General features: G+C 46.7%; 2 protein-coding genes across 2 annotated transcripts; one reads left to right on the top strand and one right to left on the bottom strand.

The window, feature by feature from the left end:
* Nucleotides 1–42,376: 42,376 nt before the first annotated feature.
* Nucleotides 42,377–58,188, bottom strand: LOC133900864 (disease resistance protein RGA5-like). The gene is made up of 6 exons (XM_062342125.1): nt 58,000–58,188; nt 57,094–57,925; nt 53,154–54,111; nt 51,796–52,582; nt 48,494–49,259; nt 42,377–44,759 (listed from the first exon to the last, which is right to left on the bottom strand). The coding sequence occupies exons 2-6, from the start codon at nt 57,915–57,917 to the stop codon at nt 42,695–42,697; spliced, it is 5,400 nt and encodes a 1,799-aa protein (XP_062198109.1). The 5' UTR covers nt 57,918–57,925; nt 58,000–58,188; the 3' UTR covers nt 42,377–42,694.
* A 328-nt stretch (nt 58,189–58,516) lies between these two features.
* LOC133900861 (disease resistance protein RGA4-like) lies at nt 58,517–63,542 on the top strand. Its single transcript, XM_062342122.1, has 3 exons — nt 58,517–59,608; nt 61,047–63,068; nt 63,190–63,542. Exons 1-3 carry the CDS (start codon nt 58,653–58,655, stop codon nt 63,284–63,286), a joined length of 3,075 nt encoding a protein of 1,024 aa, XP_062198106.1. The 5' UTR covers nt 58,517–58,652; the 3' UTR covers nt 63,287–63,542.
* The last annotated feature ends 8,547 nt before the right edge of the window (nt 63,543–72,089 follow it).

Genomic DNA, 72,089 nt, shown 5'->3' with positions numbered 1-72,089 from the left:
TCGAGCATCTTCGACGCTTCTACCCGTAGATGGTCGTGCTCGCGGTTCAGGTTAGTAAGGCCGGGGGCTTCTCCCCGCCCGAGCAGTCTGAAGGCTTCGCCCCGTGGGGTAAGTCGATGTCACCCAACCTTGTAAATATTGCACATTAAGTTTTTCAATAAGCAATCGCTATATCAAAATACTTTTTCTGGATTCCGTATGTTTAATATGTCTGGTGAGGAGCTCGGTTGTGCGAGAAAAAGTTCGCTCTCTCTTTTTTCCCGCTGACAAAAGAATCCCGATCGGTATGCATGCGAGCAGTCGCCGCTGACCTACGTCCGGCATGGTAGGCTGTGGTGTTCGGTGTCGTGGCAGGCTCCCGGGCACTACCAAGTTTCGGGGTGCTCTGGGTAATCCAATCGCTCGAGCTGCTCGAGTAGTCCGGAGCTCGGGCCCTCGGAGCGGGCTGTCGGTGCTCGGTCTGGTCTGTCATACCCGGACGCCACCGAACCATAGGACCTCTAGGTTATGCCTCTGTCCGCTCTTGTTCGCCGGTTTGGGTATTCGAGAGGTCTCGGGTCAAAAACGAGAACAGTCTATAGAAAGTACCGCACTAACAGAGCGCACCAGACAAAGAAATTCTATATTCTCTCTCAAGTCACAGGCTGGCAATCACAAGCAGTTCGGCCGCGAGGGCTTCAATGCCCCGGTCTCTGGTCGGCCCCAAGGGTCTTCGGGTGGTCCTACCACTTAGGCTTGGGTGGTCGAGGCCACCCGACCCTAGGAGCCTCGTATGCCTCTGGGCCCTCGGGCGCTCCGTTGAAAGAATCAAGTCCCCGGGCCCCCGAGCTCGGAAGCACACCCCTCCTGGATCGGTTGGCCGGAAGGCCGACAGCTGTCCGGTGAGTGGTTATATTCAGACAAGTCTGCTTTCAGTAAATTTATGTTCCCGAGTCATTCTCGGGGGCTCTCGCGCTTTAATCTGTTCGGCGAGGTGGTCTCCTTGCACGCAAAAACCCTGCCGCGTGTCTACTTTTTCCCAGAACGACATAGCGGTTTGTAGAAAGGAGTACCGTGCTTGCGATAATGTCTGACCGAAGCCCTTCGTGGTCGTCGTGGTGTTCGGTCTGCTTTTATGGACCCCGAGCACTACCGAGTCCTCGGGTACCCTGGGTAATCCTATCGCTCGAGCTACTCGGGTAGTCCGGAGCTCAGGTCTCGGGGGCAGGCTGTCAGTGCTCGGTCCGGCCCGTTTCAAGCCCGGGCACCACCGGACCGCGAGGACTCTTGGTCGCATTCTCGCCCGCACACGTCTCCCTTCTACTAACTGAGTGGTCGCAAAGTGAAAAAGTGTTCATTAGGCACGGCGTGTTCCGAGCAGGATCGATCTATCTCCCGGGCAAGGGAGTCTGTGTCTTCGTTTCTCAACCTAGGCAGTGCGGACTCGCGAGAGCTTGAGGGCTGGCTGCGCCAACGCCAGCGACCGGAACAACTTCATTTCTCGGGGATGGGAAGGTCGGGAACGGCCCGACTGAGTACTCCCCGGGACTTCCAAGCAGAGCACCAGAAGAAACATCAAACACACAGAGAAATTGGAGTTGCGAGCCCAAGGAAAAGCTGCCATTATATTCACAAGACATATACAAGGTGTTTTCTAAGGGTTCACTCCTAATATTCACTCCTACATCTACAACAAAAGAAAAGAGGGCACAGAAGGCCTAGTCGGCGGCAGAGGCGTCGGCTGAATCCTCCGAGTCGTCCCCGGGGGCTGGCGGCGGCGGCACCTCTCGCCTGAAGCCGGCCGCCACCACGGAGGCGGTACTCCTAACCGCTGCCCGGGCGGCCTCCTCCTCAGCCTCGACTACTCCCTCCCGCGCCGGCTCCAACGGGAAGTTCGGGTCCCTGCTTCGGTAGCAGGCCAGGACGTGCTCGGCCACGGCACGTGCCAAGCCACGTCCCTCCCGGGCAGCAAGTTCCTGAACAGCCCAGGGCAGGGTCTCGAGGCGCTCGCAGACCTGCTGCAGCCCCAACACTTGTCGTGCGGGGCCGTCGCCCTTCTTGTCGTCGACAAGCCGTCCGAGACCACCCTTCTCCACGGCCCGTCGCATCCACCGGAGGATGTCCTCCAGCATATGCTCAAGGTTGACCCGCGAGACAAAGGCGGTCTCGAGCTTCTCCTTGGCGGCCCGCAGCTGTGCCTCGAGTCCCTGGTCCCTGGCCGGACCAGAAGAACCGCCAGCTGCGGCGGGGACGGCAGCCTGCTTCGCCTTGGCCACCATCTCGGACAAGGCGCGCTCACGGGCGGCCAGTTCCGCCTCGTGCTTCGCATTCTCTTCCGCCCTGGTAGCCGCGGCGGCCACCGCAGCAGCAGCTTCGCCCTCTCGGCGACTCAGTTCGCCTTCTCGGCGACTCAGCTCATTCTCCCACCGGGCCAGCACATCCTCCTGCTGGACCACCGAATCCTCCCGGGCACCGAGTTCAGACGCCGATAGCTCGTTGTCTACTTCCCGGATGGAGACTTCCTCTTCCCAGCGCTTGATTTCTTCTCTGATCTTCCGGAGTTCGTCTTCCCAGCGCTGGAGGTCGGCGCGCGTCTTCTCGGCCGCGCCCTCCCGGCGGGTCAGCTCGGCTTGCCGCTCCTCCGCAGCCTGCTCCCGGGCTGCGACTGCCACCTCCCTCTCCTGCGCCTGCCCCATCCTGGCAAGGGCCTCGGCAGCTTGCTGCCTCGACGCCTCGGCCAAGCGGGCGGCGTCTTCTCGTTCCCGCGCGGCTTCTGCCCGCGCGGTCTTCAGAGTTTCTCGTTCCCGCGCGGCTTCCGCGCGGATGTCTTCTAGGAGCTTCTGCTCCCGCGCGGCTGCCGCACGGGCCTCCTCCTGGGCGCCCGCCAGCTGCGCCTTCTCCAGTGCCAGGCGGGCGCGCTCGGCCTCGAGCTCAGCCTCCTTGGCGTTCACCACTGCGCCCAGCCGCCCAACCGCTACTTGAACGCCTTCAATGGCGGCCAGGAAAAGATCGGCGGGCTGACCGGGCACCGGTGGGGCCCAGGCTTCTCCGCAGAGTGCCTCCAGGGGGGCCGAGCTCTCCGCAGGGCCTTGCACCGCCATCCGCCCCGGGCTCTGCCTGCCCGGGGTAGGCTCCGCCGGAGCCAAGGTCTCGGACGGCGGCCGCGTTCCCGCATCGGCCGCCCTGTCCACCGGCCCCGGCAGAACATCCGCCTCCACCGTTATCCGCCCCGGGCTCTCCGCGCCCAGGGTAGGTTCCGCCGGCACCCTTCTTTCGGCTGCCACCTCCGCCTCTCTCCCAGGGGCCGCCACGTCGATTGGCACCTCCGCCGATCCTATGCCAGCCTCCGCCGTCGCAGCGGGCAGGCTCGGCTCTGGCTCCGGCGCCTGCTCTCTCTCCGTCACAGCAGCGCCTGCAGCTGGCCTGCGGGAGACAAGTGAAAGTTGTCAAAACTTAGTTCGGGCCGAAAATGCCCATGGAAAAGCAAGAAAGAAGACTCACCGATACCGCCATTTGGCCGCTGGGAGTCTGATGTCCGGGTCCGGTGCCGTCGGTCCGGACTCCTCCCGCCGCCTCTTCCGCTGGGGGCTCGGCTGAGCCACTACGCGGGCCACGGGCGCCGTCGTGCGAACCTCGGGTGCCGCCGGACGGGTCTCGGTCTCCGCCGTACAGGTCGCAGGCGTCGATGCAGGCCCCATCCGCACCAGGCGCGGCTCCAGCACCGGAAATGCCGCCGCTGCCGTCGGCGACGGCGGAGAATCCGGCACTAGGATCAAGGCCCGGGGTCGCTTTCCCCGGTCTCCCGGTGCCAACTCTTCAACAACTTCAGTGGCGCCCTCCTCTCCGGCACGGCGGCTGCTGCTTGCGGCGGCCCCGTCGCCAGCCCGCGCCGAACTACCAGCGACCTCCTCGCCAAGAAGTTCCTCCAGGCCGAGGAGGTCGGAGGCCTCGGGACTCTGGCTTCGTGGCCGGTCCACGGGCCCCTGGGCATCGAACTCCGGCAGCCCCGCCATGATGGCCACCCGGTTGAGATTGGCGCAGAGCGCCATCTCCGACCACGGGAGCTCCGCCCGGCTCATGTCCTCCGTCCCGGTGATCACTCGGGTCATCCCTCGCAGCTCCGCCTGCCCCAGATCACAGCTCGCGCCAATCTGGGTCCTGGTGATGTCCTCCGGCCCGGTGTAGAACCAGCTTGGTCGGGCCCGCTCTCGCAAGGGTGCCAACCGACGACGCAGAAAGTCCACAACCACCATGACTGAGGTCAGCCTGGACTCGCGCAGCTCCAAGATGCGCTCCAGCACCGGCTTCAGCCTCACGTCTTCTGGCGGCGGCACCTCCCACGTCGATCGCCGAGGTTCCGCCGCCCTCTCTGGCAATTCGAGGCGCTCGTGGGGGTCGATGTCGACGAAGAACCAGTCCCGCCGCCACTCCTCCCACTTGCTGCGCAGCACCTGGGGAATGTAATGATCCCCCAGGCCTTCCCGGAGCCGAAGGTTGCAGCACCCCGCGACGTCCGCCGTGGAGTGCCCCCTCTTCTTCCCCACCGGCCGGAGAACGAAGAAATGGCGAAGCAGCGTCGCCGACGGCATCACCCCCACGAACATTTCGCAGAGATGCGCGAAGACCGCCAACGCCACGACGGAATTGGGGCTTAGGTGCGCCATTTGTATGCCGTACGTCTCCAAAACTTGCAGAAAGAAGGCGGAGAACGGCGGCACTAGCCCCGCCGCCACGAAAGAGGTGAAGAGAACGGTCCGCCCAGGGACGGTCGTCGCCGGCGTCAGAGTCGCCGGCCTCACCACCACGGCACCTTCCTGACCCTCCGGTACCAACAGCTTCCTAATCTTATCCGCCGCCTCCTCGTTCCTCAGACGAGACTCTGGCAAGATGCTGTCCGAAGTCCTATCCCGGCGTCCTCCTCCAACCCTCGTCATCTCAACAGGGTGGAAGGTGTTTTTTGGTGGAGAAGAGGGAGAAGGGAGAATGCTCCGGTCGCCTGGGATTTTCCTGAGGGCTTCGGAGCACCAAGAAGGCAGGAGCGCAAGTGCAAGAGAGCGTAAAAAGGGGAAACGGACCGATCCGTTCCCCCTTTTATATCTCAAAATTCGAAAACTGCCGCCCCAGACGGTTCGCTCGGCGAAGCGTCGCCTCGATCGACGCAACTGTCAGACGAATCTCCCGCCGATCGCGCGATGTCAGCGGTTGCCAGGCGTATTTTCCTCGATCTGCGCGGCGACCGCGCGTGCCGCCCGTATGGTTATCATACCCTTCGGAAGTTGTGTGGACACGCGTCCACTCATTTTCCCGTTGGAACGTACTTGAGGTCTAGGTCCGCAAGGGTCACCTCTCGAAAGCTTGCCACATGGCGTCCGCGCTAGCCTTGGCCTCGGTCGCGACGAAGGGCCCATTCGCAGTCTCCGTCCCATCGGCTACCAACGGGCCCGGGGGCTACTGTCGGTGTATTCAGAACCAGGGGTCTCTAAGTCCCGAGGCCAGGCCGGCTATCCACCACATGTCACCACCCTGCGAGGTAAGAAAAAGCTAAGTTCCGGGAGAAGGTGCTCGGGGCCGCCGCCTCTGGTTCCCGAGCACCCTAGTTCCCCGATGATCTGCAGGGTCCAAATACTAAGACCGAAGTGCTCGGGAGAGAGTGCTCGGGGCTGCACGTGGCAGCCCCCGAGGACTCGGTGCCCCGAAGGCCCCACCAAAGTGCTCGGGAGAGAGTGCTCGGGGCTGCACGTGGCAGCCTCCGAGGACTCGGTGCCCCGAAGGCCCCACCAAAGTGCTCGGGAGAGAGTGCTCGGGGCTGCACGTGGCAGCCCCCGAGGACTCGGTGCCCCGAAGGTCCCACCGAAGTGCTCGGGAGAGAGTGCTCGGGGCTGCACGTGGCAGCCCCCGAGGACTCGGTGCCCCGAAGGTCCCACCGAAGTGCTCGGGAGAGAGTGCTCGGGGCTGCACGTGGCAGCCCCCGAGGACTTGGTGCCCCGAAGGTCCCACCGAAGTGCTCGGGAGAGAGTGCTCGGGGCTGCACGTGGCAGCCCCCGAGGACTCGGTGCCCCGAAGGTCCCACCGCAGTACTCGGGAGAGAGTGTTCGGGGCTGCACGTGGCAGCCCCCGAGGACTCGGTGCCCCGAAGGTTCGCGCAAGATCATTCAACGACCCGAAGGGTCCCGTCGTCAGGGTGTCATCCAGTCAAAGGCCCAATGCCGCATTTAATAGGCACGCGCGGTCTGACATCCTGACATCCTGACATTCTCAGCTGCCCACGCCCCAGTGTCAGACCCTGCCATGCACTAGCAGGGGGCCGTGGGTCCATTAAATGCACGGTTCCCGTCCCGTTTCATCCAGGTGCCTCGGGATAACGTTGCCAGAATCGAAGCACTCCGCCTGCCACCCTGCCCTGGCAGAAGAACAAGACAGGGTGGGCGTACTGGGCACCTCTGAGGCTGACCGGTGGGCCCCTTTTAGGGCGCCCCGAGGCTTCCGCAGCGGCTGGTGGTCGAATGCGCGCCGCATTTCTCCACCGCCCCTGTCACTTCGCCAAAATGAAATGATTACGCCTTTCTCCGTGGCACCTTGGCATTCGCGTCCCCTCTTTCCCATTCAGGATATGTTGAGGTCGGCGCGCCTATAAAAGGAAAGGATGGAGAACACTAAAAGAAAGGAAAAAAGGCCTTCGACCACCAGACGACCAACAATCTCCGACGAACCAGGCCAAAGATAGATCGACAGACACTCGAACCAGCTCAAGTTAAGCTAGAACATAAGAGCCTCAAGCTCTTTGTAAACAGCTCTCCCCTTAGAACCAGATACCTCCTTGAAGAATTCCCTTCAAGGATAAATATAGTGTTCATACAGGAGTAGGGTGTTACGCCTCCGTGCGGCCCGAACCTGTCTAAAACCCGGCGTACCCACTTTTTCTTGCATTAGGGTGATCGTCTCCCGCCAGCCATCGCATTTATTTCCGTTCCCGCTTATTTCCCAAACAAGTTTTTCCAGGATCATCCCCCCGGCCGAATCTCTAAAAAGGGGTCTCTCGGGATCCCTGCGACAGGAGTTCACTCTCTGACACTATTCAACTTTGAACTCGCAGACATGAGACACCTTTTCTTTCTGAGTGGTGCCTGATGCTAGACAAAGCAGCCAAAGGAATGGACAAGTTCCTCGATCAGCCTTCCCTCATCGAGTGGGAGCATCGCATGGAACTGGTAGGGAGCTAGGAGTGTCATAACCGGATCTGCTCGCACCTCGGTTTGGCTGCCTCAGCGTGGCACGATCCGGTGGAGCCCCAGGAGCTAAAAAGTGTGGGCGTTCTATTGTCGGCATCACAGCTCCGCGGTCGCGATGACCTCGCTCCCGACCCGGACTCCCATTGTCCCGGTGTGATCATGTACTAGTTCGATGGTTAGGTCATCTGGGACGGGGTCGGAGGGGTCAAAGCACTGGAGGCTAGGCTAGGACTCAAGGGCTAGAGGTGTTGTGTTTGAAGACAAGGCCTGGTCTGGAGGCAGGGGCCTCGGGGCGGCTTAGGCCTGTCCGAACACGACCATCCTCAGCCAGGGCAGAGGAGGGTTTGAGGTTTCCCTTGATGACCTTAGATCCTGGGGGATCTGTCCCCCCATCGATGATGAGGATGTGACGGGTCCGGTGGCAGCCACCACCGTTGTCGTGGGTGAGCCTTTAATTCTCTCTCTTTCTTCTCTCTGTTTCTTTGTGGGCAGCACTCACGACAGTGGTCTTGACTTTGCCTTCTTGTTTGTAGGGGCCGTTGGTATGGTCCCTTTCAGGCCCCTGCTCTGGCCGAAGTCCCTGTGATTTCCCTAGGGGGACTGGAGGTGACACGTTAGAGGCTAGGGCTTCACCGCCTTGAGTCATGGCCATGGACTGGGTCTTGGATGCCGCGGTTGGGGCTGAGGCTTTGGAGCCTCCAGGGTGCGTGCCTCCACTCCTTTGGAGCAGGGCTTCACCCTTGAGGCCCTGACACCGGCCAACTTTGCTCTTCATCCGGAGGCATTGAGCATCTTTGCCTCCACTTTATCTCTCTTCACAAGTGGGGAGGTAAGGCGCTCACAAGCTCAGAGGCCTCGAGAAGAGGTGATGGTAGGTCTTCGAGCGACGGCTTGGTAGGTATTTTCATTTGTAAGGGACCCTTTGTAGTTGTAATTTATTAGCTGCCGCCCTTACGCTCCTTCACGGTAACTAGTAGCAATTGGTCCTGGTGGAGGCGTTGGAGCGTTCATAGTGCCGGGCCCTCACAGCGGCTCATGACTCGACTTGTGCTGACGTAGACAAACTCCGTCACGCACTGGCAAAATCTGAGAAGCGAGCGATGACCGCAGAGGGCCACCTGTAGGAGGAGGTGACACATTAGGAGCATGCATAGGAGGTGGCTTGAGCGGCTGTTGATACCCACCGTACTGCGTAGGAAGCTAATGGTATGGCCAACACGACCCGTGTTTCCATGGAAAGCAAGGCCCAGGATCTTCAGATTGTTGTGGTCGAGGCTCAGCATGAGGGGAGGGCTGCTCAGGCCATGGAGGACACACCGGAGCTTGCGGAAGGCCATTAGGAGGGATATGCCACCTTTTTTGAGCTATGTGTAGCATGTCTTAGCATAAGCTAGGTCCTCCGAAATATAGTAAACCGCCCTCTGAATAGAGCGACCTTCCTTCTCCTCCCGTATGAGTACGCCACTCATGGCGGAGGCAGAACCGGATACGTACAAGATGAGCCTATCGCCCGCATGGGGTATGGCGAGCGTCTGGAGGCTAGAGGGGTGAGCTTTGAGGGCCTCGAAGGTATCCTGGCACTCTATCGTTCATGCAAATGGCCTAAAGCCCCTCAACGTTTTAAAGAACGGAAGGTTGTGCTTGACAAACTTGGCAAGGAAACGGCTGAGGGCCGCCAGGTGACTGGCTAAGCGCTGGACGTCCTTCAGATTGGTGGGGGTGCCATTTTAGTAATTGCATAGATTTTGCTACAGTTAGCCTCGATACCGCACCTGGATACGAGGTACCCTAGCAATCTTCCAGCTTTGGCGCCGAAGACTAATTTCTTTGAGTTGAGCCGTACACCGGCGAATCGGAGGCTATTGAAGGTTTCTTGAAGGTCTACAATGTGGTCTACTTCAAGCTTGCACTTCACGATAATTTCTTCGATGTAGGCCTCCACTTTGCGGCCCAACTGTTGCTATAGGATTTTTCGGGCTAGGTGGGAGAAGGTGGCTTCGGCATTCCAGAGACCAAAAGGCATCTGAACGTAGCAATGCACCTCAAAGGGGGTGGTGAAGCTGGTCTTGTCCTCATCTTCAGCGACCATCCACACCTGGTGGTACCTGGAGTACGCATCCAGGAAGTTCAGTAACTTGCAGCCAGCGGTGGAGTCCACCAACTGGTCTATGCGAGGGGGCGAGTATGGGTCTTGAGGGCAGGCTTTGTTGAGTGCCGTGAAGTCGATGCACATGTGCTATTTTCCATTAGGCTTCTTGACCAGGACGGGATTTGACAGCCACTCTAAGTGGATGACTTCCAGGATGATGCTGGTCTTTAGTAGCTTCTGAACCTCCTCCTTCATGGCCTCCGCTCATTCAGTTGACAGCTTGTGGAGCCCTTGTCATACATGCTTGGCATGTGGGTTGACCCGGAGGGTATGCTCAATGATGCGGCGATCAACTCCGGGGAGGTCCTGTGAATACATCAGAGTTGTCCCCTAGAAGGGCTACTAGCTAGGCTTCTTGTTCTAGAGCAAGGTCTGCCCCGATTTGGAACTTTTGGTTAGGGTTCTGAATACCTAACGGAACGTGTTTGACGTCCTCCTCCGGTCTGGGCTTCAGAGGGACCTGATGCTCGGGGCACACCAGAGGGGGTATTTGAGGGGGCTTTCAGTCACGTTGTGCATGTGGCTGCTATTGAGTGAGGCTAGGTGCCCTTTATCGATGCACCTAGCCAGATGTTGATCACCATAGACGGAGATCAACCCCTACGGCCCTAGCATCTTCATGTAGAGGTAGTTGTGATGGGGGGCTGCTCCGAACTCGTTAAGGGTACCTCGACCTAGGATGACATTGTAGGCGTAAGATGTGTCTACGACGTCGAAGGTGACCATCTCGGTCCATATAGAAAGGCCTTCACCGAAGGTGACCGGTAGTTCTATTCGACCTAGGGCATCAACAGGAGCACCACTGAATCCTTGAAGAGGCCTTCGGGCTGAGGAGAGTCGGCTCCGCGAAATGCGGAGCTGGTCAAAAGCATGTATGAAGAGGATATTCGTGGAGCTTCCCCCATCGACCAGCACCTTCTAGACTTCGACCTCGGTGATGTTGGTGGTGATGACCAGCGTGTCGGTATAGGGGAAGTTTACCCCTATAGCATCATCATGGGTGAAGGTCACTGGGGCTTCGGTCCATTTGGGGATTTGGCGGTGGATGCCGGTGGCCTCGACATGGTTGACCCCCCGCGCATTATCTCGCCATTGCCGCTTTGAGGAGCCACCGGAAGGTCCTCCTCCTATTATGGCAAGGACTACTTGCCTAGCATGATCCCCTTCGCCGACGTGTCGCACTGTGGGCACCTTCGCCGACGTGTCGCACTGTGGGCAGTAGCGATAGCGGAGGTGGAGCCAGCGGGGGATAGTTTGGCAAGGCTAGGTTGTCAATATGGCGGCCTACTGCCAGCCTACGACCCCCCGCGCTACTCATCGTCGGTCCTGTCCCCCGCCACGCGTGCTGCCTACCTCTTGAGGTATTCTTCTCGGAAGGTGATAAGGGTTCGGCAATCTTTGATGTTATGGGAATGTCCTACCCCATGTAGATTGCACCAGTATTACTCATCTGGCTCTCAGCCTAGGGCATGCTGCCACTTTGGGAAGGCTCCAGAGCATCCTCGGCCGCGCCCCTGGAACGGGATGGGTTCGGAGCCCCTTGGGCTTGAGAAATTTTGTGAACGCCACGCCATTGCCATTGCTGGGGCCTTTGTACCCTGGAGCCTTCGGCCTCCTTTGAGCCCCTTTTTGCCAATGGAGGCGACAGGGCATGCGAGGAGCCTGCTTGTGAGGTCGGCTTCTCATGCTCAACGCTGCGGGCCGTGGTGAGAAGCATCACCTCCCGATGGAGCCCCTCTTTTTCCGCCCGTACGTATTTCTCGAATTTGCACATGACGGTGCTCACTGAGCGCACTAGGCATCGATGTAGCCGATAGAAGAGAGGTTCGGAGGCTAGGCCTTGGGTTGCAGCATCGCTGACTGATGATTCCGAAATGCCCTTTACTTGGGCCTTGGTTTGGCCGAACCTTCGAAAGTACTGCCGGAGTGTCTCACCGGGCTGTTGCTTAATTGCATACAGACTCTCCAAGGTTACTAGCTCGATGAAGGTATCCTGGAAATTATTGCAGTAAGAGTCTCTGAGTTGGGCCCATGCATAGATGGATCCAGGCTCAAGCGCTTAGAACCACCGGAGGGCTACCCCCTCCAAAGTGAGAGGAAAACACTTTGGCCATGGTAGGTTGCCCACCTTCGTTGGCCTTGATGGCGAGGGCGTGTGCGCGAGTGAACTCCTTCGGGTCCGAATCACCTTTGGATTTAGGCAGCTTGGGGGTTCAGAACCCGTCTGGGAAAGGTACAGCCTATAAGTCCGCCTGAAGGGGAGAGTTGGAGTAGACGAGCAGGGCCTCACGTTGACGGGTCTGGGGCTCTGCTGCCTGTTGGTCGACCACGGACGGCGCATGATACCGATGTGTCGTGATGATGAGGCTCTCGTTGGCCCCCAGAGCTCAGGCCGACGCAACATTGGCTGCTATGGGTGCTACAACGGCCGTGTGGATAAGTGGTTGTGCCGCCCGTAGGGCTGCCTACAGCTCCTACAGCTGAGCCAAGAGAGCTGCTACATGTGCCTGCTGACTGAACGTGATGTCTTGTGCGGCCGTGGCCTCAGCCATAGCCCCCTGGGGCACCCTAAGTTCCGCACCTTGTTGCCATCGTAGGGCCTCCAGACGAGTGGGGTCCCTGGTGTCAACCATGACCAGGGTTGTGTCCGAACCACCGTTGGCCCCAGGGTCCTCGTTTTGCCCCGTGGAGGGGCTGGCATCGGCAAAGCGTGAGTTTGGGTGTGACGGTAGCATGGACCTTCGCACAGGCGTGGCTAGGTAATCAGCCGCTTGGGCCATCACCTCGTTAGTCTTCTTCTTTGGTGGCATCCTACCTCTCCTAGTGTTTCTACACTTATTCTCTCCCCACTTATGGTGCCACTGTTGGTGAAAGAAACTATCTTTCACGAATAAAGTACGGTGAGAGCCAAGTCATAAGAGTGGCTTGAGCTTAAAGGAGAGGCGGAGAAGGAAGGAGCACTAAAGTTGTCTAAGCAACCTCCTTTTGCCTTTGGCTTAATGGCTAAGGGTCTGTATTTATACTAATATTCAGAATGTAAATATACAAATATGCCTATAGAAAGCAGACAGAGATATATATCTTATACTGTTCAACCAGAGAGTGGGCTAGCCCAATAAATTATTCCTACGACTGGTAAGACGGTTGTTTTAGGGACAGGTCGTCCATTCCAGCGTCGCACTACCCGCACCAACGTGTTAGGTGACCACCACTTGCACTATCGTGTCAGACGACCACCACTTATGCCATCGTGTCAGGCGGCCACCACTTTCGCCATCGTGTCAGGCGACCACCACCTGCACCAACATTAAATACCGATCACCACGCTGCACGTGGGGGTGGCCTACAGATCCCCTCCTAGTTAATCTTTCTTAAAAATTGAAGACTCCGGAGGTCTGGAGACATGGCCTTGGGACCGTCTTGGAGCCCCGAACCCCAGAGTGGGTCGGAGCCTAGTGGTCTTTGGGTCTGGATAGCCAGGACCAAGAGATATCGAAAGTCCTAAATGGCGTTTCCCCCAACAACTCCATTTGAGGAGATTGTGGTGCTGCTTAGAAAGACAGGGTACGCTTGATTCTCCCTGTGGAGTAGACAGAGTAGGAAACGGGATGGAAAAGCATGTCCCAGCTTTAGAGTTCTAGAATCATGCTGTCCGAAAGCAGAACAGAGCTTAGCGATTCAGTTTTTCTTTTGATGTGGCATGGACTCTTTGTCTGTGTGTATGTAGTGAGCACCAACGTTCTAGAAACTCTATTTGTTTGACTTGCTTTCTGGGCATGACTTTGGATTTTGGAAATGCTTCTTCAGAAATCGGAAATATGCTTATGTTTCAAAATTGAAAAGTTCTGCTGCTTCATATTCATTTTCAGATTATATCATATTTTTTTTTTTAAAGACAAAAGAAAGGGAATTGTCACACTAAGTCAAAATTCTTAGTTTGTGTGCGCTAATAAGCGCACTTTTTCTTGCTGTGTTTATACAAACTCATCCGATGCCACGTTCAAATCAGTTTTCTCCATGCGAACGGGCATAGTGCCCAGTGGTAAAAACGCTCGGTGGAGCTAAGCCCGCCGGGGCTCGAATCTCAGGTGTCGCACCCCGTCAAAAAGCCTCCGTGAATGCTCCGGGATGGGGCCTGGTTCTAAAAATAAATAAATAAATAAATAAAAAAGCAACATCTCGCATTCTTGTGTGTAATATTATGACGACTAAATGGAGTAGGAGTGAAACAATAATCAGCGAAAGCAACTTGGTATCCACCACACAACCATGTTCTACTTAGCGAGTTAAATCATTCGGCTTTTCTTAGTATAGGACCTCATTATTGGGCACACATTACTTAATCAGAAACCCCTTGACAATTATTGGTTAGCTAAGCCTATCGTGTATCAACTATCAAGTGGTCATTGCTTCTTGACAAGACACTGATGGCACTGATGCTATTTGTGAGCTGCATTCAGGCCATGATCACACTGTCAATGCCACTCTGAACATCAGGATCAGAACTGAACTAAAGAAATCTACACCTAAAGTTCAGCAAGTATTCATCATGCAAACCATGCTTCTGATTAAGATAACCCCTCATATATTTAAGAGAACCTAAAGCTTCATTGTATGGATAAGGCCAACTAGTCTTGATTCCTGAACACCAATACAAGGGCTGCTACTCTACTCCAGCTGCTCACCTACCAAACTGCACTGCCAAGAAACCTTTCTGCACCCAAAGTGGGGAACTAGTGGGAGAAAAGGGAGCAGGCAGGTAAAATGCCATGCAACTATTCAACAAAGTAGGTCATGATTCACCACTGCTTATGACTAAAGCTTGTGCTTAAGAGAAAAAAAAAATACTTTTTATAGACTAAAGGTTGGCTCAAAGCTGGAAATAATCAGTAATTGAGTGAGATTCCTTCACCTTTGCTTCCTTAAGCCAAACACTGGCATGCCTTTTCAACCATTAATTGCAATGTGAAACCAGATGCCAGACTCTGGAACTTATTTATTCCTTCCAGAGTGAGAAAGCAGGAAAACAAAAGCCATTGCTTCAGGTCAAAGGACCAATCAAATGGTTATCTTATTTTTTCCAGCTGTATCGTTTTAGATGTCCAAGATTCTTATTTTTTCTGGGGTCTGATTCGTGGTTGACTCGTTTGAGTAGCGCCTCTCCCTTGTGCACTAAGATGACTTGCGTCTTGAGTTGGTGGCATGTATTAATTGTTAGCTTTAGTCACTGACCATTGAATATGTTAGAAATAGTAGTGATCTGATCTGCAGACAACAGATATGACAGTAGTGGCGAGGTAAACCTGAAATGATAGTCGTCTCTGTGAAGGAATTCTTTGGACATCATCCAGGCTAAAAAGAGTAAAATCTAAGGCCGTGTATAATCTAGTTTGGTGCATAGTTAATTTAGAGAAGTTACAGGCAACAGCCTTCTCTATCCTGACATGACATATGTCCTTGCGTGTTGCAAGCTACCGCCCTGGATAAAAAGCACCAGCTCAAGGAAAGCGACGACCACAACATCACAAACCCTCAAAGGGTCTTAACACATTTTAGGATGGACATGATCACACAGCCAATGATCAGTGACACTGATCAATGATCAGTATGATCATACATCCAACTTTCCATCGAGTGCTTGATATCCATTATGATCTTATCTGCTATGTGCCAATCTCTTGCCAAAAGGACAAACAATGGTATCTTTTGCACTGAGCTCATGAGCTGCAGTTGCAATTGAGCAAAGTGCTGTGTGGTGCTACAATGATAGGTGGCCCCTTTGTTCAGGTTGTTTTTGTGTCTCCAGTGTGATGTGATCTTTCCACTGATCGGTGATGAGATATGCGACGTGTCGATCTCCCATGTCATGTTCTTTTCACCTCATCTCTTTTGCCCCACAGGATTTGAGAGGAGATAACAATACCTTGTACCTGTTTATCGATCATCAGTGCCTGTAACTACTGAAGGTCATATTCTTATGCCTGAGTATGTGCATGGTGTCAAGTGACAGTCGTAGAGGCCAAGGAAGTTAACTGAAACTTTTGCAAAGAGTATGAAGAAACTGTGGCATGCAAAAACTAAAGAGGAGCACTTGAAGGAAAGGAAGGAGAAGGAAAATGAGGCTAGAAGTTGTGTCGAAAATTTCTCATAGAAGTTCGTCATGTTCATACAGGTAGGGGGACTGGTCATCTGGTGGTAAGAGAAACGAGGAAATTTGTTTGCAGACTTCGCAGTTCAGAGTGTAGCTAGATAGTCAGCACGTCGAGAAGCTATTTTTGTGCACTCGTACTATGTAGGACTAACCTGTAATCTTCAGATGCTACTACTAATGTTTTAAGTCGTGTCTTTTTGTAGTATTTGTTTTGGTGTACAGCTAGCTAGCTGCTGCTGAACACTGTTGTTTTGCTGCATGCCTCTCAAGGACGACGACGAACCCGTGACTGACACTGCAGAGCCCACGATTGATGGTTGCTTGAGAGACTCGGGCCAGTTAGGACGCGACCGCGGCATGCAGGAAGGACAACTCGGGCCCTCTTGAGCCCAACTAAGGAGCTAGCATTATTGGCATTTGCATGACAGCGCAAACGGGCAAATACATTATCCCTTTCAGGCCGACGGTACCGTTGCATTATCCGGCACAGCAACTGCAAGTCCCTCATTTCGGACGGAGAATTGGTTGATGATCGAATCAACAGGACACTTTGATTTGGGGCCAATTTTTTTTATATGCTTACTACATAAAAAACGGACAAAAGAGGCAGACATAAGTGATAAGGTCATTACACGGCCCGTCACTTATATCGCCTCAGATTGGAACCAGATATTACTTTGATTTGAGGCTAATTTTTTTATATGCTCACTATATGAAAAACAGACAAGACATAAGTGATGGGGTCATTACACGGCCTGTCACTTATATCGTCTCAGGTCGGAACTAGATATTTACCCGTCACAGATAACAGATAATAGGTGACAGGTCGTAATATTGCCCCTCACCTATAATATGAGTGACGGGTAATAACTAAATCCATCACTTATGACTTGAGGAGCAATATTACGACCTGTCACTTATGCCAAGTCATAAGTGACGTATCATGTTACGACCCGTCATTTATGACTTAGCAAAGGTGACGGGTCTTCCTAAATCAGTTATAAGTGACGGGTAGTAATATTAACCATCACTTATAACAAATAATAAGTGACAGATCGTAATATTACCTGTCATTTATAACAAATAATAAGTGACGGGTAATATTATCACCCGTCACTTATTATTTAGATCTGTTTTAACACCTGACCAGCGACTATGCGGACGAACAGTTACTCAACAGTTCCGCCCTCATAGTGCTGACGATTCTCACCAGCTCCGGTAGAGATTTTCTAATATCCTGTTGATTTGAAGTTTGAATTGGTGCTAGGTCTTTCAAGGTTTGCATCTCCTCTTTTCCTCCTCCTCTAATCCCTATTTGGTTGATTTGTAGTGCTTTGAGTTGTAATCAGCCATTTTGCATCTTTATTCAAAGTCTTAGTACAAGTGAGTTGTATTTATGTTAGATTTGATACTAGGTTTGTCCGATCTACCGCGAGATGCCACAGATCTATTGTATTTGTTTGGAATTTTTAATTGCATGCTTAACCACAAAATTAAGGTAATTGTTAATGAAGAATGAATGTTTTTACATTAATAGTAGATGACGGACAGAAGTTGGATGCACCTTGAGACCCGAACTTGTTTGGAGTACCTGAGCGGGGTGAAGCATTTCATGAATGCTACCTTGGCGGATATGAAAGATCGTTGTAAAACGGCAATATATTGTCCATGTCGCAACTGCAGGAATGATAAGAAGTTCCCGAAACTAGACAATATCCATGGACACTTGGTCATGCGTGGATTTAAAGAGAATTATACATGTTGGAACAAACATAGAGAGGAAGACCTTAACGAGGGAGGGTTGGATCGGGCCCTCCATGCTGACAATGTGGATCAAGGATTTACACTCGGTGAAATGGATCATGATCTTAGGGATGAGGACATATTAGGTTTCAATGATAATGATCACGAGGATTTTGTGGAGAACGTGGACCAGATGGTACGGGATGTCGAGCGGCACGACGAATATAACAATGGTGAGTTTGCTAGATTCCAGAACTTTGTGTGGGATTCCAAAACGCTCCTTTATCCCAACTGTAAAAAGAAGTACACGCGGATATTTGGGAATCTAAAGCTTCTACAGCTAAAGGCAACCCATGGTTGGACTGACAAGAGTTTTGAAGCATTGCTGGATCTGCTAAGGGACATGTTACCGGAGGGAAATTTGGTGCCCGAAGGCGTCTATGACGCGAAGAAGATAATTTGTCCTTTAGGACTGGAAATAGAAAAAAATACATGCATGTAAGCAGGATTGTATCTTGTTTCGTGGAGAGTATGCAGAGCTGGATCAATGCCCCGTTTGTGGAACCCATCGATATAAGCGTAGAAATGACGGTGGTGACGGGGATGGAGGCGAGAAAAGTAAAGGTGGTGTGGTATTTTTCTGTAATTCTCCATCTGAAGCGTCTGTTTGCCAACAAAAATAAGGCACAATTAGTGCGTTAGTATAAGGAGAGTCGTAAGAATGACGCAATGATATGACACCTAGCGGATTCCGCTCAGTGGCGAATCATTGATTCCACATTTGGTTGGTTCGCTGAAGAATTGAGAAATATTAGGTTTGCTATGAGCACAAATGACATGAATCCATTCGGTAACATGAGTACCTTACATAGCACCTGACCTGTTGTATTATCGATCTACAACCTTCCACCCTGGCTTTGTAACAAGAGGAAATACATTATATTATCGATTTTGATATCAGGAACGAAACAACCTGGCAACGATATCGATGTGTACCTCAGACCTTTAGTCGATGATCTTAAGAAACTCTGATCGGAAAGCATCGAGGTTTGAGATCAGTACAAGCAAGAGTACTTTACTTTGCACGCTATGTTGTCCGTCACCATCAATGATCTGCCAGCGCTTCATAACTTGTCAGGTCAGAGCAAAAGAAAATGTGAAGCTTACCCACATTGCTTAGATGACACATGCAGTTTGAGGTTGAATAACTCAAAGAAAATAGTGTACATGGGGCATCGACGTTTCCTTCCTAGGAAGCACTCGTACCGAAACATGGACAAACAGTTCGATGGCACAAGGGAGAAAGTGTTACCTCCGAGGTATTTCAGCAGAAAAGATGTCCACAATCAAGTTAAGAATATCAATGTTGTCCTTGGCAAGTGAAAATAATCCTCCAAGGATGATGAACAATTAGGAATGTGGAACAAGAAATCAATACTATTTGAGCTAGAGTATTGGGAAAAATTAGATGTTCGCCACTCTATCGACAACATGCATGTAAAAAAGAATATATGCGAGAGTTTGATCGGTACATTACTCCAAATGAAGGGAAAAGGAAAGGATCGTGAGAACGCACAAGCTGACCTTAAAGAAATGTGCTTAAGGCCGGAGCTCCATGCACATGATACGGACAAAGGAAAACACCTACCCCCAGCAGCTATCACTCTCTCCAAGAAGGAGAAAAAAGAATTCTGTGAGTTCTTACACAGTGTGAAAGTTCCCTCCGGTTACTCGTCCAACATCGCAAGACTTGTTTCAGTGAAAGAGCTAAAAATGAATTTTGCCTTGATGAAGTCCCATTATTGCCATATGATGATGATGTCACTACTTGCGGTAGCTATTAGGAACATCCTCCCAATTAAGGTTCACGAGGCTATCCTGAGCCTGTGCTTTTTCTTCAATGCAATTGAACAAAAGGTACTCGATCCAGACTCGCTGGAGGAGCTAGAAAAAATACACTTTGAGACTCTATGTATTCTTGAGGTGTATTTTCCACCATCCTTTTTCGATATCATGGTACATCTCATTGCTCACCTTGTGAAGAAGACACACTACCTTAGCCTCGTGTTCTTGCATCACATGTTTCCATATGAGAGATATATAGGTGTTTTTAAATCGTACGTAAGGAATCAAGCCTTTCATGAGGAATCCATCTTTTCTAACATTCAAACAATCTCTAATCGATCCATCTTTATGCAAGGCTTTTGACAAGTACATTCGAGCTCAACCTGACTACAACGAGAAAGACGACTGCAAACTGACACACAAGACCGGCTTCACGGTAAGTGCTACCAAACAGATTACTAAATACTCTCTGTTGTTGTTGTTTTTTTTCTTTTGATCTAGCATTAAATTTTCTTTTCAGCAGTACCACCAACAATCACTGGGCAACTAATGCGGATTCTATGTTGCGTGGAACATGATCCTCACAGTCCGAGCAAAGGATATCAAATCCCCCGATATAAGTTCAATATAAGATTATTCATAACTAATTTCAGTAATTAGTTTAATTCCATAATAACATGACATTGCTTGTGCGTCAAATTATATAGGAATTTAACGCTCTTTTTTCGACGATGGTGCACTCCTGGAGATTCGACGACGGATCGCTGAGTTCTTGGTGTATGAAGTCATCAACCCACACGGCGAGTTCCACTATAGAACCCCTAGTTTGTGAGGTCTTATGTAATATGAGTTGATCGGAACTCTGTAATATTTGTGATTCTGTAATGAATTGATTGAAACTTTGTAACATTTGTGATTCTGTGATGAAGCGAGTTCTTATATAACTGTGTTTGTCGATATGGATTTGGATACGTTGTTGTTGTTTGCAGGGAGAAGACAGCTGCCAAATCCTGGCTACGCTCCAGGATGCAGCCTGGAAGCAGTACATTTCTGCCGGGCAATATATACATCAGTGAAGGGTAACCTAGTTACCCGTCACTTATGTATTCCTCCCAGCACATGGGTGACAGATATAAGTGACAGGTAACCACTTATGTATTCCTCCCAGTATATAGGTGACAGACATAAGTGACGGGTAACTATATTAGGACATAAGTGACGGGTGAATAGCTTACCCGTCACTTATGTCTGCTCAAAGGTGACGGGTCGAGGTTATGATCCGTCACCGATGATATCATTGGTGACGGATCCTTACCTATCATTAATAACTAGTTATCAGTGACGTGTTCGAGATGACGGGTACGGGACCCATCACCCATGACGGGTATGACCCGTCACCCATGGCTATTTTTCACGTAGTGGCTATTGCAAAATTCTCTTATTCCTAATATGTCATTGCAAAATGACTTGTCCCTTATATGCCATTTAGTTGCAAAACTTTAGGATTGTATGCCATTACCATCGACTCTGTTAGTGTTTTCCATTAAACTTTGTTCATATAACCCAAATTACCTTCATCTTCAAGCTCCAGCCACTCTTCCTCGGTCCCCTTTCTTTCTCCATATTTTTCATCCCAAATCCAGGCAAACAAAAGAGTAGAGACTGTTTAGATGCTACCCAAGCCAATCCGTTGGCTCGCCAAAAATTTGGCGGACCATCTGGTAGCTGCCGTTCCGCCCATGCGTGAGCACAAAAATGAACTACGCGACCCAACCCTAAAGTGGTCGAGCTAATAATTGACGCCGATCCAAACAGTCACCCATGTACCCGGTCAACGCCCATGTTTTGGCAGGACAACTATGAGTTTTTTTTATTTTTTTATTTTTTTGAGTTAAAATTTAAATAAATAGATTCCCGGCGAAGATATTTGCAAAACTAGACGCCTCTGAGAGAGCGGTAGGCCTAACCGCCCCCTCAGAGGGCGGCTGGGGCCTTCCCGCCCAGCCTAGAGGCTTACCGCCCCCTGAGGGGGCGGGTAGAGCTCCTTACCATCCTCTCAGGGGGCGGTAAGGGCTCCTCCCCGCCCGCCCGGCGCCCTCTGCTATAAAAAGGCCAAAAATTGGCCAAAAAATCATAAAAATCCGAAAAAAGGAAAAGTTGAGAAGAGAGAGGAGAAGAGAGGAGAGGAGAGGGGAGGAAGAGAGGTCGGTGAAGCCCTGCTGCATTTGGGTCGTGGATTTGAAGGAAAATTTCGGGTAAATCTTTTTTTCCTTTTTATTGTTGTTATTTAGTGCAGTAGTAGTATATGACATAGATTTTAGACATTTATGACCTAGGATTTAGAAAATTATCAAATTTAGTTAGAAAATGGTACGATAGCAGTTCAATATAGAATATTATTTTTAGTATATTATTTTCAGTATGTTATCTATAGTATATTATTTTTAGTATATTATTTGTAGTATATTATTTGTACCTGCGGACGTAGGAGGCAACAGTAGATGATAATTTGCGAACCTAGGGTAGCATTTAAAAATTATTTTATCCGATAATCAGAAATATAGTTTGTTGTCTTAATATGGGTTATGTTTGCGGGTGTTTCCAGGGATGGCAGATAAATTAATTTTTCAGATATATTATGGTGAGGGTAAAATTAGGTACGGTCCCAACGGTGTAGATCTGTCTGGATTTCGTCATGTCATGAAGGGGCTTAGTAAAGCTAATGAGAGGACTATTGTGGGTGTGTGCAAATGGCTCATGCGGTTTTTCCAACTGGATCCGCAGCAATATGAGCTGAAGTTGAAAGCTGTCCTGAGCCGTGCTAGTCATGGATACTTTGGTGAGCTTGTTCCCATCAAACCCACATCAACTTGGAGGCAGTATGTAGATATATGCTGTGAACGTGGCCTGCCGCTTGTTTTGTTAGCTGAGGCGTACCTGAAAGATCAAAATGAGGTGAACTCTGTAGAAGCAGTAGCAGGACCAAGTGAGGCAGTGGAAGATGAGTCAGAGGCGGCTAATTTAGGGTCCAGGGAGGAGGTTGGTGATATTCCAGAGCTGCAACCGATGGGTGTAGCTGATGAAGGGGAGCACATCCCTAGCATCATTGAAGATATAGATTTGGAGGATGAAGAGTTGGAGGAAGGCCTTGCCGATGGGGATTCTTCTGATGAGGAGGGTAATGCTCCAGTTCCTGTAGAGTGGCGGGATCAAGAATATTCGAAGTTGGTGGTTAGCGAGGCTGACCAGACACCGTGGCAGTACCATGAGAATGAGGTGTCACAGGGTGCTATGTACCCTACAAAAGAGGCAATTATTGATGCAGTGAAATTCTGGTCGTTGTCTCTTCGTAGGCAATTCAAGGTTGTTAAATCAAGTAAAAGAGAGTATGATGTGAAGTACTTGGTGCCTCAGTGCCCTTGGCGGGTGCACGCATTCAGAGGGAAATGGGCAGACTACTAGCAATGCTCAATAGTTAAGGAACATAATTGTCACATTGAGGAAATAGAGTTCGCCTACCGGAACCTGTCTTCTGCTTTCATTGCAAATGTTATGTATGGAGAGATTGTGGAAAACCTAAGGTACGAGCCACGATCAATAATCCGTGCTATTGAGCAAAGATTCTAGTACACAATAAACTATGCGAAGGCATGGAGGGCGAAACAAAAGGCTATTGAGATGAGGTTCAGTACAGATGAAGATTCGTATCACAATCTACCTCGTCAATTAGCCATAATTTGTGCAAGAAATCCAGGCAGCTACTATGATATCAAGCATTACCCCTCTACTGATGTGGAGTACAGCGGAAAAAGAGTGTTGCAGCGTGCTTTCTTTGCATTCGCTGCAACTATCAAAGCATTTAGATATTGCTGACCCATCATATGCCTAGATGGAACATTCCTGACTGGGAAGTACAAAGGGCAGATTTTGTCTACAATAGGGGTCGACGGTAACAACCAAGTCCTGCCACTAGGGTTTGCGTTCGTGGAGAGTGAGAGCGGGGACAGCTGGTATTGGTTCCTAGAGCGGGTTAAGCATGCAATTGTTCTTGACTGACCAGATGTGTGTCTCATTCATGATAGACATGCAGGATTGTTGCAGGCTTTGCTGGATATGCAATATGGTAGCGTGCGATGGGGTGTACCAGTACAGTGGCCCGATCTCAAAAGTAGGCGGTGCATGCGCCATATGGGTGCGAACTTCTACAGACAGTTTAAAAACAAAGAGTTAATGAAGCTCTTCAAGAAGTTGTGCAGTCAGAACCAGCAACGTAAGTTCAATGCATTATGGGCAAGACTTGATGAACTGACTCTAAAACAAACTGCGGAGGCTGCACCTAACGGTGATGCACCAATAGCTCTCGGTCCTCTCCCAACCGATACTCCACAGATTGTAAGGAGATCGGGCTCATCTATTAGGAGCTTCTCACAGTGGATACGCAATGAGCCGAATGAAAAATGGGCTCTGTTGTACGACAGTGGTGGTGAAAGGTATGGAGTAATGACTACAAACCTTGCAGAGGTTTATAACTGGGTCATGCGAGGAATGAGGTCCCTACCACTAGTTGGAATTGTAGAAGGCATTTTGCATGGGACCTGCAAGTACTTTATTGATCGGTATGCAGCTGCTAAGGTTGTAATGGAGGACAATCGTATGCTTTACGGGCGGATGCTATATGAGTATATGGAGAAGGCAAATAAGAAGGCCCACATGCATCGCGCAAATCAAGAGGGCACTGCCGAGCACATGTTCAGTGTCCTGTGTCGGGATAAGGGTCGGAGGGAGGGTAGACGTGAGCGGCATGTTCAAGAGTGTGTGCTAAGGAGTGGGACATGCATATGTAGTTGTCAGAAGCCACAATTACTCCACAAACCTTGTATACACATCATAGCTACGTGCGCAGAGCACCATATGCTTCCCAGGCAATATGTGTCACAGTATTTTATGAAAGATCAAATACTCAACACCTGGAACCAGGAGCTGTATGGTTACGGCATTGTTGACACTTTTACAAGTGACCCAGGGCCTGCAAGAATATATGTGCCTGATTTGGGAAAGATGAAGAACGCACCGGGCCGAAGACAAACTCGTCGGATTCGCAACGATATGGATGAATCCGAGGCTGGCCCTAGGATTAAGCAATGCAGTCAGTGCAATGAAGTAGGTCACACTTATAAATATTGTCCCAAAAATGCAGGTGGAGATGCACCTATTGTCTAGGTGAGCTTTATGTGTGTTGTGCTAGTTTTGTACCATTTTAATATTCGTTAATTTCGCATATAGTTAATTTGTATTCAAAGTATATTGTTGTTGTATTTATTTATCAATGTATTAATGTACATGTCTTTCAAATGCAGAGATGGCTCACCCTTCGACCCCCGAGCTTTTGGACCTTGCCATGGACAAGAAGCATCGCAGCTTCTTATCCGCCGAGCACCAGACGGAGCTAGGAGTGTTTCACCCACGAGGCCCTGGAGAGCTGCTGACGATAGACGCGCGATGGAGTCACAGGTACTTAGAAAATTTGATACGAAATTGTAATATCACTGCTGTTGTTCCATATTATTGATATACTGCAACATTTATAGGTTGGCAGCGGTCAGACTCCTACCGCTTTGCCGGTTGATCGAGGCCCGATCGACGGAGAACCCCGAGGTTGTGACCCGTCGTTTCTACTTCGATCGGTCGCTGATAGCAGCATTGGTCGACCGTTGGAGGCCGGAGACACATACGTTCCACCTCCCGTGCGGAGAGATGACCCCGACCCTGCAAGACGTCTCCTACCTCTTAGGCCTTCCTTGCGCGGGAGCTACGGTTGGGGTCATCGATATGAAGGCTGACTGGATGAACGACATGCATCAGCGATTTGGCCCGGTGGAGCGAAAGGCGGACGCACCCCCCTACGTGCCTGAGTTCTTATCCGATGCACAAGGGCCAACGAAGAAGTGGATCCTACAGTTCCAGGTACGGTAACATACAACCTATGGAATACTAACAAAGTATGTCGTTATGATCCTTTCTGACACCAGTGATATGTGCAGCCGGCGTACATACACCCACACGCCAACGCATACGCGGTCTCGAGATATTTCAAGGCCTTCCTGCTTTGGTTGTTTGGGTGGGTGATGTTCACTAGTGGCCAAGGCCACCTGGTTACCAGGACGCTTGTGCCGTACGCTCGGTCGATAGCTGACGCTGATGCGGAGGACGTACCGTAGTTCAGCTGGGCATCCGCTGTTCTTGCTGCGACGTATCGGGCGCTCTGCGACGCATGCACGAAGAAGGAGGCACTAGCCACTTTCGTCGGGTGTCCACTTCTTCTTCAGCTATGGTCGTACGAGCATTTTGCCATAGGCAGACCGGTGGTGGACCGCTCCCCGTACCCAGAGGAATGGTACGGCGAGACGGACGAGGACGCGCCTACAATGGCCTCGATGTGGTGTCGTCGTCGGGTACGTATTGTACATTAATAGTTTCCTTCGTATTGTGTTTCTCTCTAAATATTTGTATTGATGTTTGTCACTCAGCCACACTGGGCGCATGAGCAGCCTCGCAGCGCATACGAGCATTTTCGTACCCAGTTTGACAGGCTACGTCCTGACGATGTGGTATGGGAGCCATACAACGTTCCGTCCGTGCATGCGCGTGCAGGGTTGGGTTTGTCACCCTTGTGCACCCGCGATGAGGAGTACTGGCTCACGAAGGCGCCCCTTGTCTTTGACATCTACGTCGAAGAGTACTCACCGCACTGCGTCATGCGGCAGTTTGGCCGTCACCAGGCATTCCCGCTCGTCCACATCCGTAGCGTCCCCGTGCAAGTCCACAGGTACATTTGCAAAATTATAGTTTTAGCAACCTTCGTTTCACTGTGACTTACATTTACTGTGGTTTCAATGCAGGTAAACGCGGAAAGGCCAGCCAGCTGGCAACCTCTGGGCGGAGCGCTTGGCCCCTTACGTGGCAACATGGGCCCAAGCGCTACAGGTCGTCGTGGAGGAGGCTCGTCCACACAGCGAGCGGAACTTCAGGGAGTACCTACGGTGGTATGTACCACGTACGTGGACCCGTGTCACCTACACCCCTGAGAATATCCGGCACCACATCGCGTCGACAGCGGAGACATACCCGGTGCATTGGGACGAGGACGCCGCTTTAGCAGTAAGTAACTTTTTGAAGTCCGTACTCCATATTGAATGAACATAAACGTATACTGTAATTGTTCACTTCTATTCATATCCGCAGACAGATATCCTTTATGACGTAAATAGGGTGCAGCTGCTGCCATGGAGCGCGTCCGGCAAGGGCACCACCTAAGTGCGTCGGATGTTGCGAGCTTCATTAAATGGGTTTTCGACAAGACGACGTGCGCCTTGAAGCTCACCTCCTGCCGATCTACCACAGATGTAGCAGGGCCGCCTCCCAGATCGAGTGGTGTACACGCCGAGTCGTCTCGGCAGTCAGACGTGCACCGACGTTCTTCAGTGTCGGCACCCACACGACCCCTTCTACCACGTCATGGAGGGTCGGACCAACATGGTACGAATTATACTTTTGAATAATGTTGAACAATATCCTTTACTTATTATTATTAAACATTCATTAGGTCCGCCTGCACAAGTCTCGACGCAGCCTCGTAGATCGAGCCCTGTGCGTCCACCCTTAGGTACTCCGGGTACCCTTCATCCTAGTTTCTAATATATTCAGCAAAATAAGTAAATATTGTGGTCAGGTTACTTCGGTGATGAGGCCGGTCCGTCTTCGGCAGCCCCACGCCCTACCCCGCCCGCAACGTACTACGGCACGTCAGCGTGGCCTTCTTCTGCTGCACCGTCGTACCACGCAGGTACAATTATATATTTTTTACTACTACTTTCAATACATACTGTTCGTATCTAACGTGATTATTTGTTCATAGGCCCCTCCAGTCAGTACACATGGACGCCTGCCGAGCCTTCACAGTCCTCCTACCCTAGTCAGGAGGATGAGGCTGGCCCCGACACCACATACGACATCGTCCGTGACTTCTTCGGGGGCACACCTGACTATGACGTCATTCAGCGGTCCCAGGTTTCCAGTGCTCCCCTTCGGACATAGCCCACGCAGGACGAGCCCTCGACACCGGTGGTCTCTACTAGGCCTACCAGACACGTCGGTCCACCCGACCCCCTCACCTACTCCAGGGGTCACGTGAGGGTTAACCAGCGGCATCGGGACTACGATGAGGCGCACGGGCGACGGCAACGAGGGAGGCATGAGTAGCATTTTACATTTTATGTACCTAACATATGCATATTCGTTTCGTGATGTACTCCTATGTATTAAGACACGTTTACTTTGTATGGTCGACTTAGCATTTCGTAAATGCATTTCATATTCAGACACGTTCAAAGAAGAAGTGACCACAGCACTATACTTTAACCATGACTTGACAACACATGCCTCCTGCCGCAGGCTTTAAACAAGATGTGACAACACTACCCAGCTTTTTGCAATCAGTAAATGCCAACACGGGTACCAATAAACGTGAAATCTCTAACCATGGGCAATGACACAACTTTCCCATTCTTCAAGATGGAATCCGATGCTCCTCCCACCAGCTACGCCCATGCCCTCACTCCTTTCTTCATGAGCGAATCCAATGCTCCTGCCTCCCCCAACTATAAATAGATGAACCTCCTTACGGTGAAGCATCGCTCATTTCTCATACCTCTCAAGTGCAATGTCTTCCTCAGCTCCATCGAGCCCACCAAAGAAACATTGGGGGACTACCATACCTGAAGGTCTCGAACCACCAATGTGCTTCTGTGGTGACCTTTGTAAGCTCCGCGAGTCGCAGGACATCTCATACATCTATGGACTGCGCTTCTTCATGTGTGCCAACTACGAGTATGACAAGCCTCGCCATGCAACAACTGGTTATCGACCAGTACGGTAACAGATATCTGTCTCATCTCTTCCGATTTCGCACCCTCTTTTACTAACCGCTCATCTTGTTCCATTTGTTCAGCCCCCTCCACCGCTCTGTGATTTTATTCAGTGGCTCGACAATGAGCAAAATGACTCACAGAAGAAGTGGGTCGACATGAACATGAGGTGGAGAAGGGAAGCGTACGCACGTCGGGAGTACAAGCAACAGCAAGAGGAACTTTGCCTCAAGCGGGAGGAAGAAGAGCGCATGAGGAAGGCGGCGCACAACCTTACCGTGGCTCAAACTCGAGAGGCTGAGAGGGAAAGGAAGCGGGAGAGAGCCCGCCGTGCTAAGACGGCAGGTCCCGATGCCCTCCGAAAGAGAAAGTATCCTAGATGCACGCAGTAAAGAGTACCTAATGTAACCCGACATACTTTCCCTCCCTAAGACATGTTATGATTAGGATCGGCGCACTAATAAGTAGGTATTAGTGCGAACCGTACATGCCACCTTTGTTTCCTCATCATGTCGTCGCGGTTACAGTGTATTGTAATATTTTCACCCTATGTTTAATATTATGTTTGTCCTTGTTCGCACCCTATACCCATGTAAAATGCTGCGACTACTAATTACTAATTTTTTTCTCCCGCTATTACATAACCTACTCCAAATTTAAATTCTTAATTTCCTTACACCCCTTCCTTTTTATTTCTTTAATAACAAAAAAAAAATACATTTTTAGAGGACAAAATGGGAAAAAAAATATTTTTAGAGGAAAAAATGCCCCTAACCGCCCCCTGAGAGAGCGGCTAGGGGCTAATCGCCCTATCAGAGCCTAACCGCCCCCTGAGAGGACGGTTAGCCCCTCTTGCCGCCTTCTGAGGGGGCGGTTAGGCCTAACGCCCTTTCAGGGGGCGGTTAGGACCTGTAACCGCCCTCTCAGAGGGCTGCAGCCCCCTGAGAGAGCTGCAGGCGTCTAGTTTTGTAAATATCTTCGCCGAAAATCTATTTATTTAAATTTTAACTAAAAATATTTTAAAAAAAACTCGAACAACTACAGTGTCAATCCAAACGAGCCCTAGGCTGGGAGGGGGGGGTTGGGGGCTGCAAGCCAATGTGCTTGGCCTCGCCTCGGGCGTTCTGGTCCATGGCCGGCTAGCCTAAAGCACCTTAGTGGCCCGGTAAGGAGAAGATCGTGCCCACAACACCTCAGTTTCAGGCAATGGATTTGCCTGTGCTTTTATTTCTTTTCTTAGAAATGGATTTGCTCGTCCTTTTATTTATTTCCTTAGAAATGGATTTGAATGAATGATGAAATAGATTTGGAAGGAGGGAACAACATCAAGAACCGGAGGAGGTAGGTGCGAAAGAGGAACAAGGCAGGGCCAAAGTGGACTTTTCACGTCTCCATTATGACTTGACTAGTCAACAATGGCATATAAGGGTAAGAATTTGCAACCGGATGGCATATACTCTGTCAAGTCATAAATAAGTATCATTTTATGTTGTGTAGAGTTAACATTTTTAAACATTGAAGATATATTACTATTTATGTATTGAATTTGAATATTTGAAAATGGCATGAGTAAATTTTTTTTCGAAAAGTAGTTTCATAATAGTATAATTTTGCTATATTTTGTAAACATATTATACCAAAAAGATTATCACCATTTGATTTGTCTATAGGTTCATGCTTTCTGCCAAAAAAGCGGATAGATGGAGAGACAAAAAGCGACGATCTTCACCCTCCGTTTCAACAATTTATCCTGTGGAGCTTGTGTTGTTGTCGGCTCTAGTTGAGTTCATGTTTATCTCTATATATTTCATGTTTAAGACACTGTTAAAAATTTATTTGCAAAAAAACAGTGTATCTATATCAAAAACCACAATATAATAACATCGAAAGGTTTTTTTGTTTTTGCCTAAAAGGATCTACAGGCTAAGCCGGCTTTGCAGGTTTTATCGCGCTTAATGACTTGTGATGTCGATGTCAAAGCGAATTTGATCACATATATTGTTTCGATAGATTAAAATTTATATTAAAATATCACATATAAAATAAATTGTTGAATTAGTTTTCAAAGATTGTTGAATCAAGTCATTTAAATTATTAAATGCATATGGAAGGCACGAAATCATAAATTATAGATCATAGCGAATCATAGGCCATGCTCTTTTGGGCTAGTGGGCCTAAATAACCGTAGAATGTTTGATGTCTCAGGGCTCCCTTTCACCACACTGGAATTCCTAAGTCGTGTCTTTCGTTTTGTTTTGGTGTGCTGCTACACAATGCTGTGCTGACGTTCAACTCCAGCTACAGCCCAACGCCTGCGACGCACATAATTCTGGCCCAGATAAGGAATTTGCATTAGTGATCCGGAGCTAGCCAAATGTGCTAGCTAAGCCGAGTGTCAGTGTGCCATGGTGAAAACACAGTGCAACTACTGTTCTGGATAACACAATAGTGCCAGCGTGCTTCAGTTTACAACCAGTCATGATGCAGTACTACAGGCTGCATGCCATTTCACGTAAGAGATGGTTAAATGGGTTAGTCGGATTGATCCGGCACGGGTTGATACGGCACGATCCGACTACAGCACAGTTTGATAGGTCCGGCTACTGTAACAGGTCATATCGTACCGGTCCGTGTGTCACGTTCTCGGCCTACGGCACAGCCCGTGACACATAGTGTCATGTCAGGTCAGCTCGGGCACGGTTGCGGCACGGTGGGTTGTACCGGGTCGTTGGACGGTGGGACCGGATGGCGGGGCGAGGCAGTGCGGGGAGCTACCGGGGTGGGGTCGGCGGGGCGGGCGCGGGAGCGGGCGGCGGGGGTAGGGCGGGGAGCTTCCAGGGTGGCCGGGCGGCGCGGCTAGGTGACGCAGGGGTGGGTGGCCGGTGCGGGGCTGGACGGCGCGGGGGCGAGCGGCGCGGTGAGGCGGCGCAGAGGGGCTGCCGGTGCAGGGCGAGGGTGGGCGGCGTGCAGAGGCGGCACAGGGTGGGTGGCCAATGCGGGACGGGGTGGGGGCGGGAGGCGCGGTGAGGTGGCACAGGGGTGGGTGATTGGTGCGGGACGGGAGTGGGAGCGGTGCGGGCCGTGCCCGTCCTGACCCTTCTAAATCGGATCATACCATGTCGGCCCAACATACCGAGGCATCGGCTCAAGTATGGCCCGACTAGCTGTATCGTGCCAGCCCGCTCTGTCTAACCTCGTGCCTGAATCGTGTCTAGACCGTGCCTACAGTATCGTGCCTCAAACCCACTCAATAAACATGACCCAATTAACTATCTTTATTTCACACAACTATTGCACGAGACCTTGACTGCTTGACAGCACTTGATACAATGTTGCACTTTGCAGTGTTATTAGCAGTACACTGGAAAACTGAGTCAAATCAACAAGGGACTCGGGAACAACAATTCGTGTGGAAACAGAACAAGACACAAACATGCTAAGTTCCGAAGGCTACGGGTACGAATATCAGACTTGTGCAACGCGTAAAAGAAACAATCCATGCCATGCACCGTAATGCATGCCTCTCCCCGGGTACCCTGACTCAATCACAAGGAGATGATCCTTGGATGATACTTACACTGCAAAATCGACATACCTAGCATAATTTTGGAGCTCAACAGTACCTTTCAATTCGAGCATAATCTGGAAAGCGCAAACAAAAAATAAGCGTCACTTCTTCGCTTGGACTCTTGTCCAAAACAAAATTCTAACAACTGATAACTTAGTCATTAAGAGATGGTCACGTCACTTCCAATGCTTGCTTTGCCACTCGTCAGAAATAGTGTCTCACATGTGTCTTCAGTGCTCTTTCTCCTCCTCGGTTAGATCGTAGGTGCTTTCAGTCTTGCGTCTTGAGAAATCAAGTTGAAATGTGTCTTGGTTTATATATGATGAGTGATTGATAAAGTTGTGGATTTGATTTGTTGATTTGTGAGATTGCATAAGCATATTTATGCACTACAATTATGATTATGACTAACCAAAATTGTAGAGAAAATAGAGTAGGCGTTTTTGTCTCTGAGTTCAGAAAAATTGTACACGCCGGATAATCCTGCGCTTGGAATTTTGTACACGCCGGATAATCCGACGCCTAAGAAAACTACACGCCGGGGTATTTCAACTCAGAAGCAAAAATTGAAGTACACACCGGATAGTCCGATGATGGGCACAATGAACGCCGGAGCATTTCTTGCAGAGAGATTGCAAATCAGCTTTGGTGGACTTACATGCACCGAATGGTTCAGCGATGGAAGATGTGAACGCTGGAGAATACACCAGATCATTTGTTGCAGAGAGATTGCAAAATGGTTGTCTGGTGGAGATGAACACGCCGGATGGTCCGGCGATTAGCAATGTTGTACGCCGGACCATTCCTTGCAGAGAGGATTCCAAACTACCAGTCTGACAAGTTGAACACGTCGGATCATCCGACGTTCACGATTTTTCTGAGATGTACATTTACTAAGGATTTTGATTATGGACTAATCTATAATGGAGTCAGAGATATGTGTTTGCTTGTCTCGTGTTGTGCAGGTGATGGATGTGACTTGGCGGTCGACGGTGTGATGATTGGGGCCAAGCGGGGTGCTTGGTGCCGGACGATCGAGGATGTCGGGCAGAGTCAAGGATAATCCTAATTGTGCATATGGAGATCAAGCAAAGCATAAGAAGGTGGATGAAGACGGTGTGTTGACAAAGTCAAGCAAAGGGGATATCGGTGCAAGTGACAAAATGACCCGAATGATTGGGAGCGGGAGAGACTTGCCAGTGGTCAAGATTGTAAGACAGAGTACACGCATCGACATCATATTGCTTTCTTAAGGTGTAACCAAGTGGTGGTGAGTCACACTTTGAAAAGCATACGAGGCGGTTTTGCGGTTTGGTCTCAAAACTGTGGAAGGAAGGAGTGCACGTGGCATCATCGCGAAGCTAAGTTGTGAAGGCACCTGTCGGAGGATTAACTCCTGTCGCAGGGATCCCGAGAGACCCCTTTTTAGAGATTCGGCCGGGGGGATGATCCTGAATAAGTTCGTCGGAGAAATAAATGGAGTGAAAGTAAATGCAACGGCCGGTGGTGGGGGTGTTGACCTAGTGCAAGGAAAAGTAAATGCACCGGAATTTAGATAGGTTCGGGCCGCACGGGGGCGTAATACCCTACTCCTGTGTGGATGTAATAACTGTCCTGAGGAAGTCCCTCAAGGATGTTGCTGGTTACAAAAAGCTGGCCTAACTAAGAGCTTTGGGCTCCTTGTTCTTCGGCTGGAACTGTGCTCAACCTAGCTCACAGTATCTCTTGTTCTCGGTCTCTTCCGTCTCTGTTTTTTCTTCCGGGGGGTTCTTCCTTCTTCTGTGCCGCCGGCTCTTTTAAGTACCTGCCGACCGAGCCATGCCCCGAACGGGAAGGAGGGGGCACGAGTTCCGAGACACCATGACTGGGAAAGGCGTCATCATATCTTCTGGGTGAAGTGACCGGGGGTGGAAAATGCGTCGCACGCCCGGTCACCCGTCACCATAAATGCCCTGGCAACGGGCACCGTGGAGAGGGCCCACCGGGCAGCCGCAGAGCAACCCGGCATGCCTGCCCCGTCTTGTTCCTCTGCCACAGCAGGGCGGCAGACGGAACGCCTTGATCCTCGCGATGTTATCCCAAGGCAAGCCGGATGGCGCGGGACGGGACCCGTGCAATTAATGACCCCACGCCTCTCTACCAAAACATGGCAGGAACTGACGCTGCGGCGGGAGCAGTTGAAAGTGTCAGGCTATGCACGCTCATTAAATGCGGCCTCAGACCTCTGACTGAATGACACCTCATCGGCGGGTCCCTTGGGAGTCTTTCTGAGTCGTCGGGGAACCGAGTGCTCGAGGGTACTGTTTACCTCCTCGAGCACTCTCTCCCGAGCACTCTTGCTCGAATCTTCAGGGAACTGAGCGCTCGGGGGCTGCCACGTGCAACCCCGAGCACTCTCTCCCGAGCACTCTTGTACAGATCTTTCGGGGAACCGAGAGCTCTGGGGCTGCCACGTGCAGCCCCGAGCACTCTCTCCCGAACACTTTCCTACGGACCCTCGGGGAACCGAGCGCTCGGGAGCTGCCGCACGCAGTTTCTGAGCACTCTCTCCCGGAACTTATCTCTTCTAATCGTCGGGGGACTGGGGTGCTCGGGGGTGACCGGGCACCTCCTCGAGCACTTTCTTCCCGGTACTTAGACTCTGCGGGTCATCGGGGAACTGGGGTGCTCAGAAACCACGGGCTACGGCCCCGGGCACCTTCTCCCGGGACTCGAGTTTTTCTCATCCTACAGGAGGGACTTCGCGGGATGGCTCCAGGTGGCGGATGGTTGGCCTGGCCTCAGGACTCAGGGCCCCCCGGTTCTTGATACACCGACAGCACCACATCCGTACGATGGATGGAGTGAAAAATAGTACAAAATACCCCAGTGGTAGGTAGGAGGCCATAGGAAGAGAGGGGTATTTTGGGAACATGGAAGTTTAAGAGCTAAGCTACCTTCCTAGGCTTATAAATAGAGGGGTAGGGCTGTGTGGGGAGGTTGAGCTAGCCATTTGAGCATTGAGAGATAGGTTTTAGAGGAAAAGAGAGGAGAGCTTAGCCTTTGTAATATGTGAGAGTTTTTTTGAGAAAACTATCTTGTAATTCTGTCAAAAATAGGGTTGTCCTCTTTATGAAATGAAGTTCTGGTTCCCCCGTGTGCTCAAATTCATCTCCTTCTACCGACTCCCTTGCTTTGATTGCAAGTTTTTGTTGCAATTTTTGTTTTGGGGTTTGAGCTAAAAAATTTCCACCTTATGAGGTTGTTCTTTTTATTGCTAGAGGCATAAAATTCACAAACCAAGTTGGTCTTGAATTCCCTTGGCTCTAGATCTTCAATTTGGAGAATCACTTCTACCGGTGATCTTGTCTTTGATTTGAAAGTTTCTTTCCTCAAGTTGCAATCTTTTTTATAGTGATGACTCATGGATTGAGTTTCATTGGAACCTAGGGTTCATATACAACCATGAGAGCCATGATTTCCTTTACGTTCTTAATTACAACTTGTTTCTCTCCAGATTTTGCTTCCGCTTGAGTTGTTGAGGTGCATTGGGTGGAACGAAGGAGAAGGCCATCTGATTCAAAAGAATTTGGTAAGACGTCTATTCACCCCTCCTCTAGTCGTCGTTCTCGGTCCTACAATTGATATCAGAGCCGGTTTGATCACTAGTTGACCTTAACCGGCTTTGTGATCCATAGGCGACAATGGAGAGACATGGGAAGATTCTTTTCTTTGAACGTCAGGATTTTTGTACTGGAAGGCATGCATGGAGGCTTATCTATTAAGCCACGGAAGTGCAATATGGGAGATTGTGGACTCCCACTATGAGATTCTTGTCGCTCGCACCACTCAGGCTCAAATCGAATAATATGAAGCCAATAACAAGGCTAGAAACATCCTGTTCACAAGCCTGAGATGTAATGAGTTCGATAGAGTTCAGCACCTCCGTACTGCCCGTGAAATTTGGTCTACTATTGGTATATTTCATGAGGGCACTAAATAAATCAATGCTCGACGCCAGAGCACGTACAACCAAGAATATCAGATGTTCGTGTAGGGCTCTAGAGAGTCTTTGGATGCTGTATTTGCTAGATTTGATGGAATTATTAGCAACCTTAGATCGATTGGGGTTTTACCATACTCTAACCATGAGAGGGCGATCAAGCTTCTCTATGCTCTTGACCATAGCATATGGGAAGTGAAGATCTCAAGCATTGAAGAGTCATCCAATTACAACACATTGACTTGTGATAAACTCTTCAGCATGCTCAAATCCACCGAGATAGCTAAGGCGCTAGAATAGCCCTAGTAAACCTCATGTCTCAGAACATGGCGTTGGTTTCAGGACCTAGTGGTGGTAGTCAGGCTGAAACTGGATTTTCTTATGCTAACCATTCACCTAGTGGATTTTCTGTCTTCCTTGGCTTATCACAGAGGAGCAGGTGGACGCACTTGATGATGAGAACTTGGCCTTGATCGTGAAGAAGTTCACCCGCTTCTACAACAACTGTTGAGATCGGAGAAGGGATGGTTCTCATGCTTGCTTTGAGTGTGGTGACATCCCCCACTTTAAGGCGGACTGCCCCAAGCTCAAGAAGTGGGAAGACCGCAACCACGACCACGACAAGCACAAGAAGGCCAAGACACCCTTCTTTAAGAACTGCGACAAGATGACCATGAAAGCGACCAAGGCGTCTTGAAGGGCGTTTGTGGTGGCGCTTAGCGACGTCGACACCTCCTCAAGTGAAAAGGAGAGCTCGCAGGAAGAGGAGCATCCCATGAAGAACAAGAAGAAGGCTAAGGAGTTCACCGGTCTTTGCTTCATGGAGGACGACGACGACAGCGACCCTGAGCTAGATTCCTCTGAGGCATTGCCTTCCTACGACCAACTTTCTGCTCAGATTGATACCTTGAATGATGCTCTTGTTAGCCAGTATAGGTTACTTAAGAAAGTTATGCGTAACTTGAAGGAGCTTAGGCCTAAGTATGAGTCTGTGTCTACTGAGCTTGCGTTGCTTAGGTCTAGGTCTGATGATGAGGAGTGCGAGAGTTGTTTGGTGGTCATGGTTGAACTTGTTGAGCTTCAGACTTTGCATGCTTAAGTTGCTAGTCGATTTGAGACTGCTGAGAAGAAGCTTCTTGAGGAGGAGTCTAGATCCACTCTCTTAGGCACCTACAAGAATTGCACTTTACTTGCAAAGGATGTTGAACTAAAAGCAGTGTGCATTAAGGAGTTGGAATCTAGATTGGAGAGTGCTGGGTGTTCGAAGGATGTGCAGCCGAATTGTTCCACCTGCATCATCTTTCCAAATAAACTCAGCTGGGTTAGAGGGCAAGCTGAGAAGCTTTTGGCCGAGAATGAGTATCTCCCTTCTCTAGTGGAGAAATATTCAAAGGGAAAGGTTAAAATGAATTTGATCTTGGTAAAGACCAAGATGTGTGCTGATAAGGCGGGTTTAGCTCTTGAGTTGGGTTTTGAGATGGTAGCTTACAATAGGGTTGGGAAGACTGCTTTCACCACACCTACTACACTAGAAGCTGAAAAGTCAAAAATTAATGCTACACCATAACCCATAAAAAACCCAAGAGAGCTCCACAACCAAATATGAGAGCCCCTATGAGGGAGCCTAGAGTGACCGGCAGTCGAGTACTTGAGAGACGTTATCATTGCACCTACTACTAGAGAGAGGGTTACTTGGTTGGGTTTTGGTTTCGTCGTAGGAGAGATGAGCGGAGTGAGTGGGGCTGGAGCACTTGGGACATGCATCGCCCCTCTTTTGATGTACATGAGCCTTTTCCTCTCTCTGCTCATGAGGTTTCAGTGCTGTTCAATTCTCTCCTAGTGGTGTTGCACGACGTGGATCTTACCATGATTCATATAGTTTTGTTTCATGTGTAAGAGGTTTTGAGTCGTGGCGTTTTGGTGAACCATGTCTTCCTCATCGTGGTATTTTCCCTTAGCGCGCTAGGGTTGATTTGCATGCATAGGCTTTTATTGCTTCAGGGCGGATGACCCAGTACTGGATTCCCAAGAGGTTTCTGTCTAACCCTAGTACTGAGCCATCCATATACTATTCTTCTCATATGTAGGTGGCAGGTGAAGACCTGGAGAACAAGTAGCTCATTGACTCTGGTTGTTCGCTCCATATGACCAGAGATGTATCATGATTCTCCAGCCTCACTCCGACGAAGCAACATGAGTACATCACTTTCGGGGATGATCGGAAAGGAAGGGTGAAAGTCAAAGGTATGGTAAGGATGAATAAGAGTTTTAGTCTCAAAGATGTGGCTTTGGTGGAGCATTTAGGATACAATTTGTTGTCTCTATCTCAGTTGCTAGATGAGGACTTGTAAGTGCATTTCAAATGCGATACTTCTCGAGTTCTTGATTCTTCAGGTGCTTTGATTTGTCAGATTTTCAAGGTTGGGAGAGTTTTTGGAGCTGATTTTTCTGAGTCCTTTGGTTCTTCTTGATGCTTAATTTCTCAACCTTCTTTTGAGCTTTGGATGTGGCATAGGAGACTAGGGCATATGAGTTTTGATTTGCTTTCTTATTTGAGTGCCCTAGGATTGATTCGAGGAATGCCCAAGCTCTAGTTTGAGAAGAACCTTATTTATGCTCCTTATCGGCATGGTAAGATGATTGCCGTATCTCACCAACCAGTCAATCTGGTGATGACTGAACGATCAGGAGAACTTCTCTATATGGACACTGTTGGTCATTTTCGGGTTCATTCGGTGGGTGAGAAGTGGTATGTACTTATCATTGTTGATGATTACTCTCGTTACTCTTGAGTGTTCTTTCTTGTGAGTAAGGATGAAGTGTTCTCACACTTTCAGAGCTTAACTTTGAGATTGTTCAAGGAACTCCCTAGTGCATTGAAAGCAATTTGCAGTGATAATGGCACCGACTTCTAGAACTATCTCTTTGATGCTTTCTACCTTCTGCCTCACGCGTTCCTCAGCAGAATTGTGTGGTTGAAAGGAAGAATATGACTTTGGTGAAGATGGTTAGGACGATGCTCGATGAGCATAAGACTTCTAGAAACTTTTGGGTAGACGCTATTAGCACCGCTTGCTATATCTCTAATCGAATTTTCTTACGCTCGATCTTGAATTTGACTTCTTATGAGTTGCACTTTGGGAGGAAGCCAAAAGTTTCCCATTTAAGAGTTTTTGGTTGTCAGTGCTTCATCCTAAAGCGTGGCAATCTTGACAAATTCAAGTGATGTTCTACCGATAGGATTTTCTTAGGGTATTCGCTTCATGGTCATTCTTACAGGGTTTATAATCTTGATACTAACACCATCATGAAATCCTATTATGTGACTTTTGATGAATCAACTCCTTGTGCTAGTTCTTTTTTTGAGTGTGCAGGTGACAAAGAGATTGGTGAAAGTATCTTCTTAGATGGAGACCTTCTAGCTCTCAGTGATGAGGAGGATGATCCACTACTTCCTTCTATAACACCTGCTTCAGAGTTGGCTCATGCTTCTTCTACACCACCAGAAAGGTCCTGTAGCCTCTACTTCTAAGAACAACACACCAACCAGTAGCAAAACACTATAAAAAGCTTACTAACGGAAAGTACTCGCTACTACAATCCTGTGAGTGCAAGAATCACCTAAAAAGGAGCTATAACGGAAAAGTTATAAGGGTTTGAAGTTACAGGAGTCTTTTTGTAAAAGAGCAGGGACTACTTGGTAAAACAGAAAAGTCTAGGGGCTTATTTATAAAATTTCAAGGACCTATATGGAAATCTGTAAAACTTTAGGGGGCAAATGTAAAATAACAGTACTGATAGGGTCCTTTTGTGAAAATAGAAATGCCTAGGGGTTAAATTGTAATAAGACCTAATTTCAGAGAATAAAAGCATTTGTTTTTTACTAAAATCCTAATTAATGATGTCACCATGATGTCATAATGCTGACTAGGTTACACGGACTGATATGGCGGTGCCACGTGGGACGAAGGTGCACGCGTGGCATGCACACGTGGTAGCGCTAGCTAGGATACATCTATTTAAATCTACACTGTTGATCTCAAAATTGACGACTAAGATCTAAAGGGGCGAAGGGGTATCTAAACTTCTAATCTCAACCGCACGGGAGGGATCCGACGGCTCAGGGCGATTGGGGAGGGTTTGGCTGCCGACGGCGACAGGAAAACAGCGGTGCTGCCGCAGGCATGGCCGGAGCATCACCGGAGAAGCTCGATCTAGCGCGTTCGGGCATGGATCTCGACAAAACGTACTGCATTAGAAAGAGGAGCGCATGAGGATCCTCACCGAGGGCTTCACGACGGTCGAGGTGGGCTCGGGGTGGCTGATGATGGTGAGAAGGCGACAACGGGGTCGGAGATTGACGAGGGCTCTGCTGCGGTGACGGAGAAGCGAAAATGGGGCTCAGGGAAGCTTATCGGAGGTCCTGCGATGCCGAAGAACCAATCAGTGTGCCTCGGGGCGCAACGGGGAGAGCTAGCGACGGTGGGGTGACGATGGTGCTCACTGGAGCTCGGCAGGAAAGGTCGTGCGGTGACGGAACGGCGTCGAGGGGTGACGGAGAAGACTCATCGCGTTCCTACAAAGCCGATGATAGCCTCAGAACCGCCAGAGAGGGCTTGGCTGCGACGGTCGACACTCGGCGGAGCTCTGTGGCCGGCAATGGCGGTGGTGCGATTTGGGGTGACGAGGTGAAGGGAGAACGGGAGGGCAGTGGGGTGCTGCGGAGACCATTTTATAGCGTGGAGAGGGAGCAGGGGCCGTTGCGGAGTTGTGGGCGTGGCGGTTTCGGCCGGTGGTTGCGAGAGCGAGCGCGAGAGGTTGGGGAAGGGGGCTGACAGGTGGGAGTATTTCAACTCAGAAGCAAAGATCGAAGTACACACCGGATCATCCGGCGATGGGCACAATGAATGTTGTAGCATTTCTTGTAGAGAGGTTGCAAATCGACTCTGGTGGACTTACATGCGCCGGATGGTCCGGCGATGGAAGATGTGAACGCCGGAGAATACACTGGATCATTTGTTGCAGAGAGATTGCAAAATGGTTGTTTGGTAGAGATGAACGCACCAGATGGTCCGGCGATGAGAAATTGTGTACGCCGGACCATTCCCTGCAGAGAGAATTCCAGACGGCCGGTCTGGCAAATTGAACAAGCCGGATGGTCCAGCGCTTAGGAGGTGTGGACGATGGATCATCCGATGTTCACAATTTTTCTGAGATATGCATTGACTGAGGATTTTGATTATGGACTAATCTATAATAGAGTTGGAGATATGTGTTTGCTTATCTTGTGTTGTGCAGGTGATAGATGCGACTTGGCGGTCGACAGCTGGATGATCGGGGTCATGCAGGGTGCTTGGTGCTGGATGATTGAGGATGTCGGGCGAAGTCAAGGGTGGTCCTTGCTGTGCATATGGAGATCAAGCAAAGCATGAGAAGGTGGATGAAGATGGCGTGTTGACAAAGTCAAGCGAGGGGGATGCCGGTGCAAGTGACAAGGCAGCACGAGGGATCGGGAGCGGGAGAGACTTGCCGACGATCAAGATCGCAAGACGGAGTACACGCGTCGACATCGGATCGCTTGTGTGTAAAGATCGCAAGAAGGTGTAGGTAGGTGGTGGTGTGTCACGCTTTGAAAAGCGTGCGAGACGGTTTCATGGTTTGACCTCAAAACTGTGGAAGGAAGGAGTGCACGTGGCATCATCGTGAAGCTTGCGTTGAGGCGAAGCTAAATCGTGAAGGCACCATGTCCGTACGATGGATGAAGCGAAAAATGGACCAAAATATTCCGAAGGTAGATAGGAGGTCATAAGAAGAGAGGAGTATTTTGGGAACAAGTAAGCTTAGGGCTAAGCTACCTTCCTAGGCCTATAAATAGAGGGATATGACTGTGTGGGGAGGTTGAGTCAGCTATTTGAGCCTTGAGAGATACGTTTTAGAGGAGAAGAGAGTAGAGTTTAGCCTTTGTAATATGTGAGAGCTTTTTGTGAGTAAATTATTTTGTAATTCTACCAAAAATAAGGTTGTCCTCTTTATGAAATGAAGTTTTGGTTCCCCCATGTGCTTGAATTCATCTCCTTCTAGTCTCCTTCTATCGGGTTCGTTGTTTTGATTGCAAGTTTTTGGATTTTTGTTGCAATTTTCGTTTTGCATCTTGAGCTAATTTTTTTTTTACCTTGTGAGGTTGTTCTTCTTGTTGCTACAGGAATAAAATTCACATACCAAGTTTGTTTTGAATTCCCTTGCCTCTAGATCTTCAACTTGGAGAATCTCTTCTACCAGTGATCTTGTCTTTGATTTGAAAGTTTATTTCCTCAAGTTGCAATATTTTTATGGTGATAACTCGTGGACTGAGTTTCACTGGAACCTAAGGTTCATATATAACCATGAGAGCCATGATTTCCTTTGTGTTCTTTTGCAACTTGTTTCTCTCCAGATTTTACTTCCGCTTGAGTTGTTGAGGTGCGTTGGGTGGAATAAAGGAGAAGGTCATTTCGATTCAAAAGAATTTGGTAAGACACATATTCACCTTATTCTAGTCGTTGTTCTCGGTTCTACACATATGAACCTCCCTCAGCTCACCGCAGGCCCTCATGCCAATGTGGCGGAATGGTGGCATGAGGTTTCGACGACCACGCCCAAATGACGTACTCATCTATATTTGGTGGAATGTATGAAAGAAAAGAAACCGTCACACCTTTCAGAATTTAACGAGGACACCGAATCAAGTTGCAAACCAAATGGTAGAAGACGTCCTCCAAAGGAGACGGACAGTCTTTTCAATGGGCTGACAACCTTATCCTTAGGGTCAAGCGCTCTGCTGTTTTAGCTGCTTACAGTTTCGTTTAACGACTATTTTCTCCTTTTTATTTTTGTGAGGGCTAGACCGTGCTTGAAACTCATGTAAATACTCTCTGCTCCCTCTCTTAATTGATTCCGGCCGAGCTCATGCCGTTCCGGCAAAAAAATGCACCGTAATGTAATAGAAAACTCAAGCAAAACGGATAACAAATAAGTTCTCTGCATGTCTCCTGCAGAGATTTTCGGAACGGTGTGAGATATGAGCTGATGGAAGATACAGTCCCGCAGTCCAGAGGATGAAGACCATACGGTGGCTGACTTGAGCGTCACTTTTGAGATTTCTGCTCTTGATTCTGTACCATATCGCGTTTATGTCTTCTTTCCAGTTCCAATACTGGATGGTTGGGGATTTTAGATATTTGTTCTCTGATGGCGGCCTCGGCAGCTTCCACATCCAAAGCTGTAGCACGCGAACAATCGATACTGGCATGGACTCGTGCCAGGCAATAGAGGTGTTGGATGCCAAAATTGAAATCACCGTATCGAGTTTTTGTTTCACGTACTAGCATGCGAAACAAAAGCGTTCGGAGCTGCGGCATGGCTCCTGCTTCAAACTGCAGCCCCATCCGACCATCCCAACACCCGAACACGAACACCTTGAGGCGCTGAAAGCCATCCTTGCTGACGGTACACCTTCCTCTGGTACCTTCTTTTGAATGTAGATCGAGCAAGACTAAGTTAGGCAAGTTCCCGAGGGCACGGAAACCTTCTGCTTCTACTGTCTTAACTTTGATATCCAAGCGCGTAAGGGCAATAAGGCAGGCCATCTCCTGTGGAACTTCTGAGACATATCCACCACCCACTTTCAGCGTAAAATTTTGGAGGCGACGCGGCCTTATGCGGACCCAACAATCCAGCAGCAAGTCAAACAGATCACAGGGGTAACGAGAAAAAGTAAGGGACTGCAGGTTTGATTTTCCCACCTCCTCGAGGAAATGCTTCAATCCCTGTCGGTTGGTTTCGGTCGCATGCAACGTATCATCAAATCTTACCCCAAGCAGTCTCAGCCGCGTCAACTTATTAACAAGCTCTGCCGCATCATGCAGTGAGTAATTACCACCCACATGGACTTTAGATAGTTCCTCCAATTCTTGCATTTCTCCCACTCCTCTCGACAGTTCCAAATCACGAGCAAGCAGAGACACCAGCTTGGCAGTTCTAAATACTGGTAAATACCTCACCGAGGTTCGCCTCAAATCTATGGTCAACAAGTGCTCTAGTTCCATAATGTTTTTTGGCAGCTCTTGGACATCGGTCCGTCCAAGTGCCAAGTATCTCAGCAGAGACAAATGTCCAATGCTTTCCAGTTGGTGGTCCTCCATAACCTCACAATCTTTAAGATCCAACACTCGTACATGTATGAAGGCCGAAAGATGAGGTACTCCAACTCCCCCAAAAACTGTGAGCGATCGGACTTTCTGTAGATCGATATTTTTTTCCTCATCAAACAAATTCTGTAATGCATATCGGTTATTGTACCCAGCGATGGAGATTCGGCGAATCACATCATGCTGCATACATGCTGGATCTTCAATATCCCACGTCACAAAATTCTCTTCACTGGACAGGGATGTGATGAAATCATGAACGAAACCACCGACTTTACAACCCATGGGCATCTCATAATGTTCCCTCTCCTGCATATCTTCCCACATAACTGATCCAATCAAGTCAATCAAGTTAAACATATCTTCCCACATAACTGGTTCAATCAGTTTCCTGGCGATAAGCTCTAGAAAGTAGCTTTCTCCTGTTTCCAACCAAGTTTCCTCTTTTCTTTTTGGGAGAAATCCTTCAGCTATCCATCTACTTATAAGGCGATCCTTCTTGATCACATCGTTCTCAGTGAAAGCACTCAGATACAAAAGGCAACTCTTCATATCCCGGGAAAGATCGGAATAACCGATGTCAAATATTTTCCTCATCCCGTCCACACTGAGAGGATCCGCCCCTGCCAGTTCCATGCGTTTCTCAACCATGTCCCACTCTGCCATTTCTGCAGGTTTACTGGCCAATACGCCGGCTATTACACTTACTGCCAAGGGTATGCCACCACATGCTTTCACTATTTTCTCTGCAACATCTTCCAGTGCAATAGGACAACTTCTTCCGGCCCCAAATACTATACTCCGAAATAAGCTCAGCGAATCCTCAAAAGCGAGAGGCCCCATGTGATGTATAAAATTGGACGAATGTTTAACACATGATTCAGCTACATCACTGACGCAGGTTGTGATGATTATCCTACTTCCACAACCATAATCGGGCAGAACACGTTTCAGGGCGTCCCACATCTCAACAGACCATACACCATCGAACACGAAGAGGTACCTAAAATACAAATATTTTGAAGGCAATTTATTAGCAGTACGCGGCACCAGTGGGGCTGAGGTGCCACACTGTTGTACTTGGCAGGAAATATATATAAAGGTTAGTTGCAGAGAAAGATTACGTATCGTAAAGAAATATAACTGGCAATGGTGGTGGTCAAACCCTTCGCAGTAGTTTTTTTTTTATTGCTGCAAGGTTTTTATTACTCCCTTTTTCATAAGGCAAAATAGGCTTTAGGACACCACACTCGAGTGCTATTTCGTGAAGGAAAAACCATTAACTATTTCCTGGGTTTAAATTCCAATCTCTCAGTTACCCCCTAGCCATCTGATTTCACTTGCTAGCATTTATGTTGTCAAATTTCACTAGCATCGTATTCATAGTTACAAAAACTTGATTTCCAGATATATTTTTGCCTTTATTTCCCATTTACTTCTTTCTACTTACTATAAATGTATAAGAGAAACAAGAACCTTCGTTGAGTTTCCACGTATCAATGACAACTCCATTTAAAAGCCATATAAAAAATGTTATCACGTACGGTAATTGATAAACCGATACTGATGAACCATCAAGTATTTGCATTTATATTGTATTGTCATAGTCTCTCTCACAGGCATATCCTATCGCCTCTGACCTCTGGTCGTCGCTGCCGCTTCCACAAAGCTGCCAAACTTGCCAAATTGCCATTGTTGTCTCCTTTAGATCACTATGGACCTGTTTGGTTTACAACGAAGTGAGCCAAACCAAAATTTGGTAATGCCAAAACCCGGGCAACACCAAAAGATTGGTAAAATTTTGGAGTTTAGTGTGCAACCATGCTAACTTGTGGGCAATGCCAAAATTTGAGGAGAAAAATGATGTTGGGAGATCCTAGCCATGCCAAAGCTTTCCAAAATTGTTAGTATGACAGGGGCTCCACATTTCATTGAATTATTTTTTAATTAAAATATAGTCAAGTGAAATCTTGTTTTATAGATTTAATTACAACGAATATTATGGTGCAAACGGATCTCAAATCCTTTTTACGGTTTAGGATATATCTTCATTTCAACTGTGGTCACCCAAATGTTAAAAAGTTGATGCAGCTAACCACAGCTTGTCACCTATCCTAGCAGATTCCTAGTGGCTGCGCCAATTCATGGGCGTGCAAAAAGCACGCCCTGGTTTCTGCCCGCAATGATACTGCAGGAGCTTTGGTGTTGCCAAATTTTTTAGGTGATACCAAAGATTGGTGTCCTTCCAAATGCTAGCCAATTTGTTGAAGGTAATACCAAACATTGGTAAAGTATTTGTTGGCTGAGAAACAGTCCCTAAGAGCGCTGGTCGGACTCTGTTGTCACTGAATTTAAGCTCAGGAGTCCGCTTGATTCAGCCTCTACTAGGCTTGACAAAGCACCCCATCCCGATCTAAGATTTCCCAAGTCCTCCCTTGTCCTATATGATCAGCTCCTATCTCAGTGTTGTAGGGATAGAGCTCGGGCTCCAAGGATTTATGGAATGAGTTCTTGGAGCTGGAACTGGTGTAGACTAAGGATATTAATGGGTTATCTTGTTTCTATTTTAGATTAAAAATAAACGTTTAAACAACTCTTCAACAATTAACTAGAGTACTTGAGAGTCATGGAAACAAAGATGTGGTAATAGAGCTCATTTATAAGTGCAATTAAGTAAGGGAAAAGTAGGGGGAAAAGATGGAAAAGTTTCCCAAGAGTGCACAATGATTAATATTTGGTAAAGGGTGGGAAATGATTAAACATCTTTATATTTTGGATCAAAGGAAGTGCAAAATAAGGTGATATTTTGGACATCTATAGGATCTCAAAATATAACTCCGACCATGAGTTTTTTTTATTGTTTTAGGTTTGTAAAAGTCTGATAAAATTATAATGCTATGAAACAATTTTGAAGGAAAATATATTTTATTATTTTCATGTGTCTAATCTGAATATTCATTAAGATAATGCTGGCCAAAGTTAAAATAGTTTGACCGTATGTGGCCTAGACATCACCCCTTTTTGGCCGGAGGAATCATATCTGTCTCTAAATAGATGTTATTTTGTATATTGTCTCAGTCCTGAATGTACATTTCTCATTTATTATCAATTAAAAATATTTGACAAGTTAGGGCATATTTAATACACATTAGAACCTGATTGGTGAAAAAAATACTATCAGCTGATAAATCTGAGGGGAGAGACCAAGACCCCTTTGGTCGGACATTCCCGGTAAACTATTCCCTCAGAGTCATACATACATGAAGATCTAGATAAAGATAAGATCTTCAAAGTACAACTTTGACCACTATTATGTATTCAAATATACTTGTAAAACACGTTTTGAAAGGTAATGATAGTCCAAGTTTTGAAAGTTTGCCCGGAACAACATCCAAAACGTCGTATAGGAGCAGTACCTTCGCTTTCAAATAATTGACACTTTTGACCAATTGGTTTATTTGCAAATACTTGACACAGCACTCCCCTGTGAAATGCTTTCACAAAGTTCCTCCGTTACTCCGTGATTTGTTTTGGCACGATAGTCTAAGTAGAACTTTGTCCCAAATTCTCTTGCAATAAGTTGTTATTAAGTAGAAAATCGTAAACCATGTGAATGTGCATGGAAAGAACTAATTATACTACTTTTGTATCACTAAACCTAGACATAGTTAGATTATTTTTTTATTGAAGTATACAAAGTTTGAGTTTTGAAGAAAATGCAAACCTTTTTTTTATTACAAGGATGATGCCTGTGTGCACACCACATGCCCACCACACTCACACGGGCGTGAGTATGCCCTCTATCACCGAAGCTACTCGTTTTTGTGTAAATAGTTGCCATCTAGATTTGTATACTCATGCCTCTACTATCCCAACAAGAGGTGCCTCTACTATCCCAACAAGAGATGGTTCCTCATAAATTAAGTTGTTTTATGGTGATCCATACTATCTAAAGGTAGAAGTTAGTATAAATCTAATCCGACAATTCACGTGATTGGATATTTTGGTAATTATGATAATTTTGTTAAAATTACCCACCATATTTTTGCTAATAGAAAAATCGACGCCGCAAACGTCGAATCGCTAACCCTAGCCGATGGGTAGCAAATGAACTCTTATGCCGAATACAGATTATAAATGTTAAAACGGCAATAAAATATTACTTTATTTAGAGACATATAACTGCAGTTAATTACTTTCATACCACATATTTTTCTCCCTAAAATAACCCTAATACTACCATACTGCTCACATATACTACCTATACTACCGGTGAGAAATGAGTAGTATTCTGACTAATTTAGACTGTTGGACTCTAAAAATAGATGGCTCATATTAATTTAGATCCCGTAAAATTTCTCTATAAATTTGGATGGAGGGAGTGTTCCACGTCGGGTCTCGTTATTAATTTGCGATTGAGATATCATCGAGGGGTAGTATTTTTGTCACATTTTATATGAAACACATGATTGCCTAGTTATGCATGTTTGTTTAAAAGTATCATGTATTTGTAAAGGAAGGTAGTAGGACTATCGTTTTGGATCATTCGACATCAGTTTTTAAAAATTGTTCAAAGGTTAGCTCAATGCAACTGCAGGTTGCTTTGATGATGATAATGCCCATCTCGAAATCTTCACACGTTAGAAACGAAATGATCAAACACTATATAATCTTCTCTTCAATAAACAACAGCTAAAATTCTTTGATGAAAAATGAGCAACAACTATACGTACGTACCTCTTGTGGTAATATCTTAAGTAGCCAAGCTTTGATATTATGTCTCTGAGAAGCATTTTTATGTTAACCTTCTTGGACACAGTTACAAATGCTTGGCGCTCAAATCGCCCTTGGATCATATTATACACCTCTTTGGCAAGTGTGGTCTTGCCTGCTCCTGCAGACCCCAATATGCATACCACTTGCAGCTCTCGTTCGCCATCGATCAGCCGCCTTGCAAGTTGGTCTCGCTGGCCATCAACTCCCACAAGGCCCATTCCCTTATCAGAGACTGTGGACAACAGTGACTCACTTGCCACGTAGTAGCTTGATCCCAAGGCGCGCATTTCAGTCTTACACGCCATATTTCCTAGGCCTGCTTTCTCCATTTGTCCGGTGATGTTTCGAATCTGGTCAATGAATTTTTGCAGTGTAGCCCATTTCTCAGGATACCAACTAGTAGCCTGGTGAGCGCATTTGTCAAAGTAGAACATGAGATCATCAATGTAGTCCTCAATGTCGTACGTCAGCTCTCTCATTTGATTCCTGCAGTCCTTCAACTCTATGCTCGGCTCAGCCATACCTGCCAGCTGCTCAAGATGAGTATCCATTTCATCAATTTCGTCCTTTAGGATCACCGCCTCCTTCTGCATGTCTCTGAGCTTCGCGTACCGCTCCCCCATTAGAGTCGTGAGCTTCATTATAATAGAATTCATGGCCCCAGTGGATGCGCTTACCAAAGCATCCTCCATCACTACTGCTGGCTTGCTCTCAACTTCCTTGAGTTCTGCATTTTTTGTGTTGGTTCACATTATGATAAATAACAAGTACAATGTGAAATGAAAACAAAATGCAAAAGAGATAGAGAAATAAAGGAAGACAACCGTAAATTGGATAATGCAAGGTACGGACTCTGTATTCATCCCAAATCAAGCATGATATATATCGGTTTGTGTTACCACTAGATTAGGTTCTCCCATAATGCTCAACTTGTACCTTGCATTTGCATTTAAGCTCTCTCCCGTTGCTAAGCCGTCGAACCATTCTCATAAAGTATTATTTTTGGACACTGTAATACTAAAAACAATATTGAATGGGTATATATTTATCTTAGTCGTCTGCCTTCATCCACTGATGGCATCTGCAGTGGGTTATCTTTTAATAGTTTTCTTACTTCATTCTGCGATGCTTACACACTACATCTGCGGTGCATGTTTAGGGTTTGGAGCAGGGGTTAGGGATCGGGGTGATGTCCTTTGGGCTTAAAGGGATGCATGGGGCGACGACCGAATTGTGGGCAGTGGCGTGGCAGGACAACGAGGCAATGACGATGGCACTGGTGCTGCATGCAGCAAGAGGGTGCTGGCAGGGGAGGGAGGCACAGAGGTGTGCCCTTCCTGATCCTCTCATACTATGAAAAGATCCTCTCAATGCTCTAACGCTCACACCGCATATGGACATAATATATAATTTCATTCTACGGAGCCTATAGAGCACTGGCTCGAAAACACTGGGTTAGCAAAGTGGCGGGCGGTGGTCATGGATCTGAGCATCATTGGAGACGCGAGGAGGAGGCGGGTGGAGTGAATGCATTTGCATAACAAGAAAGAAGTATATGGAGGAAGGCAATGAATAGTAGAATATGGTTTTGGACAATTGGGTCAGCATCCAACTGCTATCATTTATCGAGTGTATTTCTGCAAAATTTCAGTTGTTTGGCGAATGACCCTCCCTAGGTCTGAAGTCATATTTGAGCCATCCACCTCCTACTAGTAGTTATGGGTTTGATTGGTTGGGTGGCTAAAGCCGGCAGGCTGATGGAACCAGCTCGTATTTGGTTGCGTGCTCAGCACTGATGGGTACGCTTCGTAAGTGTAGTTTAGATGGATCTAAATTTAGTTGGTGATTTTCTTATTTGGTTTTAGATCTCTTCTGGCTTGTGTGATTTCTAATGGCTTGCTCGTCTCTTTCGCTCTTGTCCTCCACAGGATTCTCAGGCTTTGTATATATATGGAGGCATCGTACATCATCTAAAGTCTTTCTTGCCATTGTTGGAGATAATTTTTCTGTTTACAGGATATCCTGAGTATCTATCAGTAGTTTCCTTTCATCTAGAGATTCTTTTTCAGAGATAAAGGTATGTCTTAAGAATTACGGAAAATCTTAGGGTGCCTAGATATAGTAATTATCCAGTAGTCATCATCACCTAGATACGACCTTTCTTTCGGTATAATTTTTCCATGATAGCCACTTGGTTTGCACACCAAGGTTGTGTCTTATGCAAGAATAAAACTTTTCCCTTTCTCCCTATTTCTCTTTCACCTCTCTTTCGTTCAATTTTTTATTGATTGTAGTTAATAATTCCAAAATTATAGAAGCAGCCAAGCAGCGATATCTTTAAGAAATAACCAAAATTCACGATAAAAGGATTAAATAAAATAGGAATCCACCAGAAAAAAGCATGTCCAAAAGTCATGAGAAAAAGATGCGATAGTATGTGCACATGACTAGTGGTGAAAAATATATTGCAGATATCCATATTATCCGATATCCATATTCAGCCAAACATAAATATGGTAAGAAAAATTCATATCCATTTGACAGACGGATACGAATATGGATATATCTGAATTTGTTTCCCAGATATGAATATGGATATATCCGAATCTATTTTCCCAGAAATAGATATAGATATAGATAATATATGTATCCGAATATGTAGAAATATTTTTATAGGAATATATATTTGAGTAACATAAAGTTCTATTATTTTATCTTATTGTTTTACTTAATTCTTTCGATTCAACCTATTATTTATTGTTTGGTATTGTATCATGTATATTGTAGCGATAAATCTGGACCTTTTATCTCCCATCCAATGGTCCAAAATCATCTAAAGTCATGGTATTATATTAAAAGTGGCTCTTTGCTTTAGGGTAGATGATCAATCCACTAAAAATGAAGCTCCTTATATTGAATTACCATCATGCTCGTATCAAATAAATTTATTATTTCACAATTTATTGGTAAAATTGTAGGATATTCGTATACAACTGAATCTAGTACGTATTCGGATGCGGATTCGTATTCTCATTTGAGGATATTCAAATTTGTATTTGTATTCATATTATGGTTAGCAATGTGAAAAGTGGACTATTCGATTCGTATCCGATCCATATCTACCCCTACAGATGACTATCAAACATTTTGGAATTTTGAACTGTTAAATACTATTGCTAATTTTGGAATAAAAAGAAGTATATGAACTGAAAAATGAAAAAAAAAAGAGAAAATAGTATTGCAGTTATATACAATTGGTGTACCTTCTGTAGTCTGGTGTTTTTCCTTTTGTGAGGCTGTACTCGTTTCTTTATCTCTATCAAAAATCCAATCCACCAATTGTATGTTGATGATAGGAGGACTTGGATGCTGGTTAAAGGCTTCCTCCAATGCAAATTGTACAGCTTTTCTGCCAGACTCGTCACCACCAGCACCTCTAATTTTTGCAGAGAACACTTCAAGGCCTGTCAAGTGCTGGAAGCCAGCATCTACGGGGCTATATTGCTCCATTGTGTTAGCACTGAAACCTAGCTTGAGCCTTTGGACAGTAAGCATAGCTCCTTCCGTAAATCCCACGCATGGTGCGGTACAAACGAACTTGAAATAATTGAGAACTGAGAATCCCTCCTTGTTGAAGATGATCCTTTCTGCAGGGGCAGTCCGCACATACAGTGAGAGAGCAGCAAGGGCAGGCAATGCTTTGAGGGTATCAACATCATTGCTCGACAGGTTTTGTAGCGCAATCTTTAAAATGCGGAGCTTGCTCAGTTCTTGGATCCACCTGGGGAGGCTCGAATTTATACAAATCCTCGGCGACAGCTCAAGCCTCTCAAGAAGGGTAGGAGCAGGGGACACGGTGCTAAAGCCATCAAAAGAGCTGTTCTCGCTTGAAGAAGCTCCATAAAAAACTAGAGATTTGAGGTTGCTGATTTTCCCCAGGATTGAGGCAAGACGTTCCATGTTGCCAACCAGACGGTTGGACGGTGCTGGAGAACAGGTCAGATGAAGATCCTGCACATTGGTCAGCATGCCGAGGTCCAGTAAGCATAGCTCCTTCCGTAAATCCCACGCATGGTGCGGTACAAACGAACTTGAAATAATTGAGAACTGAGAATCCCTCCTTGTTGAAGATGATCCTTTCTGCAGGGGCAGTCCGCACATACAGTGAGAGAGCAGCAAGGGCAGGCAATGCTTTGAGGGTATCAACATCATTGCTCGACAGGTTTTGTAGCGCAATCTTTAAAATGCGGAGCTTGCTCAGTTCTTGGATCCACCTGGGGAGGCTCGAATTTATACAAATCCTCGGCGACAGCTCAAGCCTCTCAAGAAGGGTAGGAGCAGGGGACACGGTGCTAAAGCCATCAAAAGAGCTGTTCTCGCTTGAAGAAGCTCCATAAAAAACTAGAGATTTGAGGTTGCTGATTTTCCCCAGGATTGAGGCAAGACGTTCCATGTTGCCAACCAGACGGTTGGACGGTGCTGGAGAACAGGTCAGATGAAGATCCTGCACATTGGTCAGCATGCCGAGGTCCAACACATTGTTTCTTGAGCTAGTGCTGAGGTTAAAATACCCTAGACTGCGAAGTGATGTCATGTGGCCAATCCCATGGGGCAGATCAGCTTCGCTTGGAAGGTGGAGGTGCAACAAACACTGCAAATGGACAATATCTGATGGAACAACAGTTACTCTTGCATCTACTTTCAGTGTCCTTAAGTGTTGCAACCCTCGAATCTTGGCTGGAAGCTTGATCTTCGTATTGCATTCAATATTCAGATATCTTAGCTGAAATAGTTCTCCGATTGTAGCAAGGTCTAACCTCGCCTTGCCTTGATCAGTCCAAATATGAAGAACCAGAACTCGAAGAAGCCTATAATCCACAATGGATGGCACACATTTGATGAATCCAGAAAATAAAAGTGACCGAACTTGGGACATTCTGAAGCTTCCCGGTATCTGTGCACTTTTTGCACCTCCAAACTTCATGGAAAGTCGACGAACCTTATCAGGAAGTCCTGTCACTGTTTCGAAATAATCTGCAACACAGATGAAGTTGTCCTCCATAGATTTGCATGCAATAAAATCCAGTACCATGTGATGAACTGTACATGACAACACCTCATCATTATAATTGGTGTCTAAAGGTTGGATCATTCCGCTGATCACAAGCTCGTCAAAATAACCCCCTGCAGCTTCCTCAATGTATTGCCCTTCTACTTCAATGACAAAACCTTCAGCTACCCACTGCTTCACCAAATCATCCTTCTTGATCGTGTAGTCCTCAGGATATATACAAAGATATAGCAGGCATGTCTTCAAATGAGGTGGAAGATCATTGTAGATAAGGTTTACAGCTTCTTTCATCACTTCCGAATTACCAGAGAATAATTGTTGTGATTGATCATCACTGAGAGGTCTCATCTCATATATACACTCTGGGTTATAACTGCAGCAAGCTAAAGCAACATCCTCAATTTGTGTGGTTGTTATTATTCTGCTGCAAAAATTGCCCTTCGGAAAAGCATGGCTGATGATATCCCACACTGACGTATCCCACAAATCATCAACTATAATCAAATAACTGCAAAATATTTTTGTGCACGGGAAGTACATTATATTCAATCGAGCAAAAAGCAAAAGCTAAACAAACACAATCAAGATAAGAAAGAATATATTATAGAAACATTCTATATCAGTTGTATTGCCCAACATATTGTTACAGGTTGCTAAACAAATATGACATGGTCCATTGGGTTGGAACAAGTCGGCCAATATAGCCAAACAGATCAGATATTTGTCTCAGAGACCGCATTGGCCACCTTGCCAACCAACTCCTGGCCAGTCATTTGTTTTCGACAGTCGCCCACTCTAGAGTTAAGCAAGAAGAATGAATTATTCTCGTTTCTTCCTAAAGTTCTGTCACCCTAACCTCTCTCAATCCAACCAAGCCGCAGCCGCCTAGCCTTCTTCCTAGCCGTATTTATCTCGTAATGATTTAGTGACCTCTTTTGTATCAGAGCTGTTGATCATCCATGGCTACTGCTGTCCCAGTTACCCTTAACCTTCGGAGCTGAGTCACATGTGACAGAGACATTGCTACTGGCTCTGATATCCTACGCATATTAGATGGCATAATGCATGTGGTGTCTAAGAGAATAAAGAGGATGTGCAACATGTCCTTGCAAATTCTGCGCTCTGTCACCTCTTTGGCAGTAGCATAGGCTACGGTGCCGCCCTCATCATCAAAACCTCCGGTATTAACCCAGCTACAATTAGCGTGGCAGCACTAGTGGTTTACTCTACAATCACTTTATTATCAAAATCTCCATTTATTAAGATCATGTTTCACCTTCATCTCCCTCTATTTGTGTGTTTCTTTATTAGGTTAGTCCACGAGGGATGTGTGTTCGTTGGCTGCACATTCTAGTGCCCTAGTTAAATGTGGAAGGTGTCACTGTTAGGTGTGATGTTATGAGAGGTGAACGGTGATAGGTTATGTCTTGACTTTCTAGATCACTAATGCAGGGTTTCAGGTCTAGAAAAGACACACTCAGCCATGGCTTGCTCTCACACAGATGCTGTTAGCATTACAATGGTACCTATCAAATTTATACACTTTACTGAAGCGTGAACCGACTTTTCAAGAACACCGTTCATTTATATATTTCCTATCTGATTAATTTCTGTTTTAGTTCAATATACTAAATTTTAGTAGCATTTAATTTTGTTGCCATCATTTTTATTACCTGTTATTCATTCATTTCAACTTTGCTACAATTAAGCAATATCCAAAAATCTCAAAAACATAGGTAGTGCATTCACAGAGATATTCTGCTCTATGTAGATATGATACTTTAACTCTTTCAGAGTAAGCTATCCAGAAGAAGCGGACAGGCTTGTAGCCCAGTGACAAACCTCCAAGAGTGAGGGGAGCCGACAGGGGGTTTGATCCCCCGTCCCGCATGGCCTCCAATGAAGGCCACGCAAGGAGCCTTGATCTAAAAAAAAAAAAAGCTATCCAGAAGAACATGTGAAGTTGAGTTGCAGAGCTTTCGGCCATCAACAAGGCACCAACGCTAAATGGGTGCTTTCAGCATTTAACAACCACCAATTAATAGAACAAGAAACCACAAAACACCTACTTACATTGCAGAGAATTACTTTAAGTACACATATATAAGCATCTTGCACGGCAGATGCCCTCAAATGCCTCTGGTTGGCCTCCAACAATAGGGTCAATTTGGGTGCTGCTCTATGCTTGTTTTCTAAGCTTCCATAGAAAAAAGCAGTTGTGAAAAATCTCATAGCTATACAATCAATGCACCACGTCAATACTATTTTTTTTAAAAAATAACTGTGACAAAAAAGTTCTAGAAATTCTCTCATTAGTCGATAAAAAATCCAAACCATTTATTTGGTGGGGTAAAATTATAACGGTTTAGATTACTCTAGCACATAAACGGCATCTACCTCATACTACTTCATTTATCTCCAAACTTCATAAAAGTCAAATATAAATTTGAGTATATTGGCCCTTAGTAAAGTTTTTAGCACTGGCATGGGCATCCTTTCTATATTACTCCCATCGGTCAAATATATTTGACCCCGTGGACAACAATACAATACTCAAAGTGTAGCTTTGACCTTTATTTGATTATAAAGTAAATTTCACAAAACTACAATAAAATTGTAAAAACTATCACATAATCACACTTTTAAAGATCAATTTTGCAAAGCTACACTTTTGTTGTTACTCTGTATTGCAAAACTATATTTTTAAGAATTATTCTCATAGAACTACACTTTTCTCGGCATTCCGTATCATAAAGCTACACTCTTGTTGATATTTGTATCACAAAACTATACTTTTTTTGTCACTCGGTATCACAAAACTACACTTTCAGAAGTGTAGTTTCTTAAATAGAATGACAACATAAGTGTAGTTTTGCGATATAGTTTCTTAAGACGACAGTTTTGAGATATGAAATTATCTCTCACGATTAATGGACAAATTATATAAAATACTGCAAATTTTAAATCAAACCGAAGATAATGAAAAAAACTCTACATTCATTTTTTTAGAACAAGTAGCAATGTGTATATTGAATCATATTCAAACATATCATAAAACTTAAGAAAAAAAGCATAAAAGTTTTAGTTTTATTTAATGAATAGCTTGACTTCAAATATTACAATTCTAGGGTAAGATACCATGTTATACCACAGCATGCAACTTCGCGGGCTGACTACAAGATTTCAAAACAAGAGTTTTATTTTTAAGTGGCCGACGGTTTCGTTCATTTGCTATACATTTTTTTATACCAAAAGTCTTGTCTGGAATTATTAGTCAGTGATGTTTTATCGGTGATTCTGTTTTCACCGTTGGAAAATATCCTATTTACACTAGAAATACCCTCGGTCATTTGAATTCTAAAGGAATGCACTAAACCGTCGGCCACCCACAAATAACCCTCAGGAAAAGGCTGAGATCTTGCAGTCTAGTTACCGTAGCACACTAAGACAGGGTGTTTTGCATTTGTACACAACAGATGAAGGTACGTACGTTTTGCTCTTTAGATGTGTGTTGATGTCGTCGGTGAGGGCTTGCACATCAGAAAAGGCGCCCTGGGACCGTGGCCCCTTAATTTGTGAGAGCATGCTCATGAGAAGCCTCCTGGTATCTGGGTTTCGAGACACCCGTAGAAAACCCCGGCAGTGGAACCTCCCCCCATAGTGACGATACAATCTTCTGGCAAGTGTTGTCTTCCCAACACCTGCAAATCCAAAGATAGGTACCACCTTGAGCTTTGGCTCCCTGTCGAAAGCCAGCAAATCGACGAGCTTGTTCATGGGATCGTCAAGGACCGAATGTGGAGTTTGTAACATAGAGTTGACGATAGTTTGGAAACCAGTAAGAGCATCCTGACATCTTTTGCGTCTTTCTATCGGATCCTGCTGCAAACGAGCCCTCAATCCAGCAAGCTTGCATGTCTCGTGTCTTTCTCCCAGACCCTGCAAACGAGCCCTGAACTGTGATATGTCTTCAACAATCAGAGGGCGCCGCCGGTTCTTCTTAGTCTGGATCCAAGGAATCTTGCGGACACCACCGGCGGCATTGGAGTGCAACACCGTGTTCAAGTAGTCCTCCATGTCATAAGAAAGCTCACGCACCTCCTTCATCCAGCACTTTTCCATGAAGGAAGGGTTATCCTCCTCTGAAAGATCCAGGAGGGAGGTGTTTATTTTTTCAAGATCTTCTACGAGATGTTGGAGCTCATCCTTAAGAACGCCCTGTGGCAAACTCTGCTCGGTTTCCATCAATCGACGGAGTTGCACAAGGAGAGGGGCCATGGCGCCCAGCGAACAAGTAACTCGAACCTCCTCCATGTCTCCCCCTGCATATGGAAGAACACAAACAATATCACAGACAGCTCGTCAAGAAGAGTGAGACAGGGTGAAGATTAATTACCAGCCAAGGAAGTCACTTTCCGAGTGGATCTCTCCCAAGGTTGCGGATGGACATAGCAAATCGTGGAATGGGTGCGGTGCGGTAGCTGGCCTGGTGGAGAAGGGGGCTTATATTATAACTGGAAGACAACAACCTTGGGACATATCCAGCTAGCGGATGGGCAGTCTTGCAAATCGTGGCGAATTCTCAATTTCTCGTCGTCTATTTTAGTGGATGATTGATTTTTATGAAACAACGACCGCTCGGTTCTTCTATAGGACGCTTTTACGTCCGGGGCACTGCAAGTTCCTAAAATTACAAAGTTTCATATTGGCACTCTAGTTTTAGGGAATTATTAAGATTCAGCCCAAAATGCATAATTGTACCGAGATTTAGGCATATTACATTGTAGCCCCAGCATTTGCAATTTTCATTCTTGCCCGCCTGTTACAGTATTCGGGGAGAGGGAGGGAGAGAGAGAGACTTCCTCGATATGCCCCCGATCCTAAAGTGTCGAATAAAAAAGAAGGAAGAAGTATATAAAACACTAGGTCCTTCCTCACTATGGACTCTATTTTATCACTTCACTGCCATACCAACCGACATGTACACATCGCGAAGCAGGTGTAGGTCGGAGGAGTTGTGATCTCGAGCCAAGGAGGAAAGAGAAATCGATGGATGCTGCCATAGTCAGCGCGGTGCTAAACTTCGCCCTGCCGAAGATCTATGAGGCGATTAAAGGAGGAAGAAGAAACCAGCGGCAGGACCTTGAAGATGACGTCCGATCCATCGAAACAGAGTTTAAGTTCATTGAAGCTGCCATCAAAGATTATCGCAATGATCCGAGCTATGTGCGCGAAGCCTGGATCAAGGCGCTGAGGTGCTTAGCGTACGATATTGAGGACTGCGCAGACCGCTTCTTGCCTCCTATCTTCGGGAAGGAGATAAACCGTCGGCAGCTCGCCGACAAGATTGGTCGACTCAAGAAATTAGCAGAGGGGATAAGCGAGAGCTTAAGGCGTTACATCAAAGAGAAGCAGGGGCCACTAGAATGTGCTCCGTCTTCCGCCTTGGTAGCACCACCGACGCCCTCCTCCTATCCACAAGGGCAGGATGGTCAGGGCGTTGCTCTGGATGACCTGGTCGGCATGGAGGAGCACCTCCATGATCTTCGGGCGCTGGTGATGAGCCCATCAGAGAGGAAGCTCAAGGTGATCTCCATCGTTGGCTTTGGTGGCATGGGCAAGACTCTTCTTGCCGACCTAGTGTACAGGGATACGGATGTGCGGAAAAAGTTCCCTCTGCAAGCTTTTGTTCTCTCGGCAGGCAAGGATAAGCACAAGATTCTGGAAGAGATAATAGAGCAATTACAAGCTCAAGGCGTCAAGGGCAAGGGCGTGCATGTGGCGAGTGCCTCCATAGACGTCCCACAAGTTGACAAGGGCAAGGGCATGCTTGGTGCGAGCACCTCTACCCAAGCCCCACAGATAGAGAACGGCCTCTTCGGCGAGGGCGCCTCCACTCGTGGCCAACAGATCGGGGTCCATGATGGTGCGAGTGCCTCCGGTGAGGTCTCGCAACACATGAATGACGTAGACACACGTCTAAGATTACGCCTAGCGGCCAACAGGTAATTAGTTTTTCCCACATCGCTAATCTGCTCGCTGCTTTTGGAAGATATTTTTTCTGTTCTAGAATAATTTGAAAGGTTAATTAGAAAATTGATGGAACTCCACTTAGATATGTTTTGGTTGCTGCCACAGCAAACTTCAGCAAGTTTAACCAAATACGGTTATTGTTTGATTTATGACCATGGTTGCAGCATGCTACAATTTCTTAGCTTTTAGCCCAGCAGTCATAAACTCATTTACCATCTAAAACTTGTTACTCCCTATGATTCCAAATAAGATTGTTTTAGTCTTCTCAACTATTATCTAAATGTAAATCATCCTAGCATTTTTAGACATTTTTTCTCTTTTCTTCATTCCTTGCCCTTGCTTAATAAATGCTTTCACTCTTACAAATAAATGAGTTATTTTCCCCAATGTAATATAAATAAAGGACAACAAGGTTATTTAGTCTACTTTCTTAATTCTAGTGTAAAAATCTAAAACAACTTACATTTGCAATGAGAGAGACTAATTGTTAGTATGGCGAATGATTTTCCACAAGAGGTAAACTGAAAAGACCACGCATAATGCGTGTTTCATTGCATACACATACAAGGAGATAAAGTCTGTTTGAATCCAACACAGCATGGCTTAGAGATAACAAGCAGGTAACAAACGCTCTAAGAAAAAATTGAAACTTGGCCAGCTAAATGTATCCAAGCGAGATACATCCAACAACACAGTGTAAATAACAGAACGAAAATAAAATATTTAAACTATCAATGAGATTGAAGTATGGGTGAAAACATGACGGATATTTCCCGCCAGTCCGCCTGCCTGAAGGCTTACGAAGCAAATATAGGATGTAACAATGGTTATCTGATACTATTTGACACTATCCATGTCTGACACCATCCCACTGTTCTACAGAGGGGTCGACTGCTCCCCCATGGCTCTCTGGGGGTTTTTGGCCTCTGGGGGTTCTCGGGCTTCAGAGGCTTAGATCTCCATAGCGACTCGGAGTCTGGGGGTCTCCGAAGGGGTTCCGGAGACTATAATAGTCTGGTGGCCAAATCGGCAACAGTCTCCTTAATTCTTGCCTTCAGGGAGAGCCTCCGGGGGGCTCTGATGGTGACCCCCAACAAGACTAATATCAAAGCAATAACTTTGTTTATGTTTCTCAAACTTTGATAAAAATAATATTTCAGATTTACACATCTAACCATGACCGCAGTTTGGCTAGTTAGTTGTGAAGGAAATTGTAATACAGTTTATTCTTTTGGAACAATTATAATATTGTTTATGAATTGAGAATATTCTTAATCCCCTCAGTTCAATTAATAATTTCTGATCAATCATTGTTCCTTCGTGGAAAATCGAGGAAAGGAAAAGAAAAATGCTGCTGCCAAGGAGAGTGAATATCCAATAACTTCTCTTTTCTCAATTTATCTCTTATAGGTACTTCATCGTGATTGATGACGTACAAACGAAAGAGTTGGGCGCTTCTATAATAGATGCCTTCCGTCGGGCAGAGGAATTGGAGGGCAGAATTATCGTGACGACGACCATACAGAAGGTAGCTACAAGCTGCAGCTCTGGTCACGATCACGTGTACAAGATGAGACGACTCGATGATGAGAAAGCAAAAGAGCTGTTCTTCAAACAAGTTAGCAAAATGGGGCCACTCCCTGGTGAGAGTGAGCAAGAGTCATGGGACATCTGGAAGAAATGTGACGGTGTACCACTTGCTCTGGTTAGCATAGCCCAGTCCTGCAATGGAGATCTTGGCAGATGCAGAGATGCCTGGAGAGAACTCTGTACGTGTACCACGGAACGGGACAGGGACTACTGGCTAGGAAGAATGAAGGCGATACTTCACCATAGCTACGACAGTCTATCTGGCCTCGGTCTCGAGGTCTGCTTGCTATACTTTTGCCTGTTCCCATATGGCCATCCTATCAGGAGGGCATCTCTGATAAGGAGATGGCTGGCAGAAGGCCTCGTAGTACCAGAAGTTGAGGGCAGTAAAGTTCCCCTGGCCGATGCTGCTGTGGAGAACTTCAAGACCCTCATCGAACGGAATGTCATTTGGCCCATCCCAGAAAGCTACAACCAGAAGGTGAAGACATGCCAATCTCTCGGGATGATGCTGGACTACGTTTCCCGCAAGTCTGAGTCGGAGGGTTTCATCATGTTGTCTTGTGATGAGACGTGTGAACCCGAAGACATCCGCCGGCTTTCTCTCCATCATACAGGTGCTGCCGACGACGGATCGGTCTTGTTCAATAATGATCTACGTCGCCTGCGGACTCTGGCGGTATTCCGTAGCAACGAAGGCAAGGCTGCTTTGAATTTTTCCAGCTGTGTGCTGCTCCGGGTGTTGGATCTAGCGGCATGCCATGGTCTGGGTAGCAGGCAACTCAAAGAAATATGCAAACTGTTGCGGCTGCTGAAATATCTGAGCCTCCGGGCAGAGATTACAGTGGTCCCACGGGAAATAGCGAGACTGCAGTGCTTAGAGACACTCGACCTGGGGAAAAAGAGAGAGGAGGTAGTCACGGTGCCAGCTGAAGTCCTCGAGCTGCCCAACCTAAAATACCTCCTTGGGAAGTTGAAGCTTCGCAAGTACAGGTGGAAGAGAAATCTAGAGACGTTCTTAAAACAAAAAAGTAAGCTGGAGACGCTAGCAGGATTTGTCACCACCGGCAGGAGCCGAGATTTTCCACAGCTGATGTGCCATATGAGCCGCTTGAGGAAGGTGAAAATGTGGTGCGTTTCCCATGCAGATGGCAGAACCTTGACTCATGATTTTTCAAAAGGCATCAAAGAATTCCTTTGTAAAGCCAAGCTTACGCCCCGCGTCCCTCATTCCCTTTCAATTGACTTCCGACAATGCACGGTACCATTCCTGAACTCTATAAATGCTCCTAATGATCTTCCTGCCAAAGAGGATTCTGGTAGTATTGCATCCCTGAAGCTGCGCGGCGACCTGAGCCAAATTCCCGCGTTTGTTGCTAATCTGCTTGGCATTAAAGAGGTGTGCCTTTCATCGACTACCCTTAGCTTGGAAGCTATTCTAGCCGGCTTGAGCAACTTGTCTGTATTACAATATCTGAAGCTGGATGCACGTAATATTGATGGCGACGTCGTCGTCATACGTCCGGAGCAATTCAAGGGCCTGAAGCGGATGTGCATTGTGGCCGAGCAAAGTCTGCCCCGGATAACAATCGAAAAAGGAGCTCTGAAGCTTCTTGTCTCACTTCATCTGCTCTGTCAAGATCTAGATGGTCTTTCTGGTGTCCAAATCCAACACCTCATGAGTCTCAAGGAAGTTGCACTCCACCGTGCAGTCACCGAACAAACAAAAGATGCTTGGAAAGCAGCTGCGAGGGGCCATCCTAAAGGGCCCAACGTTTTGTTGATCGACCCTCGCCGAGATGAAGAACCGACGCAACTGTGCCCTCCAACCCAAGCATCCAGGTCAGGTTTTGTCCCTCTACTTCTTTCTCATCTTCACTTGTGCTATACTTTGTTTCTTTTTGTGTTTTCGTTAATTAGGAAACCCAGTTATAATGACAGTATTACCGCTTTTGTTATGCAGTGGAGCTGCTCGGGGAACGCTGTCAAATGTAGCTACGAAGTCCAGACAAATAGCTGGTGCCATTTTCCGCCTTGGTGCAGGGGCTGCTACAAATTAATACGCCTCAGTTCCGTGCTGCAGCTGCAGCTGCCAAGAGCTGGGATACGGATTTGTCTCCTTTCGTGCCAACCGGTTACCTTTTTTTGCGTCAATAAAGTTTACCATAGTGTCCACTTTGCTTTTTCAAAATCACATGTGTTGAGTGTCCAAGTTTACCATAGTGCCAATCGAATGTGTTGAGTGTCCAAGTTTAAATTCAAGTTTTCTGCTACTGTTGTATACTTTTCTTTAAAGATGGTCGCTATTGTTGTGTACTTTCTTGAAGATGCTAGCTATTGCTGTACCTTTCTTTTAAAGTGATCCGTGATACCATCTAAATAGCCAGCACGCTGGTAGCACTTAGAAATGTCAATGGCCCTGATCCCCTTTCCCGATGGGGAATTTATCTGTCAGGGGACAGAGATGAAGCTAATTTTTCTTCTGCAGGAGGTTTAATGAGAGAAAAATCCTCCAATTAAGTATAGCGTGGGTAGTGATTGTTCTCTATCCCTGTCCCTATTTCCCCGTAAGGTCGATTCTCTAAAATTTCTAAACCCCATATGGCCTATATATGCAAGAAATAGCACAACTAAAACCTAACCTACCCTACACCGTGGAGTAGCAGGCTCGCCAACCACCCTTTACTGTGCTGCATGTAGCGGGGATAGGGATTGGGTAACCAAGCCCGATTTGGACATGCAGTGCAACGAGATTGAATAAAATTCGCGAACACAGCTACAACTACCATTGCCGCTATATTGGCTGCTATAGATATTGTACTGTAGCATCTACAGATCTGCTTACTGCACTTCTAATGCTTTGAAAATCGAACTATTTGATATGATATATTTATACTTCTTTTTTATCGTATTTCTATACGATAACTGAATTATTTTGGCTCGTACAAATTATAAATATCAATTAAACTTCAGACATCTCTGCCGAAGTTTAATAACGTGAATTGCACAGTCTAATAAAAAGGGTGATGTTTTAGATATCCACACTATCTCCAAGGCGTAACGTTGACCACTCATTTCTATAGTAATTTATTTATGAAACACAACAGAATAGTCATCTTATGAAACTATTATGTATTTTGGCATTTTATAATACCAAAATATTTTACCTCGAATTTAATTATAACGTTAATGATATGTGATTAAATTTAATCGTGCGATTATAGAACTTAGGACATGACAGTCAACCTCGTCTCCACTGGCTGCCACGGAAAAACCTCACACACCCTGGCAGCCACATGTGTAGGCATTAAAGGAACACCTACTGCATAATAAAAAACAGCGGGCATCTCAACCTCTAGTAGCACCAAAGAATAGACCGGTGTTGTCTGCTTAACCTCGAGACAAAAAATCAGATCATAAGTGTTGATACCCAGTGAGTCCTTAACCTCCTCCGTCTCGTCCTCAGTCTTGTCATCCTCGGCAATGACCTTGTCTACTATCTCCGATAAAAGATTATCCACAACCAAGTTGATTACCTTATCAACCAGTTCCTTTACATGATCCCCATCTTTAACTACAGAGTCATCAGCCTTAGGGTCTTGTTGCATTGCTTTAACCCCCTGTGTATCATCAGATGGAGCATTATTGTCATCAAAGGAATCACCTTTAGGTCTTTTAGAGGCTCCGTCTTTCGTACCCTCGTCCTCTCCCTGTTGGTGATCTTCCTCGTCATTATTATTATCAAGGTTATCTTCCCATTTGGCATCCTACCAAATCTTGTCAACCTTGAAAAAAATCTCATACACCGCATCATCTATCACTATATCAATAGCATCGGGAATGCCTTTGATATCCAGAACCGCGACCAATAAACGGACCACCCCATTTCTCTTTGTATATATCATATTCACTTTCTTGGTAGCACCAAGAATGGATCCAACCGTCCACAACCGTAGAAAAGATCTAATCTCAAGAGGAACCCTATATACATTAACCGACACCTTCTGCAAGTATTGGTGTGGTTCAATCTTCTGATCCCACTCGTAGAAAGTCATGACCCCCTCTCCTTTGTCTCTGATGCAGTCATGGTGAGCTACTCTACATCGGAGATCGATTCAACGGTCAATTGCTTGGCCCCAGCAGAGACTCAGACGCGTCACGAGGTACGTACATCTTCTAATGATGTAGGTGAGATGGCGGCTGGGAAATTCGTGGCTTCTGTGGTCGATGTAGATGTAGAATTCTCCACGGGAACATCTCTGGTCGCCAGAATTGCCGAACGGAAAAACCCAACCTTAACCGCACGCTCCAGGTGCAAATGCGGCTGAAACCTCCTCCTCCTTCGAGATAGCTGCCAAGCGATGCCGTCAAGCAGCCGGGATCGCTGGAAGCCATGAGAATCTACAAAATCCTCATTAAGATGACGATGACATTTTGGGTCCCTCTAAGTAATGAGATGGATACATATTTGCACTAGGTGCATGTCCATGTCAGATTATAAATGCCTTCAGCTATTCCCCTGGATCGTGACTTGTAGTAATCGCCCGTGCATGGACCGTCGAGGAGACTTGTCGATCGGGTTGGCTCAATAATTTGTCGATCATATAGATATGTAATTATGGATGCATGCATGCCTGTTCCCATACGGACCTGCTGCAGTCTCAATCGTACGTATTCAGAGTTGCACAAGTTGGAAAAGCTAGTGACGCGTTTGCCATTGTTGAGCTCCTGACGAACGGTCTTGACTAGTGTTCAGGTGCCAGGTCTATCCGTGCATGTCCTCACGAGCCACTTGGATGTGAATCGTGTACCAGCTAGAGCTAGCTTGACTTTGCAGAGACCTCTACTATCCTAATCTGTGAATTAGTGCAATGCAAGTGCATGAGGGAGACAGAAGATTATTTTTTTTTTTTTTTAGCAAGCGGGATAAGGATCGAGCTCAACCATCAAGGTTTCAGAGTCGCCTTGACGTACATCGGCATCTATCTCACTTCCTTTATTTTTTAAAAAAATCCAAAATTAAACAACATACATAAACATATTTACAAAAATAGATAATATATTATCATATTTACAATTTGAACATTCGTATTCGGCACATTATTTATCTAAAATGGAATTCCGATACATCATACGCCGAAGAACCGCGAGCCTAAATATATTCGGCACACTGTGTATCGAATATAGCACTGACCGTACCGAAAATCTATTTTCAACTCTAGTGGGTGAGAATTAACGTGGACTGATCCAGGCGCTACTGGAAAACCCCAGTGAGGCACGCAAGTGCCGATCCCAGCCGAGCTGAGCTCGGTCCTCATCTATCTCAGTTCTAGGTTTTGTTCGTTGCGTCTGAATGTGCCAGATATTCTGGAGGACTTGGCTCCAAAGCCATCCGGCCCGTTACAGCCCAGAACAGAATTGGGTTGCTTGTGTGCAGGCTGGGAGTGTGTGCGAATGTGGTCCAGTACCAGGAGGTGGGCTACTGCTTTCGCCACGGGCTTTGTCGGTTACTTGTTTGTCCCGTGGGCTGTAATAGACCTTTTGCCATACTAGCCTCTTACAATATTCCATGCAATAGGTGTAGTTGTGATTCAACAAGGTGATTTGTGGCGCCGCAATGATATGTTCTTTGTTCGGGTTGATTTTGTGTCAAGTTGCTCTGTTCCAAGTCTCATTCAATACTAGTATTGGTTGCATAATTGGATGCACTTCTTTTTTGTGAGAGAAAAACTAACGACCAACATGCCTCTTTACGTTTAAGATAAGTTTAAATCAAAGGCCACCCTCAGTTATAGACTTTGTCACAGCCTATATGGCGTCAACTGACAGTATTAGAAGCTAAGGAAGCTGACTGAAACTTTCGCAGATTGTTTTAACAAACTGTGGCAGCAAAAATCTAAAGCGGAGCACTTGAAGGAAAGCAAGACGAAAAATGAGACCAGAACTTGTGGCGAAAACTTGCCGCGCCATGTTCATACAGGTATGGCGACTAGTCATCAAACGCTAGGAGGAACAAGGAAATTGTTTTGAGTCTAGAGTCTAGATTGTCAACAAACGTCGAGGAGAAGCTATTTTTGTGGCAGTCGTACGATGTAGGACTTGTAATCTCGAGTTGAGTTGCTACTAGTGTTTCTAGTCGCCTCATGTGTTTCGTTTTGGCGTACTAGTGCTACTGGCTTGGTTACTAGTGCACACTGTTGTGTTGTTGTAGGCCACATGAAGAACGAACCGCTGCCCCGTCATGCAGAATCATTCGAGGCTACGACTGAGTTATGTTTTCCTCTTTTCTGCTCTGGTTTTTGCTGTCAAGGTTCAACGTAACGTCACTTCGCACACACGCGCAAAGACATTGCGTTGGATATGTATCGAATAATTTTATATAATTAGTTATGTATTAGATTTAAAGTTGTATTGACGGTATATGTTAGAATTAGAATATAACTCCTATAACCATGCTTCTGTTGATGGCTAATTTTCTAACAAGTGATATTAGAACCTAATATCGGCAAAGAAAATCCGAAACATATGCAGGATCGTATGGTTACGGGTGAGTCCGAAACGTCTCTAGGGTCATGGGGGTTGTGTGTGATAGAGGAGATTATTGGGACCCGGTGTGTAACAGGGAGTATTGTTAGATTCAATTCCATATCGGAAATTGATGATGAGGGAGCTTGACATAAAAGATGGATGGTTCCTCACCTCTCAGGCCACATTGTCGTGGTTGCAAAATTTGGAGTTGTGTGGGAGGGTGATGGATTGGGACGAAATGTGCAAGAAGGTGTGTGATCAGTTTGATAAGGATCAATACCAGATTCACATGCGTCAATTAGATAACCTTAAGCAGACAGGATCAATGTCTGAACAGTACACCGGCTTTGAACAGTTAGCTCATAATGTTTTGCTCTACAACAAGTAGTACGATGATGTTTATTTTGTCACTAGATTCTTAGGGGGGGTTGGGGGAGGAGATACGTTCTACTCTTGCTTTGCACCGTCCAAAGGATGTGGATACTGTGTCTGCTCTTGCTTTGTTGCAGAAAGAAATGGAGTCTCAGAATAAGAAGCAACTGAGCAAGGATTTCTGTAAGTCTAGTGATCGGGTATTCTCCACTAGCGACAAGGGCAAGCAGGCATTCTCCTAGGATGAGGTGAAACGGTCTAACAAATCAGTGAATGATAGGTTGGAATCCCCGAAGTCTTATCACTGAACCAAACGACTGTGCTTCATTTGCGAAGAGAAATGGAGCAAAACTCACAAGTGCCTGGATCACGTTCCATTGCATGTCATTGAGGAACTTCTGGAAGTTTTTCAGATCGGAGGAGATTGTATTGAGGATGTGGACTCACTGGAAGAAGAACCTCCTAAGATGGTTTTGTCTACCGAGGAGTGGGCAGTGGGGGCAGGAAGCCTCGCAAGACGATGAGATTCCAGGTTTCATCGGGAAGCAGGAGGTGATGATTCTAGTCAACTCAGTAAGTGTAGGCACTTTTTGTTAGCAAGGACCTAGTTACTCGATTGCAACATCAGTGCTATACCGTGCTGGCCGAAAATTTTTCAGCCGCAAATAGTGGTGTGATGACTTGTTTCTAGATCATACCCAATCTGTAATGGTTTATTCAGGGCTACAATTTCTCTTGGGATATGAAGGTGTTACCTCTCAAGTGCTTTGATCTCATTTTAGGGGCAGATTGATTAGGGCTTGTTTGCCAGAATTCCCAGAGCAGCTCCCAGAGTGGAATCAGTGGGAGCTCTGCCAAACGGTAATTTGCAGCTTTCAGCTCCCAGAGTGATTTTGTGGGAGTGATTTCCTAAAATGAACTAGATGCTAGGAGTTGAAAAACACCAGCTTCCCTTATTTACTTCTCACATAGAATCACTTCTTCCATAGAGTTTACCTTAGAGAATCACTTTCAACCACAAAATCATGTTCCTTAGAGAATCACTTCCCCCCAGAGAATTCGGATCAGGGGAGCTCTACCAAACAAGCCCTAAGAGGAGCATAGCCCAATGTGGGTTCACTAGAAACTGAAACAAATGTGTTTCACTCACAACGGGCGCTGAATTTTGCTGCATAGACTGAGTGATACTGCATCTAGCTGTGCTAAGGTTAGCGCTAAGAAATTGCTCGTATTACTCAAGCAAGGAGTCCTCTCCATTGGTGTGGAAGTCCTTTCGATTAACTCGCCGCCTGCAAGCATTCATCAGGAATTTTCCTCGTTGCTGGATAATCTACCGTGCTTACTCCGGGAGTTTGCGGTGCTCTTTGCAGAAGCAATGGTGTTACCTCCACAATGGACATTTGACCATCACATTCCTTTGATTCCAAGCACTCAACCGGTGAAAATGTGACCCTACCGTTATGCCCCCAATCAAAAGTCCGAGATTGAAGCTCAGTTGAAAGCGATGCTGGATTAGGGAGTTATTTGGCCCAGTTCAAGTCCTTTTGCTTATGCCGTCCTATTGGTCAAGAAAAAAGATGGGTCCTGGAGATTTTGCATGGATTATCATCATCTCAATGCTATTACAGTAAAAAACAAGCACCATATGCCTGTTGTTGATGAACTAATTGATGAATTGGCCGGTGCCACTATTTTTTCCAGGCTAGATTTCAGAGCTAGTTTTCATCAAATTCGGATAGGCGAAGGGGATGAATTCAAAACTACTTTTCACATAATGAACTCTATGAATTCTTGGTTATGCCCTTTGGATTGACGAACACACCTGCTACATTCCAAGGTATTATGTTAAGACAATGCGTATTGGTTTTCATGAATGATATACTTGTTTATAGCAAGTCTTTAGATGAGCACGTGGACCGTCTCAAGCAGGTCTTTGTGATTTTGCAAGATCATCATTTTTTTTGGTTAAACCATCCAAATGTATCTTTGCTTAGTCCACAATTGAACACTTGGGTCACCATATCTCGGCTTCAATCGTTGCTACTGACCCTTCTAAGATAGATGCAGTGGACGCATGGCCTGTTCCTTCTTTTGTTAAGCAACTGAGGGGCTTTCTTGGTCTCACTAGTTATTATAGATGTTTCATCAAGCATTATGGACTCATTAGTAGACCATTGACACAGTTGCTCAAGAAAGGTGTTCGTTTCCAGTGGACTCCTCACGCTGATCAGGATTTTCAACTGTTGAAGCACGCCCTTGACAATGCGTCAGTGCTAGTTGTGCCGGACTTCACCAAATCCTTTATGGTCGAGATTGATGTCAGTGACTTGGACATCGGTGTTGTTCTCATGCAGGAGGGGCATCCCATTTCATATCTCAGTCAATTCTTATGTGATAGGAATCGTGCATTATCTACATATGAAAAGGAGTGTATGGCTATTTTGTTAGCAATTGAGAAGTGGCACCCTTATTTGCAAGCCAAGCAGTTCACCATCAAAACTGATCGTCGTAGCCTTCTCTTTTTGACTGAACAAAGGGCTACTACTTGTCTGCAACAAAGCTGTGCTGAAATTAATTAATCTGGATTACAAGATTTGATATAAGAAAGGTTGTGCAAATCATGGAGCTGATGCATTCTCCAGGCATCCTGTTCATTTTAATGTGTCTGCTATTTCATCTTAGACTCCATCTTGGATTGAGAAACTCATATCTGGATATTATGAAGATTCAAGTTGTCAACAACTTCTGACTGAGTTGAGTCTTTCTAATCCCAATGACAAAGGCTTTTCTCTGCACAATGGTCTTATTAGGTTCAAAGGCTGAGTGTGGGTGGGCAACAACTCCTTGGCTCAGAATCATATCATGCACGCATTACATAACAGTGGAATTGGTGGTCATTCCGGGTTTCATGATACCTACCACCGGATCAAAGCCCTTTTTGCCTGACCGAAGCTCAAAGATTCAGTTATGTCCTTTGTGCAGTCTTGCCCCATTTGTCAACAGGCCAAAGTTGAACATGTGAAACTACATGGGCTGTTGGAGCCTTTACTTATGCCATCACAAGTCTGGTCGATTGTAAGTCTTAATTTCATTGAGGGTCTTCCAAAGTCTAACAACTTTGATGTGATCTTGGTGGTCATTGATAAATTCACCAAATATGGGCACTTTATCCCCATGGCTCATCCTTATACTGCCTTCCAAGTGGCTCAATTGTATCTCAATCATATCTACAAACTACATGGGTTGCCCCAGGCTATTATTTCAGACTGAGACAAAAGTGTTCACAAGCAATCTATGGAAGGAATTGTTCATTTTTTTTTTGACATTCAATTTCCCATGAGTTCTTCTTACCATCCCCAAATGGACGGTCAGACCGAGCGTCTTAACTACTTGGAGGCTTTTCTTCGCTGTACTATCCACTCTTATTCGAAGAATTGGAGCAAATGGTTACCCCTCGCCAAGTTCTGGTATAACACCTCTTACCATTCATCCCTCGGTCGCACTCCATTTGAAGTCTTATATGGGCATCCTCCATGACATTTTGGTATTGTCAACCTAGAGGACTGTTCTGTGCTAGATTTGGAGGCCTGGCTCAAGGAGCGCAATTTGCTTACTTGGTTGATTCAGCAGCAGCTACATCGAGCATGACAAAGGATGAAAGCTCAAGCAGATGCTCATTGCAGTGAGCGGGAATTTCAGGTTGGTGATCGTGTTTACCTGAAATTGTAGCCCCATGTGCAATCTTCAATGGCATATCGCAGCAATCATAAACTATCTTTCATGTTCTATGGCCCTTACACAATCCTTCAACGAATTGGACCAGTGACATACAAGCTGGACCTCCCCGCGTCCAACCAAATCCATCCAGTCATACATGTATCTTAGTTGAAGAAGCACATTCCTCCATCCACTCAGGTCAGTTTTGATCTCTCTACGGTTTCTACTAATCCTTCACGTCCTGTG

The sequence above is a fragment of the Phragmites australis genome, chromosome 19 (assembly GCF_958298935.1).
Source record: "Phragmites australis chromosome 19, lpPhrAust1.1, whole genome shotgun sequence".
Lineage (NCBI taxonomy): Eukaryota > Viridiplantae > Streptophyta > Magnoliopsida > Poales > Poaceae > Phragmites > Phragmites australis.
The sequence above is the reverse complement of the archived record's forward strand: the minus strand, read 5'-3'. Positions and strand labels throughout refer to the sequence as shown.

Excerpts from the sequence above, each read along its gene's own strand:
- LOC133900864 (XM_062342125.1), bottom strand. The coding sequence starts at position 57,917 with ATGGAGGAGGTTCGAGTTACTTGTTCGCTGGGCGCCATGGCCCCTCTC. Across the intron at positions 54,112-57,093 it reads ACACATCTAAAGAGCAAAAC|TTATTTGATTATAGTTGATG; the intron begins GTACGTACCTTC and ends AATATTTTGCAG. Across the intron at positions 44,760-48,493 it reads TTAAGATATTACCACAAGAG|GTACCTCTTCGTGTTCGATG; the intron begins GTACGTACGTAT and ends TTTGTATTTTAG.
- LOC133900861 (XM_062342122.1), top strand. The coding sequence starts at position 58,653 with ATGGATGCTGCCATAGTCAGCGCGGTGCTAAACTTCGCCCTGCCGAAG. Across the intron at positions 59,609-61,046 it reads TTACGCCTAGCGGCCAACAG|GTACTTCATCGTGATTGATG; the intron begins GTAATTAGTTTT and ends TATCTCTTATAG. Across the intron at positions 63,069-63,189 it reads CCTCCAACCCAAGCATCCAG|TGGAGCTGCTCGGGGAACGC; the intron begins GTCAGGTTTTGT and ends TTTGTTATGCAG.